We start from the raw sequence: 72,089 nt of genomic DNA, 5'->3' as shown, positions 1-72,089 counted from the left end.
TAATTAAAAGGAGAAAAAATTTAAAATAAATTACTTAAATGACATATTAAAGATGGTCTAAAGTTGTTAGCAACTGAAATTTTTGTTTGTGATTAGTCAATTAATAGTAAGATCAATAATCATTAATAAAAGACTAGATTAATTGGTAAAAAAATGACTAGATAAACTTTTTTTATACACGGTCAGTTGTCATTAAAAATGGCCAATGTTAAAAAAAAAACTATCCAAAACATTTACTCCAATGTATATTGATATTGATGATGGATATTTATTACTCCAAATCCAATCATTGTGAATAAAATAAACGGCAATTATTTGATTAGAAAGAGGCCGGGGAGAAGATCCATTTCTGTTTCACGCTGATATAATTCCGACAACAATAAAAAAAGAAAGCAGTACAATAGTCACCGACAACAAGGCATGATCGTATGAAAACCTGAGAGTCAGTTGACGGCGTTAATTATAGCGCGTATCTATTCCTTTGATTCTTGTTAATTTTCTCTCCGTTAGTGCGCTATCACTAGCCATTGTTTATTGACAGCGACTCTCCAAAAAGGCCACATATTAGTTGCTGAAAAATTTGACCTTTCTTGCACGAGAGCACAAACCCTACCATAGAGAGTATACACTTTATTGGTATAATCAGAGCTATTTTGGACTTTTTTTATATTAGATTGATTTATTTTGAGATAAAATAATACTTTTAAATTTTAATTATGATTTTATATTCAAGTTTTAAATTGAATCCTAAATTTTAGTTAAGAGACTCAAAACCACCTGTGTTATCAAGTTATACGGAAAATATACACTCCAAATACAAGTTTAATCTGTGAATATATTATAATTTGTACGGTTAAGGTTTGCCTTGATAAAAATGTATAATAAGGTATAGTGCTGTATTTGTAAAAATTTAAAATTTAGTTCTAATATGCATTTTAATGAATATTCGCAATCAGACTGAATTTTAAAAAATAGTTTAAATTAATTGTGAAACAAAGTGATTTATATTTAATTTTTTATATCTAAAATAAGTTAATTATAAACTTAATATTTTTTTTATCAAACATAAAAGTTATCTAAATTTACTTTAACTGAATCTATTTTAAACCAGAATCAATTTCTTAATATAAGAACAAACATATAAATATTTACATAAAATCATTTTGGTATTTCAACCATGATATTAAATAATTTAATGTGAATTCAAACATATAATTAATCTCTCGATGATGAACACTTTAATTTTATTTTCATAATAACAAAATAAAAAGTTAAATATTTCAAATCATAATATTTTATTTCTCACATTAAAAGCTGTGTTGCAGGAATAACATAACATTGCCTGGCATGTCTTTGTCATTGTTTCTCCTCTGTCCTCTTCCACCTACAAGGAACACTACTTTCTTAGCCACTTATAAAACACCCTTCCGACCTTATATGTGTTCCACCGAATTAGGACATTTTCCCTTCTCACTTCTCATTCTCTCTTGCTCCCTCTTTCAGTGTCATTCTCTAAACCCACACTGCAACAATGAAGCTTACAATAAAAACACCACACCCTCTCCCTTCACCCCAATCCAACACCCTCCTCAAACCTCGCTGCATAACAACAACCACCCAAACATCCAAACCAACCAGCAACAAAAACCTACACATGTCTAATGATACACGACAAGCCGCATTACGTTTAGAGAAAATGATAAACTTGGAAGAAGAACATAATACTAACAATTATTTTCCGTCCATGCAATCATCAAAACTTGGCAAGAGGTGGAAGGAGTACCATGGCATGAGCAATTGGGAAGGCTTGCTAGACCCATTAGACGACAACTTACGTGCTGAAATACTAAGGTACGGTCATTTCGTGGAAACCGCGTACAAATCATTCGAGTTTGACCCCTCCTCACCCAACTTTGCAAACTCGAGGTTCCCCAAAAAAGCTCTTTTAGAACGTTGTGGTTTACCTAAAACGCGGTACAAGGTGACCAAATACCTACGTGCAACCTCGGGTATTCAGCTACCTAGTTGGGTGGACAAAGTACCAAGATGGGTGGCAAAACAAACGAGCTATGTTGGATACGTAGCGGTGTGTCATGACAAGGAAGAAATCAAAAGGCTTGGTCGGCGCGATGTTGTGGTGGCATATAGAGGAACCACCACATGCTTGGAATGGTTGGAGAATTTTCGTGCATCTCTCACCAACCTCCCTATTCCATGCAGCAGCAAAAGGGCATTTGAAAAAAATGGGGTCATGGACGGAAGTGGGGCCATGGTGGAAAGCGGGTTCTTGAGTCTCTACACCTCCTCACTTCCTGCAAAGGTGTCTTTGCAGGAAATGGTGAGGCGAGAGATCTCAAGGATCCTCGACACCTACCGCGGGGAACAACTCAGTCTCACCGTCACCGGCCACAGTCTGGGGGCGGCATTGGCCACGCTCACGGCGTATGACGTCAAAACCGCCTTCCCAGAATTGCCGGTGACAGTCATCTCCTTTGGTGGGCCCCGCGTTGGGGACCGGAGGTTCCGACGGCAGCTTGAGAGGCAAGGGACCAAGGTTTTGCGCATAGTGAACTCCGACGATGTCATCACCAAGCTTCCAGGGTTTGTGTTTGATGATGACGTGGCTAGCGCTGGAGGGGTACACGTGGCAGGATTTCCGAGCTGGATACAGAAGAGGGTGGAGGAGGCACAGTTAGTGTACGCGGAGGTTGGGAAGGAACTACGGTTATGTAGCAGGGATTCTCCGTACCTTGGAAACACGAATGTTGCCACGTGTCACGAGCTGAACACGTATCTGCACCTCGTTGATGGCTTCGTCAGCTCCACGTGTCCCTTCAGAGCCTCCGCGAAGAGGTTCCTCCAGCGTTGACAGCCACCGTAGTGTGGTGCTCTAACCCAAACCATTAACAGAAAAGATAAGTTTTCATGGGAAAATGTAATTATTAGCTGTAGTTGTCTAAATTGTTGCACAACCATCGTCATTGTAGTTAGTGATAGTGATAAGGTTAATATATTTATACATCTAACTTCTCTTCTGGGTTGTGACTGTTATGTTGTATCGTCACCGGTTCCAGTCCAAAAACAAGTAAGGGTAAGTTTGTGTATAATGATTCTCCATCTTACTTTTACACAGGGTGAGCCTTTTATATCAAGATAGAAAATTATTTGATATATGTTATTCAACAGAAATGTTAATTAGTTATTTTAAATAAAAAATAATTTATGTATCAATTATTATTCATCAAGATATAAGATAATTAATAATACACAAATCATTCCTCATTTTAAATACTTAACCAATCCATACCACTTTTTTTTTTTATCTTTTATTCTAGCTTAAAATAAATCTTATTATAATGGCTTGTATTTTTTTCTCTTTCGGATAACAGATTGGGTGTCTGTATCAAACATTTCTCCTAAAACATATTAGGTTTTTTTTTAAAAAAAAATTATTCTTCATTTATCTGTGTCGCATATGTACCAGTTTTTTCTTTCTTTCTTTCTTTATTTTGAGTCTTGAAATTTAACTCTTAAACAGTACAAACACTAATTGTGATAATGAAATGTAATAAAAATAAACGAACGACTATTTACAAAAGAGAAAAATAAGAGAAACTCACTTTCAAATCGTAGAAAAGAGAAAACTTAGAGAAGAAAATGCCATGCTTCATGAATAGGGGGTCTTACAGACACATCCATTTTTAGACACTTTTGGATCATCAAGATCCCTTCTAATATCTTAGCCTTCGCATGGAGGGTGCTATTAAACAAGATATATACGAAAGTTAATTAGATAAAGAGAAATATTATGCCACTCCAACCCTAGTTGCCCCTAATCCCAACTCTAATTAATCTAGCTAGCATAGTATGCAGAGTGATATTAACACGTAAAATCGTACAATCCTACGACGTGACTTATGATTTTAACCCCAATGATCTAAACTACTTAAATGTCCCAAAAAAAAGTTCCTTGTTGTTTTTTTCTTCCTCCAATCCATATAATATATTAAAAAAATACATGAGTAGCATAACCGTCACCCTACGTCAATATATAAAAAGGTGTGGAGCATTTCATTTGTTAGCTCTAGCCATAAATATCATAATACATTCATTCATATATAATGTCTGGCGAATGGACATGGCTGCAGTCACAAAAATGACGGAATAAAATTCTAGCATTAATATATATATATATATATATATCAAATAATAAAATAAACTATAAAAAAATTTGAAGCCTTCTGTAAGCCTTGTAATTGAGAATCTTGGTAGCCGGCGTTATGTCCATCTCAGGCTAGGTGTCTAAGGATGGCGGCCAGGTCAATTAGGAAAACAAGAACGTACACTTATTTTGGGTACATGCATGCGCCAAATAAAAAGTTGAAAGATAAAAAGGAAAAAGAAAAATAAGACGAAAGTGATAAATACAATAAGTAATAATATTGAAAAGAAAGAAAAAATAAATAATTAAAAAATAAGAATATATTTATTATTACTACTTAGGTCAAACAATATCATATTTTTACCCCATTTAGGGTAGATTAAAGTGAAACAGAGAAAGATTAAAAAAATAAAAATGATAAATATAATAAGTCATATAATGTTATAAATGAAAATATAATTAAAATGAGGTAAAACACATATCTTTATAAATAGAAAAATGATTGGAAAACATTATATATATATATATATATATAACAAAAGAGGGAAAAAAAGTAAAAAGTAAAACAAGTGTTTGTAATATGTAACTCTTAGGTGTCTATATATGATAAATCCCTACACGTGCGATTATGAATTATTATAATTTCAACTAATTTTACATAACACATAATTAAATATTATTAACTTTTTATAAATTAAAAATCTAATTACATGTACGAAAATGAGTCAAAATCATGAATACATAACAATTTTAAATCATGTAATAATCTCTCGTCCATATAAATATAATTATTATAATTCAATAGCCTACACATCCTGACACCCCTAAGCTAAAGGCATATGTTGACATGCTACGAGTACGAGTGACGTTAAACTTTATGGTGAAGGTTGTTTGGGTCCTAGTCTATGGTATGGTTCTATTCACATATATCTGGAAGAGATTGCGTGGTATGAAAATTTTATTTTATTTTATCAGGCTTTCAGTTTATTATCTCATTCTGTAAAAAAAAATATTATCTAATTAATTTAGGTTAAAATTTAAATACAACTTAATTGTAAAATTTGAATTAAGTTTTTGTTTTGTTTTTAGAAAATCATAAATAAGTCTTGAAACACTTAATTTGGTTTTAATTTTTAGGTTAAGTACATTATTTCATATGTAAATTATTACAAACGTAAGACTAATATGGCTAATTTTGTGTTAAGATTACCGAAAGAAATTTCATGTGTGTGTGTGTAAACAAGAGAAAAAGAAAATGACATGTTTGAAAAATACGCTTCGGCATATTAAGAGTAGTTTAACAGTTTCTTATAAGAAGCAAAGTTTTAATTTGTCAATATGATACACGTTTTCAGGTGATCAGAGGGTGCGTATGTAGAATTGTTTGTTAGAAGATGGAACACAAAGCGACGGGGTTTGAATCCTTTGTGTCTTTCTTGTTGAAATTTCTGAATTTGTTTTGAACTCTTTGACTACTTTTCTTTTAGACTTTAAAAGATAATCTGCATTGTTTAATTATTTGTTTTATGTATGATTTGGGGACACTAGCGAGTGGTGATGACAGATTTGTTTTTGTCCTCATGTTTAGACTTCTCAAACTCCTTGTTAAAAATTACAGCACTGGTCTGCTTAGGGGTATTAAGGAATGCTAATGGTAGAGTTTATGTAAGAAATTATAGTACTTATATTTATTCTCGTGTTTGAAAAAAGTATTCGTTATCTTCACTTTTACTTAAGTAGAAATTCAATAAATAAATAAAGATATATTAATTATTTTTTTTACTATAACTAAATAAAAAAATCATTCTTAATTCATCAAAATATCACCATACAACACTAGAAACCTAGTTACAACAAGATAACCAACAACAATGACAATTAAGGACGATTGTGTGAAGACAAAGGGTTATTAAGGTCAAATAGTAAAATAACTAAAAGATTATATATGTTAAGTAAAAGATCTCACGTATTACTTTTTTTCTTTAAAATTAAAAAAGTTTCTCTCAATTTTTATTTTAAGCCACACTTCCTATTAGGTTAACTTTAAGACTAATGTCATTGCAACACTATTACCTTCTTTTCCATTATGAACTTGATCAGATCAGTTCTCTTGTAATTTCGGTATCTTTGGTATATATCTTTTTAATATATTTTGCTCTTTGCCGAGCAAAAAAATTCTTCGGTGATATTGTAATGACGAGCAAGGACGAGAACAAAGACTAGTGAAAGTTTTCGGTGACTAAAGGAAAGTATGGAAAACTGGTGGTGATTAGAGAGAAGAACGATGGGCAAGCACTGTAGTGACTTCAGAGATAGAGTTAGTTTGTGAGGGTAGCAACTAGCAAGGGACTTTAGGGTTTAAAATTGTATCTTAATAATTAAATCAATATATATATATATATATATATATATATATATATATATATATATATATATATTAAATATTTAATAATATATAAGTGCAAGTATGAACACATATAATAGAAACTATAATACTTGTACCCTCATCCCTTCAGCTTGAGATTCATTCCTAAGGCACATAATATAATTGTCATCCTCCCTAATCTCACACATTGAAGAGCACTTCAACAAGGAATCAATATTAGCTATGAAAGATAGGCATGGTAAAATAAATTAATAAAACGTTTTACTCTTTTTATTCCTACTCCTTAATAATAATAAAAAATAATTAAACTTAACCATTTCTCTTTTGACTTGTCCATATGCTTGCAAAAAAAAAAAACAACCTCATTAGAGGTTTGGAAAACTTGAGGGAAAGCTTAGGTTGTCCATTATTTTACATTTTATGAATGTAAAAGTTTAAGTAAACTGAATTGGATCTTGAAAACTCATTATGATTAGGATATGTTTTAAAGTCTTTATAAATTGTTCACTAACAAGGCCTTCACATCAACAATGGGAATTATGAGATATTAATCCAATCATTTCTAACTAGTTCAACCATTGATGACTACTTTATAGATTATTTGATATCTCTCAAATGCTTTTATTTTAATTTTGCCAATTTTAATTATATATGATTTTGATTTTGATTTTGAATGTGATAATTTTGATACATCTCTTTATTTTTGGTCCACCTTTAATTCTTATAATTTAATTTTGGTCTTCATATTTTTTTTTGAGATTTTTGTATTTTTTATTTTAAAAAATTTATAATTTCGGCTCAATAATCCTGAATTTTGCATGTTATATTTGTTTTATTTTGATCAAATTGAACCTTATACTTGACATATTCAATTAAGGCATCATAAAAATTATTTTAATTAACTAAAATGTAAAAAAAATAAAAGTAACAATCGTATGCAAAATTGAGTACTGGGTCAAAGTTATACAATTTTCAAAATAGAGAGACTAGCAGATAAGAAATTAAGGGGGACTAGAATAGTAATTTAGTCTAAAAAACAGAGATGATGCCTTAATTCAAATATTTTATTTTCATAACTTTATCTTCAATTTCAAAAATATTATCTCTTGATTTTATCATTATATAATAATAGTGATATTTCTATATATCTCTTAGATACTTTTATTCTTATTTTTTAAGTTTACTTAACTACAAAAATGTTCGATCACTGTATGAAAAACTTACTCATATTTAAATCTTAAAATTTTATGCAGATTTTAAGTGATATTTTTTAGATGAAAGAAAAATACTGTATACATATAATAAACACGTGGGTAATTTATATCCTAGCTAATGTAACATGATCAAACATGATCAGGATACACGGGAGAAAATTACTGTTTAAAAAACTCGTTTTTTTCTTTCTTTCTTTGGCTAATACCATCTTGACGATAAATGAGAAACCAGTCTAAAATTATAAGTTAGTTTGATGATGAAAAGAGAAAGGAGAGAAAAATATGTGGTGGATTCGACTTTTTCCTTTATTAAAAAAAATTAACGATTAATATTAATTGATAAAAAATAAATTATATTAATAATATAAAATAATTTATATTATTATCTAATTACATATCTCTTTATATTATAGATTATATTATCAAGGCTACAAATTTAAGATATTTGAACCCTTTTCAGGATTAATTATCTCATGTTGGTTTAGGTGAAGGCACTCAATTTTAATATAAAAGCAATGATATTAACCTCAATTTTAGTATATGCTCCAATAAGTGTAGGACATTAACCTATATTTAGTATGCGCTCCAATAAGTGTGGGACATTAACCTAAATTTTCATCATGTATTAACCTAACATGGCGCCGTCCAAATCCAGCACATACGGTCGGTAATGACTTATGAGAAGTCTTTCATTTAATTCACTTCTTCATTCTATCTTCTTTTGCAGGACAGTGATGGTCAAATATGACATGACGACGCGTGCACCATTCATCATTCAATTATATTATCAATTACTACACTGGTTAATCGCATTCATTTCTCGTGATCTTTCACCTTTTCAATCATTTTATAGATATACTTATATAGTAAGCTGCTGCAAACGCCTCTATTGAGAGTTAAAACAACCTAAATTTTCTTTGTTGAAATTATTTCAATTATATTTAATTCAATGAATTAGTAAATTAAATATTTGTTTTATATTTTTCCTATTCAACTTTAAATTATAAACTGAAAACAAATAAATCAATTGAGTTATGTGTCGTTATAATACGAGAGATATGCAAATTGCAGAAGAATTAAATGGAATAGTTACACTGAAGTTATAACGCATGATCTCATGCATATTTCTCACAGGAAACCTATTTTGGAAAATTCAAGAGGAGTATATAAGAGAATTTGATATCACATTTTAACTCAAAACCTTAAGATTAAAGTTTATTTATCTTTTCCTTAATTTAAAAAAAAAAAAAGAATGTGAGATTTCATCTCAGATTTGTAACCCACCAAACATGTATCATATGCTGCATATATAACCACCGGACAACCCAATGTACATATACGAACAAATAACAGTGGCCCTAAGATCCATTGAGATGATTCTTTCAACGAAGCAAAAGAACAATTAATTTATTGTTAAGGTTTCACAATCATTTATGTCAATGTTGCACTTCAGCTTCTCCACTACAATGTTTGTGATAACTGAAATTCCAATTTTACGACAGATAAAATATGGGATCAAGCTAGCTACACTAGCGACTCAAGCATCTAAGACAGTAAACAGTGAGATTCGCACATGACACCAATACTTATACTTGGAAAAAGTGTTTGGCGTTGGGATGGCAACAAGTTGAGATAGAAAGAAATCGAAGATATGACAATGAAGTCTTTTAATTCGAAAACATCACTTTTAATTTCTTTTAGTCTTCGCTATAGGGATTATAAATGATTAAAATAATACATGTAAGGATTAAAGATTAAAATTGGTGTGTGCATGGTCTAAAATTAAGAGGATCTTTTTAAGGTTGGGGACTAAAAGGAAATTTTTTGTACCTTTAGAAACCTTATGAGTATTTTTTTAAAAATGATCTATTTTATTTATGATTGATATAAAAACAAATTGAAGATATAATATGAAAATAAATAAAAAATAATCTACATATTATACAACTATCCTTATCCTTATATTTATCCGTGGATAAGAAAAATATACTCCATTTTTATAAAACTTAAATTTAAAATATTTATTCCTTTTCATAAGACATAATATATAATGTTTCTTATATTAATAATTTTTAGACTAAAAATATATATCTTTTATGAAAAGAAGAAAGATAAGTATTTATGATAAGAATCATTTTAAAAAAAGTAATAAATTTAAGATATTATTATCAACTAAATTAATCACTTTTTTAATTTTAATGAATTAGGTAATTAGATCTTATTAAAAGAAAAAGAAAAGAAAAGAAAAAACATAAATGTCTCTGGTCAGGCCTCGTTATCATTAAAGGATTGATTATCTTTATCATCTTAATAGTGTGAATGTTTAGGCGTCCTACTCTTAATACAGCATGCTTGTGCTACTCCAAGGAAGTAGTCATCTCCTCTCCCTAGCATAACAAATAAAGGATTTTTCTATCATGTGCGTCCAACTCTGTACAGTTTAAGTGTTATTAATTACACAATTTTAATCGATTTTAAATGAGTTTTCTATCATGTTTTAAAGTGTCATTAATTAAGTATGTTTTCTTGAAGAAAAAAAACAATTTATCTCTCCTATTTGTTTAACAGATTCATCTCTTTATATTCTCTCTTTTTTCCACTTAAAAGCTATGCTTCTTATTTTATTTTTATTTGTTGCCTCCCTTATTTTTTTAAAACGTTAAAACTAGGGCCATTATAGGATTGTCATATCTTTAACAGCTATTATGACAAAAAAAAAAATCAAAATATAATATTTTTATTTATTGACATATGATAAATAGAAAATATAACAAAAAAATTCTATAATAATTTTGATGTTAATCCGCTAAAATAAAATGTATATACTACGTAATATAGTAAAATATTATTATTATTAAAAATTTATTTCAGCAAAATAAAAAGGAGTCACAATATTTTAAAAAAAAAACAGACCATAATTTATTATAATAACCCCTTTTAAGTTTTAACGCTCTTTAAAAAAATAAAGAGGCGGCAAATAAAAATAATGGGTACTTTTTAGTGAAAAGAGGGAGAACATAAAAGGTGTGTTTGTGAAATGAATAAGAGAGAGATCAATTGTTTATTTTTCAAGACAACTTAAGAGAGAGATAATGATTTAAAATTGATTAAAAGTGTGTAATTAATGACCCAGTTGCACAGGATAGAAAAATCATTTTTATTATATAGATAATTAGTGCGGAAATGTGTAATTCGTAGATAAATACGTCTCTAAAAAATAAAAATATAAAATATAGTCTTCAGAAATGTAAAAAGCACGATAAATATATATCTGATTGTTAACTTTAGTTCGACATTGTTACTAAAATAGTCTATATGGCACAGAAAGACGAATTTATCATTGAAATAATTGTCAATGTGGTCATGCTTACTAGATTTGACAAAAATGTCGGTAAGATATCATTTAGGTCCCATAAAAATTGAATTTATGGGACCAAATATAAAAGTGAGAAAATCGGTATTGAATTTACGATCAAATGCTTTTTTTTTATGACAATCAGCCACCGAAGAAACTTAATTTATTCACCTGTTTATTTGGTTTCTACAATAATATATTAGGGACTGGCGTAAAAGGTCAATCGCAAGAGGATTGCGACTGGAGTTTTAGCTATCGATAATATCAAGTAGCTGATTCGGTCGTAACTTCAATTAGCGACATTCACATATTTGTGACTGATTTTATCCATATCTAAATGAAGTTTTCATCTTGTACAGCTACAATTCTACCTGTTCCTTATATTTTTATTTATTTCTTCCATTCACATCACATCTATTATATTTGACATTTTGTCTTCCTTATCTCTCTTATCACTTAAGATAGATACATGTCCAAAAATGGTAACGTGGTATGGTTGCCTATGGTGGAGAGATGATGGTTCACAGTGGTGGCAGATTGAAGGAGAGGCAGAGAAGATCTGGTTCGGCAAGCAAGAAAACTCATTTGGTGTAGTTCAAGTGTTTGAACGTCTTATATGGCTTTACATGTGTATTGTGTCCAATTAACGAACACATCATCACACTTTAAACGAAAACAACATGAATGTTCTACAAAATTTTTAAAATTTTAAAAATCTAACAAAAAATAAAAAAATTTCAGAGATTAATTACGAAATTCGGATATATTTCATAGATCTCCAACATATTTAAACTTACTTTTAAAATTATAAACATCATATCTAAATATATTAAAGAATTTCGATCATTAAAATTTCTAAATCTCTTTTCTTCTATACTGCAAAGTTATATTCTTATATATATTTTTTTAATTTGTATAATTTTGGTTTAATGTGATATATTGTCAATTATATTTTTTACAATTATAAATAATTTAATTTTTGTATTTAGCCTCCTCAAAGGAAATGTTATAGCTCCACAACTATCGTCTATCATTTATAAAATATCATCATTTTAGATTAAAGCTTACTTGTATATTTTTATTAATATACTAATGTTTATTTTTATTTCTTTACAATTGAATTTGTGTTTGTTATCTTAAAAAAAAATAAACGCCTTAAGTGTGTTATCATAAGTTCGTTACATATTGATATGACACAATGAGTTGAGACTTATTTAACATACATTTATCAATGTAACACACACACACACAAAAAAACTAATGACTAAGATTGTGATACTTTTTAATCTTATGTTGGCTAAAATACTCTTTTCATCCTTCATCTTTTTAATAATTTTTTGTTTCTTTATTTTTAAAAAGTTTAGTTTTGATCCTTTTATTTTTAAATTAATACAGTTTTATCCTTTCATCAATTTTATACTTACTATACACGGTTAATGTTTTGCATTTTAAAATAATTAATTTTAATATAATTACCACTTTAATTGCCATTATCTTAATTTTATCTTATTAATTTTTAAATATTCAAAATTCATTATTTTAAAATAATTTTAACATCATGGAGTTATTTTACTAAATTTTCAACAATTATTATTTTAGTTTTGCATTGCTCAAAATAAATATTTATTTTATACAACTATATTTTATAATATATAATAAATAGAGACTTCTAAATATATAAGTTATATAAATTATAACTAAAATTTGTAATAAATAAATAATATTGTAGAATTATGATATATAATTTATAATGTGATGATATATTATTATTAATTATTGATAATTTATTTAAAATAATTCAATTTAAAATTAAAACTGGAGATTTTGAAAATATTAGATTGAATATAATAAATAAAAAGTTAATTTAAATTATTCAGATGATAGTAAAAACATACATACGCTTATATTTCAAATGCATGTTATATATATATATATATATATATATATATATATATAAAACCAATTTTTTATATTTGGTTAAAACTTGTAAAACCGTTCTATTGATATTAAAAATATAAGGGAATATATATCATACGCATATAAAGAGAGTCAATTCACTACTTCATAAGTTTATATACCCAAGAGAATACGAGAATTATAAACCTTTAATAATGTTTTTTCTTTCAATTTGTTGTTTTTATCTATAAAGTTGGAACTTTGAAACCTTGCATAAAAAAATTGAGCCTAATTCCAGTCAAAGGAATGTAATGTTGGCAACTCGTGTTCATCTCCAACAATTTTTAGAAGAAGGGGGTAAGCCACACACATGGACTTTTCTTTCACTTTTGTTTACTTAGTCTCTACATTGGAATTTTTGTTCATCAACACGAAACGCGTTGTCTGCCTTATATACTTCATCAAAGACGACTTAGTTGGTAAAATTGACTGTCTTAAATTGTCGATCAATCTCAGTATGAATGAGCTGTAAACAAAGTTTCTTGCAAAGTCAATTTCTGGAGACAAATTTACAATGTTCCCCATAAACAAATGGATATGCAATCTTTTAAGAGGCAAAAATCGCCGCAGCTTCTGAAAGGAAAGATAATAAATTAAGTACTCGTGGGTTGAATTAATTGTGCAATAAAACAACCACTTTTTGTCTATGCATGGTGTACGTGCCCTTGTTTTCTCTTTTACACGCACGCTTTTTCTCCGCAACCAATCACAAAAGAAATATATACCTTATTTGTCGACGTAACTTAAAGTCTAAAGATGATCACACCACTGGCAATTAGACTCTGCACCTGAAGAGAATTTAATGTGAAAAGTACCAAATACCCGTGTTGACTATATGTTTTGTTAAACTATAATTGAAGTTTGTCAACTCATACATTTTCTATTGAAAATTGGGTTCTTCTGTAGCTAGGAGTATTGGTAATTAGGCTTCAATGAGCAGTGTATACTTAAAAATTCTTGATATATGTATTCATCTCAAACCTTAAGTAACTGTAAAATAATATTTATCGTGTAATTCCTATAAATGCTAGCCGCGAGCCTCTGTAGAGATATGCAAATTGATTCTTTTGCTCATGTAATTCCTATAAATAATATTTATCGTGTAATATCGTGTATTTCTATGTTTGTTAGATTAGACTTCAAGTCCGTATGAATCATGTGTCGCGTGTATACCTAGAAGGGAATCTGGTTCAAAATTTTCAAACTATTTTATAATTTCAGCATCTAAGTATTGACATTATATGGAATACTGTGCAAAAAAATTTCTATATTTCTCTGACTTTTTATCCTTTTCATATATATACATAATACATCTTAAAATAATCTCCAAGTCAAAATGAGCGACATTTATTGTACATATTTTAGCTTTTGAAATACATTTTCCTTTTCCAATCCGATAGGTGCTTCTTTGAAAGTACTTAACCTTTTTAGTTTTACATGCAGCATTCTCGTTGGCTCAACGGTTGGTGTTCAAGATAATTTCTTTTGTCAATTTTAAAAAGTAATTGACACTTTTAATCGTTTTCCAAGTTACGGAAATGTAGTGAATGAGAGTGTATTGTGCCGTGGATGTCTCTACACTGTATCTCGGACAAGGTATTTTGGTGTGCAACAATCTCTATTCAGTCATTAATCTCTAAATAATGTCAGAAGCTTCTTACACGGTTTATCATGCAACTTTTCTGGATAGTTTCTGACTGGATTGCACTTTCATATTGTGGAAATAACTTGTAACTTGTAAGTATACTAAACGAAAATTATAAAAATATAAATAATGCGCGAACAAAACACGATATTTGGTCGTGGCTTAATCAATAATAATTAAATGTTTAATATTAGTTACGATAAAAAAATAAAATTTAATGTCTATGTACTGGATTTTATACCATTATTCAATCATACATAATCATTTAAATTATTTTAAGATAATTATTTTTAAAATTGATAAATTTATCATTCATGATAAATTATGATTAAATGATTGTATAAAACTTTTTACATGATTGATCAGTGTATAACCTTCTTTCTCTAAAAAATATTATATAGTAGTTACAGTAAAAAAAAAATATTATATGGTAGTTTAATGATAAAATCATAAACAACGATTCTGAAAAAAAAAATCATATTGTAGACTGTATTTTGTAAGATAAACTAGGGATGAGAAAAAAAATTTGAGCCGCATATAAAATTTGTCATGGATGAAAGATTGATGATTTAAATGAATACTTGTGAGTAACAGGTATGGGATTTTTTACCTGCTTATTAACGGATGGGAGAGTATCATGATATTTATATTGTGAGTACCACTACCCAAATGACTTCTTAGGTGTTTATCTTTCCTCTTATTTGTTTGATTTTATTTTATAATACAAAATTTGGTTTCTTTCGTTAAAGACATGTAATCATACAAAATCTATAAATAATATAATTCTATTTTCAAAATTTTAGATAATAAATGATGTACTGGATAAAGTATCTTTTAAAAGAATCACCTTTTAAAAAAAATATTTTTTAAATATGAACTTTGAAGTATTCATCAGTGGGTATAAAAAAATCCACAGCTAATTTTCAAATGATTACCCGATTGGTAACTGACACAAATTTTCTCTAGGTGGGCAGGAAGCTACTTCCAATACCTGACCCGTTATCATCCCTAGATAAAACTGATTGAATATCATTTTGACTAATTAACTTGTTGCTTCCATTAGTATTTCTTTTTCTTTTTCTTGAATGGATAAATGTAATTATGACATCTCCGAAAAGAAGGGTTTCGATCTGGTGCTTCAAACCATAAGTATACTTAGAAACGAGGGAAAGAGAGATGAGAGAAGAAAGAGGGGGTGCACTGATTTACGGAAATAAAATGAAAGGGTATATTTAGAAAAAGAAAAAAAAGAAGTGAAAAGGACACGGAATGGAGGTATATTTGTTTAACAAAAGCCCATAAGTAAAGATGGGATAAGTATGTTTAACAAAAGCCCATAAAGTTTCCTACCTTCAGAAAGCAGCAAATAAGCCCACCAAACAAATCCCTAAATGAGCCCAAAGAGAAGTACAAAAGTGCATCACATGGAAGGGTTATTTGCCATCACTGATCAATGTAGCTAGTCATCATTTAATTAATGAGATATAATACACTAGTATGAAATCGGAAGGATATTTGCATGAGATAGATTAGCAGTAAGATATTCACGTGAAGAAACAATGTTTGTTACAACGGGATCTCATTGATTGAATAGGATGTTAGGATGTGTAAGTGTTCAATTCCTCTCCCTTGCTGAGAGCTATGTTTGTGTTTTTGGCCATTCTCATGGTCATTAGATCTGCTAAGTCACTCTCTGATGTCTACATTCTAATATTCGGAATCCTTTTCATGGGGTGCTATGTGCTTCAGGAAAAGCAGCCACCACAAACAGAGAATGGCAGCTTCCGACTCAAACCTATGTGTTGCTGTCTAACATTTCTGTTGAGGGTGCATCCATATGCTTCAAATGTGATTTGAATTCCCATTCTACTGTTTGTATTTGGCAGTCATACCAAACTTTTGTGTGTTTTGGATTACAATTATTATATAATTTCATCCATTAATATATATTTTTATATCACCTCACTAATTTAAAGACAGATGTTTTGATATATATGTATAGATCCACAAGGGAAAAAATGCTCATAATCTTCCTTCGATCAAATTTCCTAAGAAAAAAAAAAAGAAAACTATATATTCCAAATTCATATGGATAAACCTGACAATACTTACAAACAGGGATGAAACAGAAATTCCGCTGGAAAAAGAAGAAGCAGAATAACTTGTTTATTTTCTCCCATTTGAGAACTTATTAATTTTCAGCTTACATGTAAAATTTTCTTTCTGATGAAGTTAAAGGAAATAGGTTTCTTATAAGAAAGTAATATTAACATTACTCCTATAGAAATTCTGAGAGTTTAATCATGTCTAATATCAATTTTCTTAGTTTATCTCCTATACATATAATTTCTTAGACTTAAAATTTTTGTTTAGTTTAGCTATCGACAAGACAGTAGTTTGTCTTTAATTGGTGACTGGTTATTCTAAAATGAAACCATATTGATAATCCTTGTTTATATATTACTCGTGTATCTAATCTTAAGGAAATTATTTGACCATTTCAATAAGACAAGGAAATAAGTTATAATAGTCATTTGATACTGGTTTTAAAGGATTCTATGACAGAATAATTATGTTTTGTATTCCATGCTTTATTAAGGCATAAATATATACAAAAAAGTTACAGCAAAATCTCCTAAGATTTAGTTATACAAATTGATTCTCCAAATAAAACTTCTAAGATTACATTTAGACTAAACAAATTGATTTGCATAATCACAGACTAATAATACAGGATAATAATTGTACCCAGATTCTGTTATCTCATCATGATCTCATTACCCCCTTCAAGTTGGAGCATGTAAATTACATATCCCCAACTTGCACGGCAAAAAGGTGAACTAAGTGGGACCAAGAGCCTTAGTAAAAATGTCAGTTAATTCTGCATGTGTAGGAACATAAGTAGGTGCAGTATTGTGGTGAGATACTCGTCGCGAATTAAGTGACAGTCCACTTCAATGTGCTTGGTGCGCTTATGAAAAATCGGGTTCTTGACAATATGAAGTGCTGCTTGACTGTCACAATGAAGTCACATAAGAAGGGAATGATAGATACTAAGACTATGGAAAAGACCTTTTAACCATTTCAATTCTCCTATTACAGCTGTCATGGATCGATACTTAGCCTCAACAAAGGAATGGGATACTGTTTGTTGTTTCTTAGTTTTCCATGAAATTGGAGAAGAACCAAGTATAACAAACCATCCGGTAATGGACCTACGAGTTAGAGGACATCCAGCCCAATCAGAGTCACACCAACCAGATAGTTGCAAGTCACAATCCTTACACAACAAAACACTCTGTCCTGGATTCCCTTTCAGGTATCGAACAACATGGAGAGTAGCTTCCCAATGGGCCTCTTTAGGCGTCTGCATAAATTGAGACAACACATGCACACAGTATGAAAGCTCGGGTCTAGTAAAACAAAGATAAATGAGACGACCTACTAACCGCCTATACTGATCAAGATGAGGAAAAGGCAAGTCTGCTGCAAGTGTCAGACGATGATTATGTTCAATTGGCACATTTAATGGCTTAGCTCCCAGAAGTCCAGCTTCGGCTATAATGTTCAAAGCATATTTGCGTTGACAAAGAAAGATACCTGCGGAAGATCGCGCCACTTCAACACCCAAGAAATATTTAAGGATCCCTAAGTATTTCATGTGAAAGCAAGTGTGCAAATAGGCTTTAAATTCGGTGATAGCTTCATGATTATCACCCGAAATGATTAGGTCATCAACATACACCAGCACTACAATATGTACCCCCGGTCTTTGCAAAAGGAAAAGAGAATAATCAGAAAGAGATTGTTGAAATCCATAGTGTTTTAGTGCAGCGAACAGCTTGGCAAATCAATAACGAGGCGTCTGTTTGAGTCCATATAAGGACTTGTTAAGTTTACACACCATGCCATATTGTTAAGGAAGAAAGCCAGGAGGCGGCTTCATGTACACAACCTCCTCAAGGTCCCCGTGTAAAAATGCATTGTGCACATCCATCTGATGTAATTTCCAAGCTTGTGTGGCTGCTACGACTAACACTGTGCGCACCGTTACCATTTTTACAACGGGTCTGATAACCTTGCACATCATCTACAATTTCTTCACAACTCCAATTTTTAGGAGAAACATCTTTTCTGGTAGTAACATCAATAGAAAAAGGATACTTGGTCTCAACGAATTCAACATCTTAAGAGACAAAAATCTCTTTTGTTTCTAAGTCAAACAACTTCCATCCTTTTTTGCCATATGGGTAGCCAATAAACACGCACATCTTACTCCTATTTGCAAATTTATCACCATTCCTTCTTTGATTATGGGTGTAACATAAAGAGCCAAATATTCTCAAATGTTCATATGCAGATTGTTGCCCATGTAGCATCTCATATGGAGTTTTTCCATTCAAAACAGTGGAAGGAGTTTGGTTGATCAAATATGCTACAGTTAAAATACATTCCCCCCAGAACTTAATAGGAAGATTACCTTGAAATTACAGTGCTCGAGCCACATTCAAAGTATGTCTATGTTTTCGTTCCACTCTCCTATTTTGTTAGGGTGTTTCGGTGCAAGATGTCTGAAAAATTATTCCACAATGAAGAAAATATCTTTTCATGCATGTGAATTCTGGACCATTATTACTTCTGAATATTTTGACTTGTTTATGAAACTACCTCTTAAAGAGAGCAAAAAAATTGTGAAGCATTGTCGATACTTCTCATTTATCAGTTAATAGGTATACCCATACAGCACATGAATAATCATCAACTAGTCAGAAAATAAAAAGTACCACAAGTAGAAGGAGTTCTATATGGTCCCCATAAATCACAATGAACTAATTTAAATGCACTACTGGCTTTATGTTCACTTAAAGGAAACTTCTCTCTAGTCTGTTTGGCTCTAAAACAGACTTCACATGTTTTATTCACTACATTGCTATCTTTGTGTTTTCTAACCTCAAGAATCAACTAGGTGATCTTCAAGGAAGGATGTCCCAACTGCGCCACAAGTCCATGGAATGCAAACCATCAATTTTGTAAGCTCTCACATTTCGAACTCCTATGAAGAAATAAAGCCCATCCCTCTGTTCACCTGCTCCAATCAGCGTCCTCGAAATACGGTCTTGCACAACACATAACTTATCAGTGAATTGAACAACACATTTCAATTCGTTCATCATCTGTGAAATAGATATCAAATTGCAATTCAGTTTAGGCACACAGAGAACATTAGTAAGTTTTAAGTCTCCATCTAGCACCACGCTTCCTTCTTTAATCGTTGTTGTATGTTGTCCATTAGGAAGTCCAACTGGACAACTTTGAATATCTCGTAGTTCATGCATATGATTCAGGTTTCTGGTCATGTGGTTGGAAGCCCCTATGTCAATTATCCATGTATTAGTATCACGCTCACCTATCATCTTGTCATTAGAGTTTATTTTCTGGGCATTTAGTAATTCTATCAGCGTCTATCACTGCTCTATAGTAAGTCCAGTTAAACCTGAATTGTCTCCTTTTGAGATCCTGGTGTTAGTACTTGTTCCACCACTGTGCACATCATTTGCACGCATTGTTCCTCCTTTTCCTCGTCCAGTTCCCGGGTTGACATTGGAATTCGATTCATACAGTGATGAAGTCTTTTTCACCATCTTATGTTCTTCTTGCTTATGAGACTCATTTTTATGACCCTCCTCTTTATGATGACTCATTGTCACTAAATTTCAAACAAAACTTGTTGGCTCTAATACTAGAAAGGATTTTATGATAGAATAATTTTGTTTTGTATTTCATGCTTTGTTAAGACATAAATATATATAAGAGAGTTACAGTAAAATCTTCTAAGATTGAGCTATATTATATCTAGACTAAACAAATTGATTTACATGATCACAAGCCAATAATACGGGATAATAATTACATACGGATTCTATTATCTCATCATGATCTCATTAGGTTTTGACTTCTGAGTTTAGTCGATCTATTCTATTTTTGGTAAATTATAGTGAATTTATTCTTTTCTTTTGATACTCTGAACATGTGAATCTTTTTGGAATGAGATATGCCAAAGTATATGATCATTTTTCTTGGCCAATCATACTTCTTGATACCATATGGTACATAATTCAGAAAAAAAAAAAAAAAACATATGGTACATTGTGGCATTTGTTATCAGGCAAACCTTCATTTACCAAGCAGATTTGTTCCTTTCTACGGACTTTGATGACTTTTATGTGTCAATGCGGATATATATAGGTGTAATAATGATTTATCATTATTATAATATGCTTTTATTATCATTTTAAATTTTATATATATATATATATATATATATATATATATATATATGCAATAAAAGACTTAAAGTTAATAAAGTATTTTTAAGGGTGTTTAAAGTCAGTAAAATATTCTTCAACTAAATAAAATATATTATAGTATGAAATCAGTGAACATTCTCAAAATATAAAAGCTTTATTTGTTCACTTATAAAACAAAGCTTCCAAAGGACATGCACAGAAGAGAGGTCAGGGGTTGGCTGGAAATGCTCCACTGTGGTGTGTGTTCACTGGAAACGTATGTGCTGGAGGATTATGGTATTTACATATTTATATAATGTTTATGTTTTATATATAAGAATTTGTTAAACATTAACAACGCATTAAAATAATTATATGATAAGTTCTTTTTTTTTCAGAAAGAAACTAATAATTTAGAAATCACACTAAAAGAAAGAATCCAAGGGAGGAGTTGGAAAATTATAACGTTGAAGAAAAAAATATAACATTAAAGTTGACGTGTTAAATTTTATTTACAATTATTATAGTATATTTTTTAATTATATAGTATAAAATAAAATACTATAGTTATTTTTAAAAAAATGGATGTTGTATTTAAAATCAATAAAATATCCTTTTAATTTATTAAAATATATCATAATTTTACTTCATTAAATATTCTAAAAAAAAAATTATTTATTCACTTACTAATAAATCATCTTGATACAGGAATAACACAACAGATGAGATAAGCTTGATTAGAAATATCTAGATTTTGTATTGAGACACTAGATCATGGATTATCTATAATTAAGAATGCTTCTATTAGACAAGAGCCTACCCTCTGAATATGAGGTGTATCATTTCCAACTGAAATGGAATTCTGCTAAGTGAGACTAAACTGACATATAACGTGATAATGTAGCTTTCATCTCTTGTAAAATTAACTGAAGATGGAAAATACAATACAAAGTAGATTGAGGAACCCAAACTTAAAAGAACTCAAAGTCCAGATATTTACCCCCAGACTTCATGTCAGTATTATTATTACCCACCATCCTCTTACTACTATTGTTGCTATTGTTGATGTTGCCAACCCCAACAGTATCAACTGGTTCAAACTTTGCTGGTAGATCACATTCAACTGGTCTTGGAACTTCAGGTGGTGTGCTGCACCTAATCAACGCCCAGTTCACGCCTTCAAAGAAGGGGTGTTGTTTGATCTCGGTCGCGCCCCTCTTCACCCCAAGTCGGTGCTGCGGCTCCTTCACCAGCAAGCCCCGGATCAGATCACGGCTGGCATAACTCGTGGCCGGAGATTCAGGAAATCTGAGCTGCTGGCCTACTACGTTGAACAGTGTTGCACGGTTTCCTGATCCTTTGAAAGGAGTTTTACCATATAGTAACTCGTGCAAGAAAATTCCAAATGTCCACCAATCAACTGCACTTCCATGACCTTCTCCTTTGATGATTTCAGGGGCAAGGTATTCGTGAGTGCCAACGAAAGACATTGACCGAGCTGTTGTTGGTTCGGCAACAAGCTCAGGAAGCGTGCTGGACGGCATGCCAGGTTCTGCTTTAGGCGTTCGTGATTTCTTATTTTTCTGAGCAAAGAGCCGGGGCATGAAACATGAAGGCTGGATGCATACTGATGAAGGCTCGATACATGCTGGCTGGACACAGAATGCACCACCACCTCGTTTTGAGGGGTCACTGTCAAAATTTCTAATAAGGGTAGGTGAAACAGCACATCGGAGAGAAAGATCGAAGTCTGAGAGCATTATGTGACCATCATCTCGGACCAGTACGTTTTCAGGTTTAAGGTCTCGATACACAACTCCAAGCATGTGAAGATATTCAAGTGCCAACAGGACCTCTGCAGCATAAAAGCTACATACAGAGAATGACAAGTATTTTAGAAGTTGACTTGGGAAAGAAAAATTACATTTTCCCAAATACACCATCTATGTAGAAAAATACATATTTGTATATAATAAATAGGGTTGTTTTGAAGCAACTCTGCATGTTATTGAACCACCAAGCATTTCTTGTAAAGCCATCGATATAAAAATTTGTTACAATCCAATTAAGTCTTGTATCAGTACAAGGATTTCAATCTAAGTTTGCTATGTACAATCATATCATCTGGAAACAAGTCTTATGTGCATAATCTACCCATATACACACCTTACACGCGAAGAAATTTTCCATGACTTAACAACCTCAATAAATACCTAGACATTTGATTTCATGGATGTCTCAACTCTAAATTGATCAATTAATTTTTTAACCATTAAATAATGCAATTGTATTTCACCTAGAGGCATAAGGCTTTGTTGGTGTATTTCACCATGCACAAGTTGAGCATATATTTAAAGATCAATCTGTGTCTTTTTCTGACATTATCATAGCCATAGACCATAGTTTTATTCCCTATGGCATCTACAGAATTATCTCAGTCACTTTTATCAGTTTCATTTTTGGCTAATAGTTGTCTTAGCACCTAATTAGACTAAACCAAAAACAAATTATTGACTTACTATCTCTTCCAGGACTGACATTTTCAACCCAAACAAATTTTTTTTTTCCTTTTCATCCTTGTATAATCCTTGATGACGACTCCATCTAGTTGATATTTATAGCACCATAACCCTTGGAAAAATATGAGGAATCACCAATGTTCCTCTACTTCGTCATTGTTAGGAAATATATAATCATCATGCATAGTACCATCAATAACGTAAGTTATGAACAGAATAAGAAATTAGAAAAAAATTATTCCTCTACTTCATAATGGTTAAGAAAAATAGCTATACTAGTAAAATTTAAGTTTAAGAAAAAATTTCCCGCAAAACTCATAAATGAAAAGCTGTGGAACATGAAAAACATAATCCATGGAAGGCATAAAAGGAAAAGTATTAGCATGGCACTTGAATATATTAACATAATCACATATGAACACATAAAGATCACAGACTAGAAAAGAGAGAACTTCATACTGGTAAGCAATTAAAAAACAGTTTTGGTAAATTAATGCATATTGCAAAATACAAACATACCGTGCAGCATACTCTGAGAAATGTTTCCCAGGTTGCCTTTGCCTTAAAGTGTGTAGATCACCCCCTGGACAGTATTCCATCACCAAACAGCAGAATCTGTCAGTTTCAAAATGTGTATACAAAGTAGGCAGAAATGGATGGTCAAGCAACTGCAATATCTCTCTTTCTGTCTGTGCTCTAGTCAGCTTATTTCTGCTTGCTAAGGATGCCTTGTCCATAACTTTCATTGCAAAAAAGCACCGAGTTGCACTCAACTCTGAGAGATATACACTTCCAATATCACCACAACCAAGCCGTTTGAGTAACCTAAAATGACTCATGCCCAAAATTCCATCCCGTGTTCGGATGGCAAGGATAGCCTTCCACCTAGGATCATTTCCTTTGTGGGGCTTGTTGGCACTGCCAGTAATGTTACTCCAGTTGCTGTCATCACTGAGGCCACTGCTGTCACTTGCTCGACTAGCACTAGTTTTTGCACTCTCAAGTGAATCCCCTCTTACACTTCCTTTAGTGCTATCACAATTCCTGTCCAAACTAAGCATGCCATCGCTAGTGACTGCATCACTTCGATATGTACTTGCACAACTATTAGCAATGCTCATTGTTCTGACAACACTAGTACTGTCAATACTGCTATGAGGGCTGACATTGCCACTTGGAGGCAATGAGGCATCCCAAACACATTCTTTCTCCTCAGAATCTGGGGCAAGGGGAGAGTTCTCAGTATTCTGTGATGCACGAGCTCCTAAAAATGGCGAAGATAAGTTACCCATCTCATTTGATTCTTCAACCATGCTTTCTGCAGGAGAAACAACAGCCAGGCTTGGTTTCTTTGCAGGAACATGAATTGAAAGATCTTCTAAGAAAGGACCCTTCAAGGACACACTCTTCAGTAAGCATCCAGCTTCAGATTTAGTTTGACCTATTGGTACAAAAACCGTTCTCATAAGATCAGTATCAACAGGTTCTGGGGGATGACTAGCACCTGCAAATGAACTTGGACCAGTTTCCACAAAAGAATCATTGCCACCCTTCAATTTCTCAATATCAGGCACAAGTTCTACAGCTTCCGGTAAAGAGCCCTTTCCTTTCCACATTCTTGTAGGCGCAGGGGAGGGAGGCTCTTGACAGCGTGTATCGAATCCCATATCCTCTCTTACCAAAACTATTCGTGCATTTGATAACTGGGCCACTTCTCTGATGGAGGCCAGACGTTTCATAGGGCCATCCCGCGCTTTCAAAAACTGATTCCCTTCCCTTCCTGGAATTCCACGCACACTCGAAACATCCTGCCCATTTAGTCTTTGACCAGCTTCCCTTATTGCATCCGTGTGTGCATTGGATACCTCAACTAGAACAGGCAAGGACCGAGGAAGTACCTTTGGCTCTGCAACCCTCTCCATATCCCAATATCACATATCATTAAACAAAGGCTTCCAGTTAAGAAAACTCTGCAAATAGAGTAAAGAATTAATTAAATAGAAGCTTCACTCGATATGAATTGTGGCTTTTAATATGTAACCAATTATCAATTAAGTTCTGAATATAAAAAAATCATCAATTAAGTTCAGGATGTATTTCAAACAAGTTAAAAACCCGGGAACTAAGTAACAGAAGAAGAATATGGAATGAAAGAATAAAGTAGCCATATTTTTCTTAGTAGTGACTAGTGATAGCTGCTGAAAGCACAAACACCATTATAAATTTAACCAACATAGGAACGACAAATGCAGAAAGCTCAATTAAAAAGCTTGAAGTATCAGGCATGAGAAATCACAGACACAATCAACTTCAAAAACATTGTGTAAAATTTATTCCCCAATTCTGAGCATAGCACTGTATACAAAGGAGCTTAAATTATTAAAGTTTGAAAATTGATTTGAAACGGACAAACACATAACATTGTTAATCAGAGCAAATATTATTAAATAGTGAAAATTGGAATGGATGCTAGCACATATCATCAGTCATAGCCTCACCGACCCATCAATTCGACAACCTCAAAGTACAAACCTTTGAGCAAGAAACCTCAACTTCAGAGAGAATAAGAAACACACACACACACGCAGAGAGAGAGGAATCCAAAAAAGGCAACAGGAGGTCGAGAGATGCCAAAATGCAAAAACTCCCTACATTCTCTTTTGTCTCCATTGGAAAATTATCACCTTAAACAGTTCAAACAAAACAAAGAGGGAAAAAAATGATGAAACAAAGGGAGATCTAGGCACCCAAAAGGAGAATAAGAAGGAAAGACAAATGAAGCAGCATAATAGAAAGAAGCAATAGAAACCCACCATTGAAATAAAGAAGAGAAAAAATGGGTATCCCTTGGTTTCCCCTCTTCTTCACTAAGTTGTCTCCTTTCAGAACTCAACTCAGCTTCTTCAGTATTCCCTCCACACTGCAAAACACTAAATCTCTCTCTCTCTCTCTCTCTTCACATAGAAGGTGTGAAACCACAATGGGCAGAAAAGATTGGAAGATGAAGCAAGCAAGAACAGATAAACAAAAGGTTGAAGAGGAGTGCTTTTCTTTTTTGTTTCCTCACTAGAAGTGAGTTAGTTTCGCTGACTGGGGAACTTAAGTGGTGTTGGAGATAGATAGTTATGGTTAGCTTTTGCTTTCACTTTTTTTATTTTTGGTATTTGAATGAACGAGAAGAAGGGTTAATGATAGTAGTAGTAGTACTGTGATTGTGGTACACTTTGTTCAGCGGGACAGAGAGAGAAAGTGGGGCCATGCATGTTCCTTCTTTGAGGTACACTGCTTTTCAAAGGTGGGACTGAACGAAATAAAGAAAGTGAATGCCCAACTCTAATCTATTTTTATGCTTTTCTTTAGGATCTGGTTTTTGAGATTGTGGTATTGGCACGTGCCAATCACTTGCCTTACTTGGCTTAGTTTATTTTTCTTTTTTTACTTTTATATATTTATAATTTTTTTGTTAAAATATATTTTTTATCCTTGTAAAATATTCAAAGTTCATTTTCAGTCCTTTTAGAAAATTTTATCTATTTTTCATCCTTACAAAATTATTGTATTACTTTTTGACTCAAATTAAATTTGGACCAATCTAAATTTATATAGTCTTTTTTAAAATTTTAAAATGCAATTGTTAGTGATTAAAAATTATCACAAATTATAGGAAAAAAATTACAAGAAACCCTTTTCTTCCTAACTTAAATCGAATTATGTGAATTCATCTCTAATCAAAACATAACCCATATCAAGTTTTTTACCAAATCCAACCACCTCCATCACCAAACACCATAACAACCAGTATCAAAAATCAAACACCACCTTATTGTCATCACCTTCACTAACCACGACACACTCAAATTGCGGCATATCCCACCTCCAACCACCATCAACATCACATAGCCAAACACCAGTACCCATACCTTAGACCTCTAACAGTTAGACCACCAAGAACCATATCACCTTTGAACCAAATGTCAATGACCCTTACCATCCTTGACCTCAACCAATACCCTCCAACAACCTCATTGCACCCAAAATGTTGCACTTACCAAATCCATCACGCGCAGCACAACATGCACCACCACCAACAACCTTTGTCAGCGTAACATTGTGTTTTCATAATTTGTTGCTCGATTTATTTAATTAAATTGTAAGAGTAATTAAATTTATATTTGAGTGCCTATAATTAATTAATGATTGATGTGATGGTGTTTTGCTTATATTTGTATGTGTTTAGTGGGTTTTTGGTGAGTTTGGGCTCGGAGAAAGATAGGCTTGTGCTGGTTAGTGAAAAGGGTGTGAGTTTAGTAGATACTTAGGTGAAGGAAGAAAAAACCTTTTTAGTCATATATCTCCCTAAAATCTTTATTTGTGTTGAAACTCTCATTCTCTCAACATACTTCTCTTCACAATTCTCTATTCTCCAAGAAACCATCATTATAGAATTTTAAATTTTGGTGTTGTGCAGAAAGAAAGCTCTTTTCTCCTTCCTTTAGTGATTGTTGATTGACCCTAGCTGAGATAATCTCTTATTTTCCCTCTATTTGAGTTTATTTTCGTTTTCCCTAAAGCAACCATAAACTCTCATGGAAAAGCTTGGTTTTAAGGTGTTTTTGGTTGGCTTTGGGGTTGAGATGATGCTAGCATAGTGTGGTTGTTGTGGGATTGAAGGAAAGTTCCTCACTTGGATCCAAAGCTCACTCCTTTTTCCTTTCTTCTTCAAAGAGTCATCATCTTGGGTTTATGTAGGTAAGGAAAACTTTATCCTTTTCTATGCTTAGATTGTTGTGGATTGGCTTTAAGGTTACTAGAAAATGAATCATGTTGTTAAAAATGGAAGTTTGAGTATTTGAGGTTTTGAGTTTTGAAATTTGGGTTGTTATTTATTTGATGAAAATTGATTAAAAGTTCCTATTTGTGAAGTGTTTTGATGTTGTTTATATATTTGGAATTGATGGGACATAGTTTGGGTTTGTGTTGGGATGATTTGGAAGCCATGAGAGACAATTCTACAGAAATTTTGAAATTATGTAGAATTCGCGCCCATTGACCATTTTTCACGTCTAGTGACCCTTTTCGCATCCAGCGTCTAGTGACCATTTTGAGTCCAATGATCAGTTTTGAGTCAAGTGACCATTTTAAGTCCAATGATCAGTTTTGAGTCTAGTGACCATTTTAAGTCTAATTATCAGTTTTGAGTCCAGTGACCATTTTGAGTTTGACAATCAGTTTTGAGTCTAGTGATCATTTTGAGTTCGATGATCAATTTTGAGTCCAATGAGTCATTTTTGAGTCCATGACCAGTTTTGAGTCCAATGATCGGTTTTGATGTGGATGTGATTAATGATTGCTTTCCTCGCTTAAATTAATTATTTTTGAGATCTCAATGAATTTATGATGATATGAGATGTGGTTGAGATAATGCTATTTCATTATCAGAGTTGATTTTATGTTGAGATTATGAGATTCACATTCATATGAGTTTTTGGTGAGTTGTTTGCAAAAATTTGAGGTGTTGAAATGTCTTGCTATGCTTATTGAATTTTAGGTGGGTTCATGAATGTGATGAGCATGTGAATGGTGAATATATGATGTTGGGATTGGTGAATAAATTTGTGATAACATATGATATTGATTTGAATGATCATAACATACATGCATTGATGAATGACAAGGAATATGAGTAGGCACGTAAGTAAGGGGTATTAAGAAGGTCCTCAACCTAGTGTTAGTGTTAGAGGTTGTTGTGGTGGCTAACACTGGATGGACCTATAGAATGGATGGGTGGCGAATCCCTAGATAGGTTAAGGTCTTTGCAAGTTTTACCGAGGTAAACCACTACTCACACTCATCCATTTTCGACAAAAACACACTTCTTCTACTGGATTAATTCATGTCTCTCCCAATGGTCAGATCATATAGTTCGACTATGTTAAAGGACGTACTTGGGTTAATCCCTCAAAAGGTGAAATCTTCATGAAATAAAGAGTCAGCATGACATAACATCATAGTTAGACACGTTCATTGATAATTGTGACTTAAAAATAATGTGTTACTTGAGGAGTTGTATTAGTAAATGGCTATTGAAAAAAAAATGGGGGATTCCTATATCTCTTTTTAACATCTTGATCTTATAATTCTTTTATATGTTATTTTCTTTTAAAATGAGTTTACCCTTGCATTTTTTGTTGAGTTGTAATGATCGTGTTATTTGATAGGGAGCAAATTATAATGTAGTCTCTGAGAAGCATATCATCCATGGTTGATGTGGACTTGGTGGTGGACTTAGGGGCGAGATCCAATCCTTCGTCATTTTTTTGTGTTTTATCTTAGTGGGGATCATGTTATGGTTTATGTTGTATTTATTCCCTTGATGGGACCCTTGAGTTTTGTTTGGAGATTTGTTCATGATGTTTTGATGATGTAATGCCTTGGTTCATACACACCTATATGTTTTACAACTTGAAGACGTTTCTTTTGGGTGATGTTTATATGACACGCTTGAATGCATGGAAAAAAAGTATATGTATTTTCATTAATTAAACTAATTCAAGAGTTTTAAAGGAATAAAAAATGAATCTTTTTATATTAAAGCCTTAGTGTTTTATGTAATGATATTTGAGATTGTTATAGTCTGCCACAACACACCTAACCTCCGATAGATTTAGAACAAAAAAATCACAACTTGAATCGTTGTTTCTGTCTATGAGATTGAATCCAACGAGGAAGAAAAGGATAAGAACAAAGAAAAAGACATGTGTTGGATAAGGCAGGGAATAGCCAACGAGGGAGTGACACATGGAAAAAGCCTTAACACGTGTTGCGTAACCCACCACCATGCAAGTTTGGTTAAAATTGAGCTTAACTTTGGACAAAAAATTACATATTTTAATTTTAGGAAGACAAAAAATGGATAATTTTTTTACAAGGATTAAAAACCAACTTTATATATTTTATAGAAATGAAAAATTATATTTTAACTTTTTTTTTTTATTAACAAAATGTTAATAATTGTTAGTAAAAGATTCTAATTCTCACTTTTAGAGATTGATAGTAGGGATATTGGGAAGGTCCATCTCATTACCTCATTAACAATTTAGTTTTATCATGTTTCGGATTCAAATTTTGTATATGAAATTAAAATGAATCGAAAAAGTTTAGTTTTATCTTATTATAAATGTTTATAAGTTGAACAAAAATCTCTTTCATTAAATTTAAAAACACTTTGTTAATATTAATGAATACATGAATCAATTATATGCAACTTTTTTAATTTAATTAGTAATTTTAAATTCAAATACTAAACGTATAACTATTAAGTATTTAGAAAAAAAGAATTGTCCATAATTACTGAATCTGGTTTGAACATTATATTGTATCATGTCAAAGATATTTACTTATGATTTGGTTATAACAAAACACCCCGTTGATTCAAATTATGTTAGATATAATTATTATGAAAGTTAAACTTTTTTATTATGAAACTCTAATATAATTATGAAATTTTAGAGAGACAAAAACTAAACTTTAAAATTTGTAGAAGAATCAAAAATATATTTTATCCTAATTCAAATTTGCAGTATGAAAACAGATAAGTAATTTGTGTATTTAAATTAAGCTATTATAAATCATGTTAAACAAACCATTTATTGATGAGGTTATGGAGATTTTGTCTTTTGTGAGTTAAACTGTTGCTGTTGGATGTTTTTTTATTTATTTTGGTGAAGATGGATATGTTCGGGATGCTGAAGAGATGAGGTTTTGGAAAAATCCTCTCCTTGGCTTAGGTTCGTTGCTCCTCATGGATACGTTTGGGAATCATGTTCTTTTGTTGACGTCCTCTCTTCTGTTTTGTCCTATTTCTAACTCTTAATTAACAAATATTATATATTAATTATTATAGTACTGGGTGCAAATTTATCCCTAAAATTATGATGGTTGTTTGTATTTGGTTCACTCTTTAACAACGTAGAAAATACATTTTGGTTGTTTATGAGACTCACGTTATACTTCATGATTGCTTTAAGAGTTTGATGTGAAGAATTAACTCGTTTCTCTAAAAAAATAAAGTAAATTAAATGTACTGAAGTGGTAAGTGTGAATAAAAGAAATCCCCATTGAATGAGAATAAGCCAAGCAATATTTCCTTATAAGAAGGAGTTACATATCTAATATCATAAGATTTTTAATTAGATATCTTCTTCTTCTTAATAATAATAATAATAATAATAATAATAATAATAACAATAATAATAATAATAACTCCCCAATGTTTTACCTCAATCACTATTTCCCAATATTGATATCACTAAAAGATGTGGAGGTTGGGCTCATATTCTCCAACAAGATGTGTGTGCTGAAGTAAGTATTTACCAATTTTAATTTATAAAATTAATTAAATTTAAATTAATATGAATATTAAAAGTAAATCTTTAGTAAGTTTCAGTAAAAACAACAACTCAACACAAGTTATCATTTATTGCATCTACCAATCTTAAATTTAAAGATTAATTTTAGTTCAAATTAACAAAACAAGCCAATACAGTAATCAAAACACGTTTACATCTATTCAAGGTGATTCTAGGGATATACAAATGCAAACGTATTTCCAAAGGGACACAAAGATGGTCTAATGTAGGTTAAATAACCTTATAACTGTATTTTCTACAATAAAAAAACCTATTGAAATACACTCATGGTGTATGATATAAGATAACAATAAAACTTAAAATAAATTACGGTAAAAAATAAACTCAAAATAAATCAGGCCTAATATTAATTTAATATCGAGGCTGACCAAACTAGATGGGGTTGTACCAAATTAGGTGGTGAGAAAATAGATGCAGCGGATTGAAACCCCACCATGTGAGTTACGTTACACCCGTCATTTTTGTTGTACACTGACAATGTAGGTTGATGTGTTACGTCAACAAAAATGTCTAATGTGAAATTTGAAAAGAACCATTTTTAACGCATATTTATTACGTACGTGTTTTCTTATGCTTATTTAAAAATAGAGTTTTTATTTTTCTGTACTATTTTTATGCAAACAGACTAATAACACCATAATTTTAAACGGAATAGCAAAAATCTTAAGTCGTAAATCATAAATTTAAGGATTTAACATTGGGTTTATTGGATTAGAATTTTAAAATATTATTTTGGAGTAAAAAATTCTTGTAGATTTTTAAAAAATTTGTAAGAATGTAATAATTTTTAAGATTTTTTTAAAAGATTTTTATGATTAGAATTTTATATTTCAGATTTTAAAGAATTTATAAGATTTAAAAAGATATTATGGATTTTTAATATTAGCATGAATTATGTGGATTTTTAAAAAACATTGAAAGCTATTGATAAAGTTTTATGAATTTTTTTCACCTAACACTTTAACTAAAACTTATCTTATACAAAAAAATATAAACATGTTACATAATAAATCAATTTCCCCCAACATATTTATAAGTATAACAAGTTCATTTTCCTTCAATCATTAATCATGTTAATTTTATAAAAATTATATACCACAATGTTTATCAATAATATGAATATTTGTAATCATTATTATAATAATGATCCCACCAAACAAAAAAATATATCTAATAATTATTTCAAATCCAATTTATATATTTATCCACTCATACATAATCAATTTTTCACGTTCATTAAAATTATATAATTCTCATGTTCATATATATTCAAGTTTATTTATATATATAAACATTTAATAAAGATGTCTTAATTGCAAATTCAAAGAATTAGAAAGATTTTTCATATCACACATTTCCTTGCATGTTATCCATTGATCGAAAGAGTAAAAAAATTATGAATATTTATCACTTTCAACAATGAGACAAAATATTATATATAATAGAAAAAGAAAAACGTGTTAATTGACAAGAAAAAAAGAAGAAAGTATTACCTCAAAGATTTGACTGAAATTGTTTTTTTTTGTATTTTTTATTAAAAAATCTTATGAATTTCATTAAAATTCATTCTAAAAGATAATCAATCCAAAATTGTATACTTTTGAATACCAAAAGATTTTTTTTAAGTTATCAAAAATTTTAATTGAATACCAATTAATTTTATTAAATTTCTTAAAAAATCTTAATAGTCTTCATTGAATAATACAAAATTTATTTCTATTATTTAAAAATCTTAATTGAATACCTCAAGATTTTTTTTTAAAAAAAAATCTTTTAAAATCCTAAATACATGCAGGGATTAAATTACACTCATACTTTGTAATATTTTAAAAAAGAAAATTAAGTGTGTATTGCGGTGACTGTTTCTAAAATTGATTTTGCATAAAAATAATTTTATAAAATTCATTTGGGTTAAAATTGACTTTTAAAAATTACTAAATAATATAAGAGTGAGATTGACTCATATGTGTGCATATAAGAGGGAGAGAAAACGAAGATCAATTAACATTAAATATAAAATTTAGTAAAATAATATATCTTCAATAACTTTTACAATTGTTAAATTATGTGATATTATCTTTTGTGATCACACATATGATGAATAAGTAAGGCCAAATTCACATCAGTTTAAGTTCACAGACGCAGCTAATAGCTAAATATTTGGCGGGAATCAATTTCTACTTTAATTATTTTTATAAATTAACACCTAAAGAGATCAATACTTTCAATGAAACAAAAGGGCAAGGTACAAGAAATGTAACAAAACAAATCACGCTCACCCAGAGATATCAATCCTTTTTCCTTTGAGTAATGAGTCAAACTATATATGATGACAATTTCCTTATTCATTCTCCCTTTATTTCTTTAATTTTGTTCTTATAGTAAAAAGCAAATTGAAACAAGGAATCAATAACAAGAATACTTGATTAGAATAATTGATGTCCTAAAGGTAATAATTTAGGGAGTAAACAAATGATGAGTGGCAGAGTACGTACCATGATGTTTACATAAAAGATGCGATGTGGAGTCCACCAAAGTGGCTGCTTGGTGTTGGCATGCTTAAATTTTAATTCCAAATCCCTCTTTGGGGGAATTCTTTTTTCTGTCTATAATAAAGTTGGCCCTATTACTTTGACCATAGTCTTTTTTGTACGTAGAATCACAGTCGCTTGATAAATGACTACAACATGAAAACAAATATGGAGGATCGTTTTTTTCCATAGGAAGAAAAAAAAAGTGTTTAGAAAATTAGCTACAAATTTTATCTCAAAAATAATATATATAGTTAACTTTCAAAAAATTATGTTAGCTTTAAAATCCTTTTACAATGAATTAGGGATCATATTTGATGAAAATATATATTTTTATTACTAATTCTATGGTTGAAATTTTTTTAGTGACAATTTATTTTAAAATGACATATAAATTGTTCTGACATTAATTTTATTTTTTATTTGAGTAGTGTGTTTGGTTCTATATCTTGAACCACATTACAGTTGACACATGCCCATCCAAAGCTACCAAGAATAACTTAATTTCATGTTTCTTTTTATGTGAAAATGTTATTATAATTTCAGGCAAACTAAAAGTAGAACGATTATGTTTCTTATAATTCTAGGAGATTGAGTCCATATTTGACTCAATGATGGTCTCTGGTATTCCACATCAAGGTTAGGAAAGTGTAATTGCAAGGACTTCAATGTTAATACCAGTATACATTAGATGTAGTGATGTGTACTTTTAGTAAGAGACTAAATTTAGAGTTTTTATACTTCCTTCCAAAATAATAATTATTTTAAATTGTGTTTATATAGAATAAGAAAATTAATAAATAGATGAAAGAGAATGATAATTTTATAAATTAATCTTATATCATTATTATTTTATTTATAAATTTTTGTATCCATCATTAATATTATAAAAAAACAAAAAAAAACATAATTCATATTACATTGAAAAATTAAAATGATAATTATTTTAGAATAATTTTTTTCTTACACAATAATTATAATTAGAAGAATATCCTTTTATCTTTATTTTTATAGGCTCACTTTCTCATGTCACTAACAAAGTAATCAAGAACAAGTTTTTTTTAGGTCAGAGATCATGGGTGTCTCTCAATTCATTGGGTTAGAGACTAATATTGTTCATGGCATGTGACTGTCGCTAATTTAAGGAAATTTTACATACAATGAAGATCGAATATAAATTCTCTCACTAAATAAATCGTTCTCACTCATATAAAATACAATAAAATCTTACACCATTATGTTAACCTTTGAATTAAATAACAGGCTATTAAGCATTTTTTAAGCCGTATAATATTCTAGAACAATTATAAATGTACTTATCAAACATTTATAGTACTACAATTTAGAGAACAATCCAAGTACCCTAAAATTGACAAAGTCAAAAATCATGAATCTCAAGTAATGGAAAAGGAATTTTATAGAAGTAACCAACTATATTAATTGAATGAATAAGACGCTAATCTTTATATATATACCTTCTATTTATAAAGCCAAGGCTATACACACAAGTAGCAAGTACAACTACAGCTTACTAACCTAACTACATGCTAATTAATCAACCAACTCTAACGGCTAAGCAGCAATTCATATTACTGCTAGCGCAAACACTAAACAACCAATAAACAACCATTATTTGTGCGGCTTATATTAATATTTGCATTATTTTTTCAGGTGGATTTTACAATATAGTTATTCAATCAAATATGTATATTTAAAAAATAATAATCTGCTTGGAAAAAAAGATGCGAAACACTACTATATAACTTCTGATTCTTAGACGTACATAAGTCACTCTTTAGATTTTAATTAGTTTTAGTTGAATTGGGTGAATAAATTTCAGAAGATTAAACTCTCCTAATACCTATACAAAAGTAGAATTTGAAATCATACTTTAAAAAATAATTTCTTCATCACTTGTATTAATAAAGGTTAGTAAATAACCAAATAATTAACTTATAATGAACAAATATTTATTCAATAAAATTTTATGAAACCCCACCAATTAATACCATATGGTTGTAATTGTACCACACGCGATCAAGCCTCTGGCCCCAAAAGCACAACGATCTCAACAAATTGCGAAATAAGGGAACCATCAAAAGGACCCTTTAGCTATGCTTGTTTAGACGAAGAGAGAAAAAAAATAAGAAGAGAAATTAATTTTCTCTTTTATTATTTCGATAAAAAATAATTATTTTTTATTTTATAATTAGAAAGAAAATTAAAAATATAATAACTATATAAACTATTTTTTTTAATTTTTTAATATGATGAGATATAAATAGGTAAATACATAATTTTTTATTTTAATAAAATTTCAATTTTCTCTACTTAAAAAGAATCTTCTTTTTAAAATTTTTAATATTTATTTATTTTTTCTCTTCAAGCAACTTAAAATAATTTGTTTTCCTCATTTTTTTCCTTCTCAAATTCTCTGTCCCAAAATTGCAGAAGATTTTCACGGCTTGTGACTTCGTCGGCTCTCCAAATAATAGAATTCCCCTTTAATTCATTACCGTGCTAAATGGAATTCCTCCAATTAGTATGATAGAGTATCATTTCTATTTCCGTAAATAGTAATCTGCTAGTTGCTTTGTATTGCTACTTATGGTGGACAATATAGATTCTCTTCCCATTGTTGGGGAATTGAAGAATATATTGCTAATTAGTCCATGTTAGAATCTTCTGTAACAGTGTTTAAAATTCAATTGTTTATCAAGAGTTTCATTTTTAAGCCTTTTCCCGACAAGAAAATATCCCTCCCTAACTCAATTCAATATTCCATAGTAATTTTGATAAATTAAATTTTAGAAACTAAACTAGATGTATTTTAAGGATAAATTTGAATTATATATACTTCAAGTTGTCTCAGCTTGATCTAATATCCCATGTTCTTTTAAAAGTATAATTTTTTAAACAATTATATATGTATTAATAATAAACTTTCTTAACTTAATAAATAATATTTTATATAACAAGATATTTTATTTATATTAATATTTTTTGTCTTAAAATATATAAATTATGAAATATATCTTTTATGAATATATATAACACTGGTATATTATGTCATCAGATCAAGTGAGCCTTCTCCCGTATATTGCTGGATTTTAATGGAGTAGAATTCAAATTAGACCAGAAAAAAGATATTAAAAAAAAAGCAAATTACTAGTACATCAGAAAAATGTTGACTTGTGTGGTATGGTGGGGCAAGGAGCTGGATGGTTCTGGTGGCTGAGCTTGGCCTTTTGTTACCTATGGTAGAGATGGGTCGATGACTAATGTGGGGCCCGACTTCGTTGAGGTTGCGATGGTTATAGAAGGACAACAATGGTTACAAGTTGTTTTATGCTGAGGTAGAACCTCTTGTCATTTTTATTATCGAAATGCAAAGGAAGAATAGGCTAGGCTCAACTAAAAAGTGTGTAAGACCAACTTTTTTGAGACATGTCTATATGTTTTCTTTCATCAGGAGCATTATTTTGTTCATGAGTAGTATGCTGTATGCAGACATGTGAGTTTGTGGACAATACCATTTGTAGTGACTAGTGAGATAAGGGATGAAATTGAGATATATTCTTTTGATTTTAAATTGTAATGCTTTAATATTTGTTCCCAATATTGTTACTCAACAAGTGATTTAAAGGGAAGAAAAGAGCTTTTGGAGTACGTAAATCCAATAGAATTTTAGAGTAAGCGCGCATCAAGGAACAAAATTCAATTAACTTGATGCATTTGATGATTTTGTAGGGTTAGTCCCCAAATGTCAGTGTATTTGATACATTGTATCGAAATATTTAAATGGAAACTGGTGGAATTTTCCCATACAGCATGAGACACACAGACAAATATGATTTAATTACAATCGTATAAGAGTGATGTACATTTTGTACAACTTTAGTTTATGGATGACCTAATCATAGATGCCATAACCTAACGTAGTTTTTACGATGCAAGGATTTTTTGAGAATTTTTTTTAGTTAGTGAAATATCTATTAATTTTAATAATAATTAATAAAAAAATCATTCGATATCTTTAATGGAATCTCTTAGTTATATTTTTTTTTCATATCACAGATGACTTAAATTTGAAACCTATTAAAGGATCTAAGTTTAATTTGTTCAATTATTCGGACCAATGACATAGTAGTATTTTTTTTAGTGATAAGCTGAGGTAAAGACACGATTCTCAGACAAAAACCGAAGAAAATTGGATTCCATCCTTAAGTGTGCCTTGGAGGATGATCTTGGTGTTCTATGTTTTAACAACACAATGATATATTAGGATGGTACTCCGAGAACATAGCATTTGTTATCTTTTGCAAATTCTGACACTAAGTTTTTATGATCACAGGAACATGGAGCAAATTATTAAGGACAAATTAAATGACTAGAAAGATAATTAAGGATTATAAAACTTGGAAGGTCATACATGTTTAATAGACAAGTCTGAACCATTAGAGTGATATGGTACTGTGTTCCTCCTGAATCAGGATACCACAATGGGTCAAGAATAGTGGCAGGTGTATGGTCGCAGTTGGGTATTTCTGAACTTCGTACACTCATTGTTCTTGGCTTGAATAGAACCATTGAAGTCACGATCAAATCTATATTCCAAAAATTATCTGCACAGTGACCAATTTTACCACATAATTGACTGGTTTATTTTGGATTCAATCTTTGTCTTCCTCCTTTTATTTATTGTTTTTTTTTAACTAAAGATATCCTTTAACCAATACATGGTGATCAATTCTTTCGAAATCTAAAAATTAGTAAAGTGAGTTTTGTCTTTTTTAATAAAATTTTCTCCATTTATATAATCAGATAGAGATACAAACGTATTTTAACAATCTAACTATATATTTACCAAATGTGCTCAAATCTGCCTTTACCGTTTTGAACATTTTCCTCGAAAATCTGATATATACTTACCACGTCCTACAGAATTCTGTAAACCACTTTTGGTACAAATGTTCTTCCTATTCCGACAATGGTTCTTCGATTTCATCAACAGTATAATTAGTCAGTCATCTAAAATCTTTAATTACCTGATGGCTTTTATTCTAGAAATTTTTTATTTGTTATTAGTACTATAAAGTAATAATAATTAGGTGATAAATTTTATTTTGATATTTTTTTTATATTTTTATGTCACTTTAAAATAAATTTATTATAAATATATATTATAGTTACTACTCTTTCTCAAAACTTTCTCATTTATCTAATTTTCTAAAAACTAATATTCTTTTAAAAAATTACAAAATTATATAAAATATTACTTTTTTTAAAATGTATGTATTACTTATTAAGGATACGTGTAACTATTGTCACTATTAGAAAAAAAATTTCGACATTGCAATTTCTTTAATATTTATACATTAAATAAATTAATTTATTATCTATTCAAAGTGAAATGTTGTAAAAAATAAATGAAATGCTAAAATTATTCGACTGTAAACTCTAGTCATTAGTTATACATCTCAATGATCTCATAAAGTCAAAAAATAAATTAAGACTTAATTATTTATATTGTATTAAGTTCTACATATAAATTATGCCTAAGACTAAAAAACTTATAAACAGCACCCGTGACTGGTGACTAGATAACAAAACAAAGAGAATAGCCTAGTGACATTAATCATTTGGAAGGCTGAGGCTGCTGAAGCTCCCACACTTCAAATTTATGCCTAGTAGCAACTAGATTTTATAACAAATAGATGTGTGTATGTATGTATAATAATTGCATGAAACGTCGAAATTGTTAAAAAGAAAATGCATGTGGTAAGGAGTGGTCAGCTTCTATGAGTGAAGTAGGGAAAAGGACATTGGACAGAAGTGGACGTATGCACGTGCATGATGGCACGGTCAAGTGGCAATGCAGATTTGCAGTCAATAATTGAGAAATAAGAAAAGGAGCAGGAACAATTCAGAGAGTGAGAAGAACGGTCACTTACATATATATGATGAGAGAGGAACAAGAAACCAAACCAGTGGTCAGCTTCTTCAGTTTTCGTCTGTAAAAACTGGTCCCATGCATGACTATCTTTATTCTAACTAATTAAATCACCAATCAATGAATACTACACATACAAATTTGTTTCATAAAAAAACAGATAATACTGTTACATAAATTTCTCACTTTATACGAAAAAGCAATCACAAATTCGCTTAGCTTTTGGGGGTATGCAACTTACCGGGAGAATTTTTATTTTTTTTAAGTAATTAAGAGCATTATCTTATCTGGAATTAATACTTTTTTCAACAAAATATTTTATTTTATGTTTTTGGTCATCAAAGAATTGTGAGAAGGTAACAAGAGAAAAAAAAATGAGAGTGATGTAAATGATGATGAATATGTTTTTTTTTTTTGTCTTTGGAGTAAAGATTATAGATGTTTTCCAACTTATTAGGTTAACAATTAATTTTATTCGTAATATGTGACTATGGTTGATTTAAGAAAATTTTATATTTATGGTGAATTCTGGTACAAAATATGTACATTGAATATGTAAAAATATATATGAATATATACGAAAATATAAATATTGAGTGATTTATATGAGGAGATATTAATGTGTCATCTATTTTCTTATTTTTTATACACATAATGTTTCATCTGTTGAAAAAAGATGACATAAATCAGTTAACGTGATTTAGATACATGAAAAGAAAGTAATTGGAGGTACCAATTAAATAAAAGAATTCGATATCATAAATTTTAGTTTTGTAAAAATGGATAAAAGTAGAACAAGAAGAAGTTTAGAGAAAATTATTAAAAAATCACATAATAAAGATCCTTAACAAGTTACTTTTTAGCTGATATCCAATTTTTTTAAGTTCAACCCCATCTCGCCTTTTGCACTAGCATTTTCCTAAGTACACCCCCATTTCCAACCTTTACATTTTTTTATTTACACTATAAAATAGATGAAGTTAGTAATAAATATACCTTAAAAATGTCACGTGGAAGAAAAATGCAAAATTATTAAATATAATATTTATATAAAACATAATATTATATAATGAATATGGGGTAAAGATAAAGTTCAAATTTAGGGTTTAAAGAAAATAAGATTTTAAAGACTAACAAAAACATGGGGTGTAAGATATGGGTTTAAAAGGATAAATTTGGTAGAAAAGTATAAAAGGGGGAATGGGATGTACTTAGAAAATGGAGGTGTAAATAGAAAGTGCCATTATATTTTTAGATTAAAGGAAGAGTTTAAACTCCCCGAAGCCCTAGCAACCACCAGGTGCAAAATGAATTTTTTTAGCAAATAATGACCTCCATTTTATGACAAGTGTTATTTTTTTCAGAAGTATCCCTTTTGATGAATGGGGTAAGTCTTCCCACTTTATATCTATTTGGACATATAAAATGCTCTTAGAGCATCTACAATATATGATTTTTTAAATATGTAGTTTATTTTTATTTTGTAGATCTTACAATTTTACATAAATTTAAACACTATATTAAAGTTTATTTCAATTCTATAATTACTTAAATGAGTACTTAATTTAATTGTGTGGATCTTAAATTTTTTAAAAATATAATATTTATGATATGAATTTGTGTTGTTTAAAATCAAGTAACTCATGTAAGTGGTTGGATGATATTTATGCAGATTTGGTGCATAAATAACGTATAACCATGAGCTGGGTGGTAGGGGTCTGTAATGATACATGTATTGGGGTACCCCTGGTAACTTGTATTGTTTTCTATCTTTTATTTAATATATATATATATATATATATATATTCTTTTTCTCTGATAAAAAAAAAACTCATGTAAGTATTACACCGAAAACATCCAAAAATGTTATTTCTAGATGTTATTCCCACAAATAAAATTAGACAACTTAAAACAAACACTTCCTTAGAAAAGACAGCTCCAATTACCCGTAATTATAAGTCAAAATCGACAGTGTCAGCAGAATAATAGTTAAAGTGGCAAAATATAGGCCGTTATGATGCTAAGAGGCTAACTTTTTTGGTGTATATTAATGTTTATATGACAAGAATATGAATTGGATATAGAAAGGATACACGTTGTGTTCAAATGATGTATTCAAATCCCGTGAAGGCACTCATAGTGATGAAAATTATTAGTTCAGGCTTTTTTATCATTGAAAAAAAAATGTGCGGTTTGCACTTTGTTGCTCCTTGCTTTTTGAAAAGTTAGCAAATTAGAGGTCTGAGAGTGAGGGTTGGGGACTTGGGGCATTGGAATTAGGAAAAGGAAGAGGAAAGTATTCAAAGATTTTGGCTGTTGTTTCCTTCTTCTTCTTTTTTTTTAATATGAAATTTGGTCCCCTGAGGGAGACTTTTCTCTCAGGCCCTGTTCTCGGATATTTACCAGTTATAATTAATGACGTATTCAATATGTAAGATAGGTTAACTTCTTTGTTTTTTTTAATAAAGAAATATTTACTTTGTTTTTTGTTGGTTAAGTAAAAGAAAAACAAAGATGAACCCTTGTGCAGTGGTTGAAATGTGACTGCCAAGAGCACAAGAATTGTGATAAGTGATAACTCTTCCAAACATCACTCTGCTACCATTACCAATATGAAATTCCCAACAACAGAAATTTTGCATCGTGGCCGAGACAGTGCACTCATAAGTAGTGCAGCTTTACTCTCCTTGGCACTATTTGTAGCAGGGATCCTTGCAACATGCCAAAATGCCAACAACACAAGCAGCACTCAGGCCGGCCAAGCATAAGACCATTCAGTTGTTGCTTCAGGCCCCAAAATAATTGGTCCTGTGAAAGATGAAAAATACTAATTAGTCTTTGAGTGTCTAAGTAAGTAAAATAAATTAATCATATCATCATATTTGTAAGACCATTCTGTTATTAAGTTGTAATGTTTAATGACCATTTTGACAATAAATTATATTTTTCGAACATCAATTTGACATTAAATTGTAAAGTTTAAGGATCAATTTGTTATTAAATTGTATGTAAGATTAATTTGTTACACTTTTTGCACATTCAAGAATTAAATTTGAATTTTCATATTTTAGGAACCAATATATTAACATCTCACACCTTTAAGAACGAATTTCACTATTTAATATTTAGTATTTATAAAACTTTTATTATTAGTTGGTTCAGTATAATAGTAATTAAGGTGTCATTTTTCTTTGGTGAATGAGATTCAAACCTTGTTAGGAAAAAAACGACTTTTATATATTGTAATGCCTCTAATTTTAGTTAATTTTAAAGAGGTTTCAGCCCTGACCCTATCTCAATTCTCAGGGCATGACCTGAGCCAGTTGGAATTCTGTCTGTCATTATAAGAAAATTCCTACTGCATCAGGTTAAATCAGACAATTTGCTCCTATACAACTTGTACAACGAATTCATAAAACTGTTGTCAATAAGTGCATTCTTCAGCCTGAGCAATAACACAGTAAACAACATAAAATTGTTCTGCATGTTCCTGCATAGCTACCAACCACAGCACCATGCTTTACCATTCCTGCCAAACCATCCCACAGCCCTAAATTATCTCATAAAGCATATGTTGATTAAAATCTTGAAATAAAAAATTATCACTAAACTAAAACTTTGAAATAAAATGTCAAAGAAAATGATAGGAACTCAGAAACAACAACAACAGGGGCAAGGGTCGAAATAGCAAACCAGGGGTACAGGGAGAAGTAAAGCTCAAAAGAAAAGTTGTAAAACCATCTTACCTCAATGACTATGTGTGAGGAAGAATGGTGAGTTTGATCAGCAAAGCACCTGGCACCATAGGGAATATCCTTGCTTGATGCTGTCTGCTTTAGGGGGACAAGCACCGCCAAATTCCGTTATCGCAAATATCTTTTGAATCATTATGTTACTAGGAAGCCTATATATATATATATGTAAATAACAAGCTAGGAAAATCAATGAGAAATATGCAACTACCTCTTCTTCTCTGGAGGTCTAGTGCCTCGAAGCCAGTAATTAGGAGGTGCTAACAGAAATCTACCAAGTCAGTGAAAATTATAAGAGCAAATTAGATTAGTTTGATGTTCCCATGACCCCAATACGTGTCTGTGTATAACACGAACTTGTATTCATGTGCAAGGTTATTCAAAAAACGAAAATGATAAAAGGTGCCAAATATATTGCTCGACTGATACGAATCAAACTTACTAGAGTTAGTTTTGTCGGAAATAACTTTTAACTTCTCCTCCCTCCTAAAAAGTCATGCATCTTTTCTTCGGTCAAGTTTTATTTCATTATTTTGGTGTCAATAACTATATAGCATAATTGTTAAAAAAAACATAATAATGGCAAAGAGATACTTAGGAGATGATATATATATATATAAAGATGTGCACATAGACATAAGTATAAACGTTGAATAAACCAAATTGACATTAGAGTTCCACGTAAAAAAATAAGGATGTTTGCATTGACAAAACTCGTATTTAATATGTTAAAAATTACAAGTATATCAATTAAATTTTAAACTATATAAGATTTAATATTATTAATTTCTTAAAGGAGATTGAATAGGTCTCTACCAAGAAAGAAAAAAAGAGTTTGAATAGAATCCTTCGCGTGGGATAAAATTTCCCATTTCCCTGTACCACAAGGATAATTGACCATTTAAAGAAAGGAAAAAAAGTAATAATAAAGCATGGATGAATCTGGATCTGAATGTGAAAGGTAAGTGACGGGAGTTTCCAAATGGAGAATGACTACGTGATAGAGGAGCACATTTCCAATTGCACAGGAACCATAATAAGATATGTTAAAATTAATAAATATCAATATTAGGGAAGATCATGACTTTGCATCTTGCAACTTGCAACTTGCACATATCTATTCTTCCACATGCCATGTGCTGTGTGGAACTTTCCACTTTCAATTGAGGCCCGTTCGTGTCCATTCATGTCAGCCTCAATTAGCACACTCACCTCCTTTTGAGGAAATGAAGATAAAGGGAAATTCACATTGTAAAAATATTTCACAGGAACCAAGTCATCTGATTTTGACCTACTAAGTGTTTTAATATCCTGAACCATTTATTTAGTGCACATGTGATTTTTTTTTTTTTTAAAGTTATTGGTTAAAATTCATATCAATCATTTCTGATTACTTGTATAAATTTTAACATTATAAACACTAAACTCATACAATAAGAAAAATTGTAGTACAAGTTTAATGTATCATCCAAATTCCAACTTCTCCATGGTCCCCACATAACGCATTAAGATATATACAAACTCAAGGGGTAAAGAAAAAGTTTAAAACAAACATACACACAAATTATAGGGGGAAAGAATTTATAAATGGAACATGAAAGCACGATGCGTATAATTTATTGACATATTAAAAATTGCAACCCTCTGATACAATAAACCAAGAAATTTCCCTGTACAATGAGAAAATTCCCTTTCTTTCCATCAAAATAGGTGGAACCTCAAAATTCTTCATATTTACATTTCAAAATATAACTCAAAATAGTGAGAGCAATAAGAGCTTGCCGCCAAAAAAATCCCCCATCCCTTATGAAGAACTTAGATCCCATGCAGAACAAATGAATTACCTAACCTACTTGATGGCATATGAACGGGTACACACTGATTCAAGGGCCTCAGCGAACAAGGAAGAGAAACTGGTCAATGCCTGAAACACTCCAGGCAAGCCTGTTTGCAAATTGTTGAGAGTCATGGCTCTTGTTACCTCCACAGCTTTTGAATGCCTCAGCATTTCATCTTCGACACGCCTTTGGCAGGTTGCCAGTTCTATTTTTTTCTCAGCAAGTGGGTCACGCGCATCCAACACTTGTCCATTGTCAGGTGCAGAATCAGGAAGGCTAATGCCTACCATAGAATATGAGCTGTAGAACTTCCTCTCTAGGTTTCGCAGAGAGGAAGCCTTTTTCTCAAGTTCCTTAGATGCAGTCTCGGTTCGTTTTTTGATCTTGAGCTCTTCCACTTGCTTGGAAGATATCACGTGGACAACATTGATAAAGCTCTTGATGGCTTCAGATGCAACCGTGTCAGGGACACGGTCAAGTGCGAGTTTCCATTCATCAAAAAATTGGTATGTTTCAGAGGTTTCCCTGCCGTTGATGTTATCATTGTGGACTGGAACAAGGCTGAGCTTGAACCAGCCATGCAAGGACAGGATGAATTCGCGCTGAAATTTTATAAGGCGACAAAAACTGTTGTGCCAAGCTGAAACGGCTGATTCAAGGTCCCGAGTTGCCTGCCTGTGGAGTTCAGAAGTGGAGTCACCTCTTGATGATCTGTTCACAAGACCACGGACTTGCTGCACTATATTGCTTTGAATTTCATGGTAGTGGTGCATTGATCTCCACATGTACATGAATCTACATTTAACATATCACAAATTCACAACCATAATAAGACAACGCGGTTATCTGTGAGCAGGCCATCCCCATTTTTAATTCAGAAACATAAGAGATAAACAACTGTTGCACTGAGGCAAATTCTTTAGGCGAAATTCTGGCACCTCTGTACTTAGATGTTGCAAATAGGAGCTAAAAAAAGTCTCTACTTCAGTACAAAATAAGCAAACACTAAGGAATGACGAACTAAGCTCAATAATCATCTGCCACTTTGAAGGTTTACACAGAATGTGGAAACATCTAGCCATCGTGATTCATGTGGTTAAGATAGATGACAATGGCAGCGAAGTTTATATCATGAATATCATGCTCAAAAAATTTCACACTAATCCAAGATAAAAATATTTATGCCATCAAAATGTTTAAGATAAAAATTAAGGTTTTAGATTTTCTACAATTTTACATGCAAGATCTGCTAGTTATATTTCATCAGTGTATTACCATAATCATTTTTTATATGAAGTTATTTTCGTGGTGAAAGTGTGACAAATCTTACACTATCACTTGCGTTAAGTTAAATTACAACTACAAGATCAATAGCAATAACCAAAGAGCTTTCATCAGAATCATACTATCATGTTTATACACAAACCTCTGGTTTCATACATTATGGCAAAATTGTCCCTGAGGGCATTAGGAACAATAAAGTAAAACAGATTATTATCAGTAACACCAATAATTTTTTACAACATATATAGAACACGCAGGTCAAAATAGCTTAGAATCAGTTAACGAGGGTTATACAATCCTCTACAATAGTTGCTTGAGCATACCAAACTCCATCAATAAATTATTTTTGCTCAAATGGAGCCTAAAAGAGACAAAATAACATTTTGACAGGTAAAAGTGGTGGGCCAAGGTTTGATTATAAGAGGTAGGCAGTAGTTGGACAGTTTGGTACAAAGAGGCACATGCAATTACACAGAGCAGATAAAGCAAGTTGCATACGAGGCCAGTAAGCCATAAAGTTTTCAACTACCACCCAAGATTTTCTTGACCCATATACTAGGCAGCATATTCACACGAGATAAATGAGGGGGATTTGAAAATAAAAAGCATTTCAACTGTTTACATTTAAACTTAAACCTTCTTTCAGAGGGTTGGTTATTTGTTACAGCTCAAAGCCCTCACATTTACAATATCGGTTGTAAATATCCTATGAGCAAGCCACAGCATGATCGTAAATTATGGCCACACAACAAGCTGCACAGTATTCAAAGTGGGTTTGATCATGAAGTCTCAAATGTCACATTTAATTTGTAAATGGACAAAACAAGATCAAAACACATGAAATTTTCAATAGTCCAAAATACTAGACAATTTTTTGGGACCCAATGAATTTATTTAAGTTCATTTATTTACAGTAGTACAAATGGGCAGATCAGTGAGCTCCTATAGGACTGGTTTAATGTCAAATTGAATTGATTGTTGATCACCAAAGTTCTTCACTTTGTTGATTAATGATGAAATGATATAATCTCATTGTACTAGAACTTGATTATTTAGCTATTCCCCACATTTGGAGCTACCAAAACAGTAAAGCTATTGCAGAAGAAGAGACATACCCATGTATGAGATCAACAAGCTGAGGGACAAGATCAGAGTCCCTAAGGCCAATAATGGCAGTTGAGGTGGTAGACACAGCCTGAGATGTAACACTTATTAGTGACTGCAGCCTATTTATGGAAGCCTTGGTTTTGAATATCTTAGCTTCATCCTCTCCTTTGTATTCCTGAGTCTGCAGTGCTGACAATTTCTTTTCATGTTCAATCTTCACACCTTCTCTAGCCTAAATTCAAGCACAATTTGTAGAAAGTGTTAGCATAGCATACCTCGTTCCCAAACCACATGGTTTTAGGCTTTTGGCTCAAAATTAATGCAACAGAACCACCTGACTTCAGTTTGGTAAAAAGGCAGTCAAGTTGGACACAACATTTATGGTTGATTTCAAACATCCATAACAATATCCTAGTCATTACCTTTTTTTTTCTTTTAGTGCCGTATGTCCAAAGAAACGTGGCTTTTTCAGTAAGTAACCCTAAACACACGTGTATGTGACAGAAAATGTTTGCCCTTCATACATAGCTTGCAGACAACAAAAAATGGTAAGCTAGACCCAGTTGAGTGTGAACAGTCAACCACATGTAGGACAAAATTTGAAGAAACAGGCAAGTGCTCAAGTAACTTAAATCTGTTAATTACTTTGTTCTTCATTCCTTCATTGCTATTTTCCCTTCTAGTCAGTTTGTCTCATTGGGGCAAAGAGTTAAAGAGTGAGGGTATTTCGGTCATTTCACACAATAAATTGACATTATCATATTTACACCTCAAAACTTGCCCAAATTCATGTCAAATCAGGAAATTATCTAAAACCATCAAAAATTCTTAGGCTAACCGTAAGACCTAACAGACACTTAAATCATTACAAGACATGTGTAAAAGTATTTTCGGGATAAGTATGTTCCTATCATGGAGCATTATTTGTACCACAATAATAAAGGTTGGTCCCAACAACCGAGGCCATTTTGGTCAATTCGCAAGGGATAAAAAAGGAAAAAAGAGGTCATTTTCACAATTAACAGTCAAATTCTGCTGTGACCTTACGCTACCAAAGTCCAACATAACCTACTCCGCATACCCTCACTTACTCGTTTTCCTTTTTCCCTTCACCTTTTTATCGTCTCGAAAAATATAAATAATTTTTCTTAAAAGGGAAGCGCCTTATTATCCCAAATAACAAAAACAGAACACCCCCCCCAAAAAAAATGAAGCTAAAATTACCTTAATCTCCTCGTAGAGCTTCTTCTCCCACGCCAAAAGGCGTTCCAAAGTGGAGCAGAGACTCTTTGGACCGCCCGGTTCGTCCAGCGAACCGGTGTCGAGCCGGTACTTAACCGCCAGCGGCGGTTTCGAGGTCCAACTAGAGCTCAAGTTGCTCAATATGCTACTCGAGTGATACACGGTTTCTGCAAAAAAAAAAACAAAAAACCCATCAAAATTCAATTCAAACCTACCCACAATTTCCATTCCACTGTTTCAAAAAAAAAAAAAAAACATAATCATCATCCGAAATTGACGCAAAAAAAGAAGAAAAAAAATAAATTCCCCCAATAACCAATCTCAAACCCCATAAAACCCCCCAATTAAAAATAGTAATTAGTGTTTTTTAATAAAACTTTGCATCAGGAAAAAACTTAAATGCAATTTCTTAGACACTTTTGATGTTACTCTCTAATTAAAAATAATGTTTTACCTTGAAAATCTTTATTACCCAGATTCTCTGGGTGAAATTCCAATTGTGATTAGAGAAAGTGATAAGTAGCAACATCTAAGTTGTGTTTGCAAAATTAATGCATAAGGTATTAAAATGATAGAAGAAGAGCATCAGCAGCAAAAACAAGTGTGTTAAGAAACTTAAAAAAAAGGGGGAATTTACTTCTCAATTGCTTGAAGCTGCGATCAAGCTGCGCCTTACTGATCTGAAGCATGTCAGAAACCTTATCCCCAGCGGAAGCCGCGTTATCGAAATTCTCCTTAATAGCCTCCACGATCTCCCTCAAGTCCCTGTGCCTCACAACCATCTTCATCTCCGCCGCCACCGAAGACGCCGCGTCGAACCCCTTCGCCCCACCGCCGCCAACCACCGACTCGGTCCGCACCGACGACCCGAAATTCGACCGGGTCCCGATCTCGGAGCGCGACTCCACATCCCCCTCCACCCCATCATCACCATCATCAGAAGAACTCGTGGTACTATAATGATCCCCCCATTCACTACACTGAACTTCTTCCCTCTCAGTTTCAGTATACTCCTCCGGAAGATGATGAGAATGAGAATCAGTTTTCTCATTCTCATTCTCGGTTTCGAGTTTTCCGTCGAAGTAATCGTATTCAGATCTCTCAGAATCAGTGTCGTGGATTTGGAGATTGGTGTGTTGTTGTGTCTTGTGAGAGTAATGAGAGGGTGTTTGTGTTTTGTGAGAGTAATGAGAAGGTGTTTGTGTTTTAGTGTGGGAGAATTTTTGTTGTTGTTCTTCGGGGAAGTAACCGGAAGCGGGAGGAGGTGGAGGAGGGTAGAAATTTTCCCAGTTCCAAACGGAGGAGGTTTGGGAAGGGGTGGAGGAGTAAGTAGAATGTGCGGTGGGGAAGAAGTTTGACACGTGGCTTCTTGGGGTGGAGGAGGGGCTTGAGTCGGAGAGGATGTGCGGGAGCTTCGGCGGCGGTGGTTTGCGGCGGCGGGGTAGGATGGGGTCGAGTTTCGGCGGCGGAGGAGAAGGAGAAGGTTGGTGCTGGTGTTGGTGTTGGTGTTGGTGTTGGAGGTGTTGGGAGTTGTTGAGGAAGACGGCGGGGGTGTGGTCGGAGACGGAGAGGGGTTCGCCGGTGGAGAAGGTGGAGAGGGCGGAGCCGGTGAGGCGGAGGGACCGGCAGTAGTCGGAATGGGCGGCGGCCAGGTGGTGACGCACGTACACCGCCTCCTTCATCAGGCGGCGGCGCTCTTTGCAGCGGCGCACCGTGTCCTCGTTTTCTAGCTTGGACGCCGTGCAACCCATTGGGAAAGTGTTGAGTTTTTAAGTGAGTGAGGGAGAAAGAGTGTCCTTTGGAGGTGCGTTTTAGGCTCAAACAAGTGCCGGTTTGTTAGTTGTTTTCTATTTTGTTTGTATTGTCTTGGGAATTTATTAAAAACCACTGTGTGATAAGATAAGAAACACATTCAAACAAAGGTAATGATGGGGGTTTAATACTGGTTCAATGCTGTACTCTAATTATTACTAATATTTTTACATTTCGACACAGCTAATTCAATTGGGTGAAAATGTTTAGTTTACTTTTTTATATTAAGGTGGTTCGAATAAAATTGGATTTTGAAATTTTGAGTTTCAGCTTTATAAATAAATAAAATAAGATTTTATTAAAAGAGTAGTCATTTAGGTTCTGTAATTACAACTGACAAAATCAAGAATTACTTTATATCTATAATATAACTAAAAAAGATTGTTAGCTTAATTGTTGTTAGAGTGAAGTCAAATTAATAATAATCAAATGCATATTTTAATATGTCGAATAGTAAATTAATGTAGCATTATAAGAAAATTAAGTCCAATGAAATTTTAAATTAACTTACTTGATCAAATTGCATGTGTTATAAGATAAAAATTCGTAATAAATAAATTAATTATAAATCTCATGTATGTGCTTGTTATTTATTTAAAGATTGTGTTAGAAGTAAAGAATTTTAAAAAACAAAAATTGAAAGTATGGTTCAAACGAATTTCTTGTTTCGAATTTTAGTAAGTTTTTTTTTTTTACCAATTTGAACGTTTTTTAATTTATAGGATTAATATAATGGTACAAATTCCTGTTATATTTATAGGTGGATAAATAATTTATTGAGAATGTGTTTGATTTTTTTATGTGAATTTCTCTTGCGTCAACTGTAATTATATATAACGAATGAAATTAATTTCTAACTTAATAGGGAAACACCAATATGATATTAAAAAATCATTTTTTTTACTATTGTTATTTTTGTTTATTTGAATTAGTGATCTAATTAGTTTTAAGTTTAACTAGTCTAATCATCTCTAATTCAGTTTTCAAAGTGTAGTCAAAAGTTATTACATCATCAATTGATGAGAAATTTTTTGAATAATGCTTTGATATATTTAAAACGTTAAATTATATGAACTAAAAAAATATTTAAAGTCTCGAACAATTAAAATTTCCAACTAAACCAAGAGTGATCAAATGCAATTTTGATGCAACAAAGTTGCTTTGGTGTTGGCATGTGCTTAAGAGATCATGAAGGTAATTTTCTCAAGGCTAGACAACTTGGTTCACCGGAAATCCAAAACCCATAGAAGCATAGACATGGGGTCTTTTGCAAGCTCTGACTTGGCTTAAAGACACCAACTACCACAACATTGAATTTGAAACTGATTGCAAAGCACTTGTAGATGGTCTTCAACTTCTAGCTTGGGGCCATTCTGGTCTTCATTTGTTATTTTCTAAATGTAGTCCATTTATTTCTTTATCTTCAAACTCAATAGTGAGTTTTGTAAAGAGATAAAGAAATTTTGCCATTCACCCCTTAGTAAGAGCATCAATTTTTTATGCTATCTCTCATATTTTTCATCATATTCCAGATAGTATTTATAAGTTTATTATGAATGAAATAACATAAATATATTTCAATAAAACAATATCCAACTAAAACCTTGCATCCATAATCCACCTCAACTTATCTCAAGACAACAATAAATAGATCATTGTTAAGAATATCAAGTGCACATGTATGAAATAGATTTTCACTGTAATGTTGAAGTGTTTTTGCAAATACTATAATTTATCATCACCGATCACAATCATGCTTAAATGGATAACCATCACATAAAATTTTATCAACTAGATCAAAATCTATTTTACACATCTCAACAAGATGTAAATTATTTTAGTTTTACGCTTTGAACAACCAAGTTAGCTTTTCCATTTCCTTTTCCATTTTGTTTTAATAAATTCCTAATATGCAAAAAATAGAGTAAAAAAAAAAAAAACGTACTTTTATGCTGAACTACATAATGCAATCTGTCCAAATGTCGTTTCGTTTTGTTCACTAACCCGTGTGAAATGAGTTGATCTAAGAGTTCCTTTTTCAATGATATATACGTAATACTTGGATGAATGTGCAAATTAGTTAGTAGTATTAAAAAAAAAAGGTTAACTGCCCTAGTTGTTCATTGAGCATCCTCATATTTTCATAATACAATTAAGATACTGTTCAATAACAGAATAAATTACAATCAAACTACATGTTAGCTTTTTCAAAGAAAAATAAAAACTATGAAATTGTTGAATGCCTTTCGCATCCCTTGTGTCAGAGATGGCTTGTCACATCAGAAAGTCAGCTATACATTTAATATTTTTAATCAAATTTGGTTTTAATTAAAATGTCTTAGATAATTTGCTTTTTTATTCCAAGCCGTCAGAGATTATAATTAAAAACAAGAGACATCAGCGCCAATTAATTTTTTAATCAAGTTTAAGTAAGAAAAGAAAACGATAAGTGAACATTCAAACTTTAGTTGATACGTAAAGAGATTAAAAAAGTATAAGTAAAATAAATAATAGTGAATAAAGAATGAAAAAAAAAGTTTGAATATAGTGAAAAAAATTCTTTTAGATATTAGTCAAGAGCTAGTTATTATTGGTTGAGAGGAACTAAAATAATAAAGTTTCTTTTTACAGACAGGGGATATAGTGGAAAAAAATCTTGGATGAAGCTAGTCAAGAACTATGTATAATCTCAGTTAGATATTAGTGAGATGAACCAAGATAAAAACATCTTGTATTTTTCTTCTCTCCTATCTCTCGTTTATTTTTTATTTCACTAATATTTTAGAGGAAGAAGAGTTGGTATTGTGTCTTAAAATGTTTTATTCTCACTTCTTTTATTTCGTTTTTATAATTATAATACTATGATAAGTAACTTCACATCTCAATTTTAAATAATATTATAATAACTTTAATAAATTATTTAATTAATTTAAAAACGTATTTTTTAAAAATTAAACTTTAAAAAATATGTAATATTGTCTCTCCTGTTCCCTTCATATTTTTTTATCCGTCTAGTTAAATATTAACTTATAATAAAACAACAGAGAGAGAATATTAATATTTAAAAGATTTTTTTATAATAATTTTTATTTTAGTTAGGAAAAAAAAGATATGATTTCAAACCCGTTATTAATAGTTCCATCAATGGATTTCGGCGATCTCGTTATTTTAATTGAAAGGCCTTTAATTGGACGTTAGCACATTGTCCTTGAAATTAAGGCATCAATTTTTTCCACAAAATCTAGTCATCAAATTTGTTTTCTTTCAAAACAAAACGATAGAGGCATTCGAGTCCCATGAAAAGGTAAGAAATTTCTTAAGTTATGAGATAAAATAGTTACTGATAACTCAATTTCTTTATAGTAATCTTTGCCATTTTCCACCTATAGGAATGCAACTTGTATCGCTATCATGATTGCTTGGCAACCACATCCAAACGAAACACCTTTATTTGTTTGATAAAAATACTTCACATTAACAATACAACAAAAGGTGCCTTGCTGTTCGAAGCTGTTGAGTCCCACATGTCTTGTGTAATTCGTTTCTCTATAGGATGCTGTGGAATTTTCTGATCTCATGCACATTTCATAATTCTTCAACTTGACGACATTATGATAAAATAAAATTACATTTTAAGAGTTTCCTTTTCATAATAGAAATTATCGTGTTTTCGGCCTTCACTTTATTTGGACATATTTTAGGTCACAATGATGGAGTAATATAGAGGCAAATTACAAAAGGGATATACAAGCTACAAGGCCAGTAAATTAGGGATGATAAAACTTAGCTACAGTTTATTATCTTTCATATTTTTTTATTATCATATTAGTATCAACTATTTATCAATTTTATTGATTATTAATATTGGATAAAGAACATTCATGATCACCTTTGGTGAGAGTCTACTCTCTTAATTATATTTTTTTCATCCAAAAACTCAAATTTAAATCTTAATTTGTTAAAAAAAATTGAGTCTAATATCTCTCAAACTAATAATTTATTAATCATTGATATATTTAACAACACATTTTTATTATTTATCAAAATTTATTTAAAGTTACGAAACTAATGAAATTTATTAAAAAAAGAGTGAGACTTAATTAATAATAATGTGTATTTATAAAAAAATTGTTAATGATATTTCTCTTAAAATAATAAAGAGTATCCTGTGGAGGAAAAACAAAAACCAAAAAAGAAGAAACAGGAAAAGAGACAATAAAGAAGATTTGAAGCAGGTGGAAAGTGTGAAATCAAGATCAATATCCACAACATAAAGTCAAAAGAATTTCTCGTTCTTCTTAAGATGAATTAAGCATATGATTCCATAATCCAATTAGTTTAGTTTTTTTTTGCTTAAAATACATAAATATAAGTTTAATCCTTATGTGGATTACGTTGGAAGTCAAAAGTACGCAATAGCGTTAGTTGTTGAAGGCTTCACTTTCACTTCTTAAAACAACCTCTTGACTACGATTGTTCACGTTCAACTTTCACACATTGTTTTCCAACTTTTTTTATCAGCTCATTTTATCAAAAGATGAAATACGTGCATGACAAAGCATAGCAAGAGAGAAGACTGAAGTGTAACAGGCAGCAGCATGCATGAATATTCTACCAATAAGTGGAACCTTTTGAAGTAAAGCAAAGGATAAAAAGAGAGTGAGGAGTGAAAGGCAGAAAATTCAAAACTAGTGAATTGAAAGAGCCTTTCTTATCTAGCTATCTCCATCTTTCCTACTCACAAAATCTTCTTGTTGCACCCTACCTTTCACTTCAAGACATATCACATGCACACCTTTTTTTGGGGCATATTTAATGGTATAAAAATATATTATTTAAAATAGAAAAAAAGAAGAAGCTAACATTGTCTTTGGCCTTCTACCGTTAATGGTAACGGTGTGAATTAAAGGGCTTTTCTTTCTTCTTGGACTTTCCAATGGGAATAAGCTAGCATGCATGGAACCCCACACACCTTTGGTCACTTGAAAGAGTATCCAATTCTTCAAAAAAGCATAGTGACGTTTCTATCAAAATATTCTTTTTTCTTAAACTTTTTTTTTTTCTTTTTGCTAACATCTCATCTTTCGAATTTTCCCCCCCTTTTTGCTCAATTGGATCATGCATGCTAGCTAACTTGAATATCAATATGATGTTACTTCTCTGTAGTTTCGGAGCTGAGGACCATGCCAGTGACTGATAAAGTGCAAATTGCAAATCCCCACTGACCCCACGGTAGAATACAGCCTCTAGCGATTTTGTTTTTGATAGCAGAGTTAAATATTTGAATACAGGTTAACTTCATTCACTCACTATTACATGCATGTTTGATTTTTTGTTCAGTGACTCCAAACGTGGTTAAATAAAAAAATTTGAATTTTCATTTCTCACAAAACATGTATTGAAATGTATATTTATTTAGTCTAACGTTAAATCAAACACACTTTCATAGAAGCTGAGATATACTCTGCATTTTCTTTTTGTATGAGTAATATGTGTAAGATTTTTTTATGGGTTTGATGATATTGGTTGAGGATTGAGGGATTTTCAAGTGATTACCTTTTGTGTTACCGCTTTGAATTTTTTTTTTTTTTTTTTATGTTTCAAAATCTAATAGATTTTTCCTAAAAATAAATAAATAGATGGATATCCATGCATGCATATTTATAAATATCCATCAAATTCCCATGTGGGTGTGGATTGAGTAAAGTGCGGATTTCATGCGTGAGATCGAGCAAGTAGGGGGAGGGGGTGCTAGTACTTGCCTCAAGTTTATTTATCTTTCTCAATTCAGAAATTCATTCTGTTAATTTAACAAATAAATTAATGAATAGACAGAACCTAAATCAAGGTCCAAATGTGTTCTCTTCTCTGTTACTGACTTATACTTATTTTAATAAAAGAGTTTATTGAATCAATTCGTATAATTTAAAAATTAAATAGGATGAAATGAAAGTTTAAGATATCTATCTAAAAAGGATAGAGTTTAGGACATTTTCTCTTTATTTTTAGATAGGTAGCCTTTCTATTAGACTTGTCAAAACATGTCATACTATTTTCAAATCGCACTAAACGTGGCCTAATATGATATGCGTCAATGTTTTGTCAACCCATTTCACTGTACTATGGGTTGAAACTTCAAAGGTAAGGCGTTAGGAGGATGGTTCTTTTTAATATCAAAATCCAATAAAAAAATAGCAAATAAGAATATATAAGAAATTTAATATCCTAGCCAATAAATTTATTAATTGGACCTCAATTCTTCAAATAAAAAAAGTGTTACATATATTATTAGTTGATAAGCTATAGAGTAATGCAAGATAGTTAAAAAAAATGAAATACAAAGATAAATTTGGAGGAAGAAGGTCTTTTAAAGGTAGAGCCACTTTGTTAGTGACGTGCTCTGGTCTTCTTAAAATAAAAAGAAACACTCTTCCATCTTCCAAAAATTTTTTGGACCAAGAAATGCAGTGAAAAGATTATGAACGTGCTAAATTTCTCGTGTGGTGAGATGAAGTAAAAAAAAAATAAAAATTGGAAAGAAGAAAATAAAAAGTGTGAGTGATGTCTGAGGCAAAAAGATGAGGATATGGTGGACTTTATTGAGACAGGGCTACTAGCTAGGGTGAGTAAGCAAAACGTGAAGCTTACGGACTCCACCACCACACGGGACTCATCAAACTATTCTTATACCCAAAGTTTCAAGAATTTGTTTCCAATTACTATGCTCATTAGTACATATATAATAATAAAGTTTTGTGCTTCACTTGACTTTTTTAAAAAAATAAATCTAAAATAGCAGGTACTTTTTATGAAAGGTTAACTTAGATGAAAGGTTTTATAGAGTTTGAAAGCATAAATTCACTGCTTTATCTTTATAACTGTTTGAGTCGGATGGGAGGAAACATTTGGTTTTGGAAAGGAAAATTCTCTTAAAAATAAAATTTGTTTTCTACACCACTGTTATAGAACTCTTTTTTTTTTCCAGCTAAAACAAATAATCTTGATTTAAAAATGTCCCCCCCAAGTATTGGTATATGACTCTTAACAGTGCCATGAAAATTTTCGTTAATTAGTTTTTATATTCATTACTATTTTTTACACCATTATTTTAATAAAAAATATTTCTCATAGCCAGACCTGTGAGTGAGTTATCAATGCAAGAAAATGGACCAGCTTCTGTAACATAAAACTAAACAAACAAAGTTTTGTTGTACAAATTAATTTACTGTGGTAGCCATAGCTGTCACACCATTAATTGCAGGGACATTTAAACATGGCATTGAAAACTTCCTGAAAGTACTTGGGAAGATATATGCTTCTCTACTTTGGAGATATTCATAAGTAGATACAAACTATCACCTCATTTATTTTTTATCTACACAAATTATTATTTTGTGTGAAAAAACTTTAGATATCCCTTTCAAAAAATAAAAAAAAATTAGATAACCATGCATTAGATCGGGTTATATTGGGCTTAACACACTTTATGATAAGATGATCCCAGCCCATTTCAATTTACTGTGAACTAAAATACTTTTTTTTCTTGATAGTAAAATTAAGTTCTTGAAAATAAAAGCTAATAAAAATTAAGAAATAGGACGAACACATTTTTTAATTGAACTTTAAATCTATTAATAAAAAAGTGAACAACATTATTAATTGATTTTTTTGGTAATATTATAAGCTAGGTGATATTTTATAAAACAAAAAATAATTAAATTTCAGGTGATCATAACTGTATATCAAGTCAATCAACACCAAACCAAACAAAGTTAGGTTTTGATTTTGTTATTCTAGTTTTCATAGTCGATCGGGTGCATTAAATTCAACGTTGAATTAGGACATATTTTGACTACTAGATTAATTTTTATGGTACTTTATAATTTTATACTACCTCCTGTCCTTACCACTTTTAATTACTACCTAAACATTTATGCTGATTAATTATAGATAATGCTATTAACAACCACAAAAGCGGCATTCAATCCAAGACTGTGATTTCGAGTTTGAATATTCTCAAGCTGCTTTTTTTTTTTGATGAATTTCTCAAAGCTGCTTTATTCGTACATATATTATATCTTTTAAAACACAAACATATTTTGAGATTGGCATGAAGGTCTATTTTAGTAGTTGTTGTTGAAACTATATTATATCATATGTTATCAGCTTATTACGAGACCATATACAAATATTTTGTCCTATAAATTTCACATATTTACGTGTGTGAGAAAATATAATTATGTTAAAAATCTCACGTTACCTAATGATAAACTTAAAATAATGTATATAAATGAAGAAAAATTATCAATTAATAAGTTTTTTTTATGGGTGATAATGAGTTTGATTTTTTTAAGTAATATTTTGATTTTAAATTTTATGAATAAAAAAAATATGATTGAAATAATAAATTTCTAAAGCTAAACAACAATTAAATTTTCTTACGAAAATGAATCATTAACCGTGTGAATATTTTACGTCAAATGGATAAAAGAAAATAAAAACAAGTATTACTTTTAAAGTTAAACTACCTTTGAACTCAAATTGTAAAATCATCTCTAGCCAAATAATTAATAGTTTTAACTGGAAACAAATCATTGTATCGAAGAAATTACTTTAAAGCTGCATTAATAAATTATTCTCCATAATTATAGGAGTGCATGGAAAACTGATATGAAAGGGCTACTATGGTGGTGGGGCAGCACAGCAATCCAGAGAAAATGATGCATATGTTTACTTCTAAAAAGCCACACACACGGGACCCCTTATTTTTCAACACCACCTCCACCAAGGTCCATCTTTCTGAATGCGACTATTTAAATTCCACACCAACTAATTTTTCTTCTTGTGGACCCAATTTATCTATGCTTGTTCACGGAGTATTTCATTATTATTATTTCTAAAAATAACTGTATGTATTTCTCAATGTCATAAATAATAGTAAATCATTTAAAGGAATATGCTGACTTAGGAATAATGACCTGCATGTAGGAAAGATACTACTAATTGGAATCGGTGTGTCGGTTTGAGTACGTAGCGTCATGCAAATATCCATAATTTGACCTATTATTAATTGGTTATAAAGACAGCGACAAAACTTATTTATGCTATATGTCTACGTACAAGTTTTCGCAAATTTAATCATATTTATTGCGGTACTAGTGTCATAATCTTTTTATTTTAAATTAATGTGGAGTATGTGTTTGTGTTTAAAAGTTATTTAATAATCCGAGAGTCTGTATTTACTAGTGCTGAAGGGAATAAAATCCTCAAATAAATAAATATTGAATTTAGTCCCCTGGTATTCACGTTGATACAACATTAGTTGTTTGCTTATATACAATTTTATGTTTATACTTATTTAGTTAGACCCTTGCTTAGTTGGCTGTCATTTATACTTTGTATGCAATATTGGCTGACTTTCTATAAAAAAAATAAAATTATATCCCAATTAGCTAGTGTGATCGTATTAATCCAAAGAGAAACTCTTTGAATGCTGGTTCTTATATATTCACGCACACAAAAAGTAGTGTACATACACTAAATAGTTTGTATATTCTAAGTAATATAAATATTTTCCCACATTATTATCATGAATTGCTATAAGTAGTAAAATTGTAGATTTTTATAATAAATATTTTACAAGCCACTTACAATAACTTTTAATTAATTAACAGTACTTTTTTTTACGATGTCAATATATTGAAATAAAATTCTATTAAAAAATACTCATACTTTGTTATTTTACCTACTTTCACTTTAAAAACTCATCCAAATTAAGCAATTCAAATCTTATTTAAGAATTTTAAAATGCGGAATAAAAAGAGTGATGGTTGTACAACAGTTCCATGATATACAGGTTTTTGTGTGCATATCATGACCCGATGGAAACCCAAGAAACTGAGAAAGTGTAATTGAATTGTACGTCTGTACAATTGAACAGTAAAGCGCACTGTCCACGGTAATCGATCTGATATCTGAGATAGTACTAATAAACAATGCACCATTGCTGCTAATAACGGTCTTCATTCTCTGAGTCCCTTGCAATGCAACTTCCTATTAGTGGTGGCAATTTATTTTAATAAACAATTGCTATTATTAATCATATAGCTAATTTCAATACATAAAAGTAGTGTGGTGTTCAAATATAAAAAATTAACATATTAATGTGTAATTTCATTAAAGTGAGAGAGTATAATTAACAGTCACTTGTATATGGATAGCTTACCGATGTCTTTTCATTGCTAAGAAATTGTTAATTTTTTTTTTATGAATCCAATATATCTTTTGCAAGAGACAAACTCGAGTCGAATAGAACTAGTGCAAATGAAAGAATTTTCTTTTCAAACATTAAATACAATTGAATACCCAATACTTAAATTTCAGAATTTTAATTAAGTCAAAACAATCATGCATCAGTTCATCAATGTGATAAATGATAATTAAAACTTATGTTCCTAAACAAAAGCAAGGGTGAAAATAATAATCTATATTCCACTATTGCCTTCTGCTTCATCAACGTAAACTCTGTACTTACAAGTCACGTTTTGACCAACCCATCAAACGAAACGTGGCACCATATCTCAGACAAAATACAGTGCCACTGCTCAGGGCTCAGGGCTCAGGTTCAGCCATATCCCAATACAACACTGTTAGTTCAACCCGAGAAAGAGGAAACAAAAAGGGCATGCAAAAGAAAGCCAAAATATTGATGTTTTAAAAACTGACCTAATATTGAACAGATAAAATAAAAGTACTAGTTGATGATTTATTGGTCCAACTGTGATTTAATTGTAATCTAATAAATAGTATATTATTAATCTTATATAATATTGCAATAAAATAATATAAACTATAAGAAAATATAAAAATTGTAAATTAATATTAATAACCAAATTATATATTTTACAAGTTAAAAAAAACTGTAATTGCCAAGACGGTTTATAACTTTTATTTATATTAAAAATGTTTTAAATTAAATTAAAAAATACTTTTTTAAAAAAATACCTCTTCAAACTGATTTTCACAAACTGTGGACTAGTTTGCTCAATTCTTTACCGATTTTAATTGATTCGGAGATGAACTGGTTTTTGAGATCAAGACCAGTTCCCAGTTGAGCCATCTGATCGAGCTCAGTTTTTAAAGCAATGCAAAGCATGGAAAAACCATTTGTATTGAAAAGCAGAAAAAATACATACTATTTTCATATTTCTTTCACATGGACATCCCCACCCCACACAGGCCTAGAGTATGTGACTTTACAGTCTGTGCAGTGTGGGAGCCACCACGTTTTCTTTGCCAAACAGTTAGCAGAAAATGGAAAATATCCATGCTTTGTGTCAAACAAACAATTTCTCAAGGGATCTATACAAAAATACTAATCATCCATATGGTTGAATTCTGATACAATAACTAACAAGTTGCTGAGAACCTTTTTTACCAGACAACATCCCCTGCAATGTGCTGGCACGTGCCCCCGTGATACTTGCTGTATTAACACTTACAGCCACGGATGATGCTTGGCAAGAGTGATATATAATATAAATATATATATGTTATTGGAGTGTATCCCCGTGTTTCATGAGGAAGGAAGCTAATAGTTCCTCAAAACCCAAAGTACAAAAAAGAAATAGGATAAATGGAATAAATATAGTCCCACCCACCAAAATCATATTATATTTTCATGTTTGGAATCATCTTCAGAAACAGAATCCTATTCCCCACCTCATCCTTTTTCCAAATTATTATCTTGTCATCACTCATCATGATGATAATCTAAGATTGCTAGAAGTGGTACCGTAAAGTAATGTGGTCTTTAATTTCAATCCAAGCAAGATATTATAAAGAATACACATGGTCACTTTATTTGTGAATTGATTTAAATGATGTGCTGTCCTATACACTCCCATTCCCTTCCCATACAGTAAATGAAGGAACTTTACTAGTTTGCTGCATATGACTGAACAAGTATGATCAAGATCATACCATGGCATCATTGATTGCATAAGCCACACAGTAGTGCTCCTGAACATCAATAGAAAGGAAAAAAAATTAAGATTGTAGTAGTGGAATAAACAAAAGAGGAACTCTTCATAAATGAATGACAAAGCACATTGCTAAATTGTGGGTCATGTAACCACCAATTACTTGCATTCAACTGGACTATTGGTTACATCAAGAATTCTTGTTTACTTTTAGTCTTTGACCAATGAATAAAAAAGAAGAAATACGAACAAACAATTCACATCCCCACTTAAAATGAGAGACCATAAACTATGGCCTAGACACCTCCCCAAGGCCCCAGCAAAATGTGTGTAACAGTGTTCAGACACTTTTTATAGCAAACAATTAACAGAACAATAATAAAAAGCTGACTCGCCTGCATCATGTACCACTCTTCAAATTCATCAAACAATTCCAGCCGTTCAATCCTAAACGGTAAAGTATCACAAATTAGTATCTTTAGACAATTTACAAAAGAAAGAAACAGACCACCAACCATAAAGTAGATAGAAAGAACAGAGGGGATGGAGAATCAGGGAAGAAAAAACTGCCTTTCATATGAAGATATGAACTTTAGTATCTAATAGAAATCAAACAGTTCCATCATATGACAATCATAAGATATTGATAGAACGTAGTACCTTCTACATATTAAAATGCTGATAGGAATAGAAAACCAGGCAAAATGCTTCCTTAAAAGAGAAGCCAAGAAATTGAAGCACCAAGAAAAGGCAAATATTACTGATGCTTACTTAGGCAGAGCTGATGCGGGACCACTACCCTTCCCACCCTAAGAAATTTGGTTATTTCCATTATTATGTTTGTACACCATGACTTTTACATAAATAGAATCTAATCAAAATAATCTTTTTGTCCATAATTGTACTGTTGAACCAGACACAATAAAATGACCATGATGACTATAGAAGGGTACCATAAATTTGTTTTATGAAATTTAGTCTACTTTAATCTTTGCAGGCCCCAAGGCTATTGCTGTTGCAAACAACTAGTATCATCCTATTTTAAGATAATTAGTCTATTGTAATTATTCAGCTAATTAATTGCCTTTAGCATTAAAACATCAGAAAACACTGAAGAATTTGTAAATTTAATACACAAACTTCCAGATATTCAGCAAGAGAAAAAAAGAAGAAAAAATACCTGTCTTTCTTGGGCATCAATAAAATCATTATAAACTCTCATCATGTCCCAGGCAACAGACTTCTGATACCCAGAAAAAATAAAAGGCATAAGAATATTAATGTTAGTGATAGACTAATACTACATGATGAACCATTTCTGATGATATTGATGATAATTATAATCTAACAATTATGATAACAAGAATGTAGACTCTGAACCATTTCTAGTTTAGTCTGCTATGTTCTCATACTATCCATGCCTAGATGACTCCTTCATCATCATTTAGAAGGTTTTCCAGAAATGTAAATTAAATCACATACCAGATGCACAATAATATTTAAAAAATAAATAAAAACAAAGACTTCTTTTCTAGCAAAAATTACATGATTTACCTGCCATCCTTGGTCCAGAAACAATTTTTCCTTTGCAACTAAAGTTGGTGTAGCATAAATACCCAACAGATCACAACCTCGACACTAATGCAAAACAGGAAAGTCAAATCATGTTATGGTTTCATTTCATATACATCAATGATTGCTATCTATGGAAGTATCAATCAATTCATTAGTGTGTTTAGACACAACTTTTATGTACCTGAGATAGATATCTTTAATTCAAATAAATTAAACAGTTCATTTTTCAACTCAGAAACCAGAAATTTTCCCCCATAAACAATGCATGACTTTCCATTATAGGATGGCTCTGAGCAAAAATGATTATGACAAACTCAAAACAATAAAATAAAAAAAATAAAATTGACAATGTCACCAGTTCTCATTTTACACAGTGTGATTTCTTGCAGTAAAATGAGACATTTTTATGAAAGCTGTTTTTCCAGTCATATTGAAAAAATATGTCAGACATTAGATTGTAAAAGGAAGTCCACAAGGCACAAATTTGGGGAAAAAAAAGTAAATATTCATTTCATTAGACATTATATTCTTATCCATGAAAAACACAATGTTTATTGGCCAAAATATGCATTGTATTATCAACCCAAAAATCTGAAACTCAAGGTAGAGTGGTTATAAACAAAGACTAAGAAATTTCTCACTCCAATTTTTCAGTCAAAGTAAGAGTTTGTGAGGCTCGCTTCACATGACTCAAGTGATACCTTTTCTTATACACTCCCTTTCTATCTTCCTGTCTCCTTCTTTATAATACTCAAGTCATACCAAAAGGGATTGTAGTTCACTACTTCACTATCACTCCGATCTCTGGGAATGAAAGTTCCAATTTGATGAATGATCCCAGAATAGAATGAAAGTGACTAATATACACATTGTGCATAGTAGATAGATTATAAAACCCAAACCTTTACATAAGTGTCATCGCCTGAATGGAAAGAATCCTAGGGTGTAAAAACTGTGTCCTAGGGAAATAAACTTCAAAAGACTAATCTGTGCAGCAGTGATTGCTGGGTAAGAAATAAAATTGATGTTACAAAGAGCAGAGAATAAGATTTCCTTCTAGAAGAAACTAAAAACCAAAACTATAAGGAAAACAAAATCCAGTAAGAATACCCTTATGGGCACAAAAATAGTATAACTATAATGAACAAAAACAAAGGTACAAAAATTAGAAATTCCACTTTTGAGATAAGTATAAATTTTTTTTTTACATCCATACCTCCAAATTCCGAAAAATAGTATAACTATAATGAACAAAAACAAAGGTACAAAAATTAGAAATTACACTTTTGAGATAAGTATAAATTATTTTTTTTACATCCATACCTCCAAATTCCGTATCATTTGTTGTCCAAAAGCATCATCTGGGTGGATCTGTTAGCAAAGAACCATATAATGTGAACATCCTACTTTCTTCACATAAAAGAAGTAGAAAAAGAAACTTTTAAGGCTCCAACCTGCTCATAAAGAAAAAATATTGCGGTTGAAAATGTTTGGGAAGCCCAACCAACAATTGCACGAGTTGAATCAGGATCCAAGTAGATCAGAACACATTCTGCAATTATAAAAGTTGGCAGACTGATAATAATATCAGAATGAATCGATTTATCAAGCCTTGGTCATGAAAGAAAAGGAGTTTAATTTAAATTAAACCAAATACACATTCACACACACACACACACACACATAAAGTAGCTAAAGATTAACCAACAAGAAATAAGCATTAAATACTCCAGCATGTGAATCTCTTTAGCAGATATAAAAACATGATTCAATAACTATATACGACAGTAAGCACATTTTTTTTTTTTTTTTGCTCCGCAAAAATATATAATATATATTAATGTAGTACCAGAGGTACTTAATTACAAATATTGGGATGCCCAACACAGAATTGGTTCCAAAACTGACTAAAATGGAGTCAGGAGAGGAACCGCAATTGGCTACCCCAACTAGAGCAAACTAGATTAGATACAAACTGTTACATGAACCCTGCAGAAATGTTACTAGACCATTGGTTAAAATGCATAGGAAAATCCTTCTCTAGATTCCTCATCCATGTCCAAAGCAAAAAACTGCGTCATCCATGACTTTGTTGCTGTCAAAGTCCTCGTTGGAGAATATTATCTTATTTCTCTGCTTCCAAATGGTCCATGTGACAGCTATCCACCACCACTTCCATCTTCTGGCCCGCGAACCACTGGTCGTAGTTAGAGCATGTTGTAGAAAATGCATCTTTGGGTCTTTCGGGAAAACATGAAATTGACTCACCCATGACATTGATTCCCACCATAAGGGGGTAACTTTTCTGCAGTGAAAAAACAAATGGCCTGCATCTTCCACCTCATTCCTACATAGAGGGCAGCTAGTATCCGAGACTGCTACTTGTCTTCTGTGTAAGTTAATTTTGGTAGGTAACCTGTCCCTAATTAGCCTCCAACCAAATATTGCATACTTGAGTGGTACCTTCAGTTTCCACAATTCATGATATGCAGTATCGTGTATCCCTTCGGCTGACGCTTCTCTCAACAACTTGTATGCTGATTGCGCGGTGTAATGGCCACTTGGATCTCCCCTCCACAACCACCCATCTCTTCTGTGCATCTGAATAGGCTGTCTTTCAATATCATTTAGAAAATTGGCAGCCATGAGTACCTCGTTATCGAACAGCGGCCTTCTCCAAGCAAGCTTCCACTCCCATCCCGCTTCCTTGTAGTCTCCCATGTGCTGGATTAACTGATTTTGTTGGCATGAAATTTGTGACAGTCGTGGGTATTTTGCTCCCAATGCTGCCTCTCCTTCAATCCATTCATCCTCCCAAAATTTTATCCTATCCCCACATCCAATTCTCCACTTTATACCCCTTTTTAATTCCTCCCCTTGCTGTGATGTGCGAAAAACTGATTTTAGATCCCTCCACCACAAAGACTGTTTTTTATCATTAGTTGCTACATCCAATCCCCTCCATCCTCCATATTTAGACTCCAGTATTCTTACCCACAGCTGGCCTTCATTGTGAAACATGTTCCATCTCCATTTGCCTAGGAGTGCAAGGTTGAACATATTTATATCTTTAATACCCAGACCACCTTTTTCTTTTGGAAGGCAAACGGTCTCCCATTTGATCCAAGCAATTTTATTGTTGTCCGATCCTCCTCCCCACAAGAATCTTCTTTGCACACGTACTAATTTATCCATCACCTTCTTTGGAATCCTGAAAAAAGACAAATAATAGATAGGAATAGAGGTTAAAACTGATTGGATTAGGGTCACTCTCCCCCCGAATGAAAGCCATACAAAGCAAATGGAAATCAAGAATTCTTAGGCTCAAACTTGATTTCTTCCAGTCATTTTCCATTATGTTAAATATGTAATTAAAAACTGTGAAAAGGAAAAAATTATCACTTTCCAATTAAAAATTCAGAAGTATTGTCTTCGAAATCATTCTAAAACTTCTAGTTGCATATTCTGTTGTAATCTGTGTAAAGAAACACAATATTGCTGTCGTGTCCAAATATTAAATTCAGAACTATTGTCTTTTACTGAAAACTATTCTATTTTCCCTACAATTTTTTTATCTCTTCCTTAAAGGAATTTGAAATCATAAAATCTTATAATAATTTGCGATCAATTCATTCCATTTTCCCTTTTTCGAAGATAAACTGATATATTTAAATCATGAGTCAGATATACGAATACCCTATCCTATTCACCTGAAAATCTTGGTTCAAATCCTTCGATATTGGATAAAAGATGTCTCTTTCTTTCATTTATTAAGGTTGTTTTTTTCTTATTATTATAATTGGAATAGTCTTTTTACTCCAAAAAAATTGATTTCTATTTTTTTTTTCAAAAAGTAATCCAAGATTTTTCTTGTTCCAATATAATTTATATGTATGGGAATATGAATCTATCTTTCTTTTTCTACGTAACAAATCCTCTCAGTTACAGTTAAAATATTTTCAGTCATGAAATTCACTAGAGAAGAAAAAGAACAGAAGAAGAACAGGATAAGGAATCATTACTGTCTTTAAAAACCTTTTTGAATTAGAATTTTCTAATTCTAAGAGGTTTCAAAATTATTCCCCTCTTTCTGAGAAGCGGCTGATGCCTCCAAACAAATCAATTATATCTAACAGAATTTCACAACTGTACACAAAAGAACAAGAGATAGAAAGAGAGATGACTCTCAATACATACCTTGGATCCAAACCAGCATGAGTTATAATAGCATGTAATTGTTGCACATCACGCAAATCTGAAGGGAGTAGTTTATAGTGTGCACTGAACACTTCTCCTTTTTCTGGCAAAGAATGAAACATTACAAGCATTAGTATGGATCAGCAGTAGTTACGCATGCTAATTTTTAGAATTAGTGTCCATCGATCACGGTGAAAAGATTAAATTGATTTTATTCTAAAATGCTACAAGCAAATGTGTTCTGAGATTAGGCCTAGTGGCAGAATCCAAGTTTCTCTAATCTTCTGACATTGAGCCTGCAGATTATCCAACCAAAGCTTTTCATGCAGTTTTAATGCATATACTTGAAGGGCTACAGATTAGTATCATGAAATTTATTCTCTCTATTTATAATGAAAGATCACTTGATGGGTCTAGATCCCAAGTCCCAACTCCAGCTTTGCTCACAGATGTTCAGATAATTAATTTAGGCACTTTCAATCACAACAAGCCATCTTTAAAAAATTGTTTTAAGAATTTATAAATAATTTATTCCATCTTTTAAGAAACTATAATACCCTCTATAGTATAGTAACATCATAACTCCTTGCAACCCAGCTTCACGTCCATCTATTACATCATCTAAAATTCCCAAAAATCAATTCTTTACACTAGCATAAGCATTTAAATGGTGATGCAGATTTTTGCATGCATAACCGACTGGCTCTCTGATTAGGCCAGAAATCCACTTTGGGGGAATTACTTGACATGCATGGCTCTGATCCTGGTAAAGAGATTTCTGCTGGAATCTTGGATAAAGCCACAAGAAACCAGAAATTTCACTTAGCATCACTATGCTTTTTCCTTTCTCTCTTGTTTGGCTGGCTAAACAATCGATGAGGGAAAGGGGCTGCAATGCAATACTAGAGGAACTAAATGTGTAGAGTTTGAAAACTTTAAGGGTGTTAATTTTTATACTCTTAATTAATGTTTGCACTCTGGAACAATGTATCACCACAAAAGAAGAGGACCATAAAAAATAAGAATAAATACCAGTGGAGAACATCCCTCCCATTTAAAGCATCATACTCAGTATTGCTTACATCTAGATAGGACTGCTGTCACATCAACTTTATTCCTCAATGGACTGCAAGTTTCAATCAGTGCTGCCTTTTTACTAGTTACCTAGATTACAAATATAATAGTGGTTTAACTTTCTTTACCAATAAATGGCAATAAAGCTAAAGATTTAAAAACTATAAACAGCTTTGTTCCTCTTCATTTTGAAATTAGATATGTATTTAGTTAAACTCAACAGTAATAAACATGACAAAGCATCTGTAAATCAATCCAACTCAAAACACATAAACAACTAGAAAAAAAGCTGCATTGGCAACTAAACCCTTTAAAAGGTATTCAAATTTCTACCTCCTTAAAATCCACTTCCACATATAAATATGGTGCTTTACCCTCATCCTGCCAAGAAAAGATTTGAACATTTAAGTTACAGCTGTAAATAGGCAGCACATGTCATGGATGAGTGAAGCTAAGAAATAAGGTAACAAGGAAAATTGGAACTAGTGGTAACAAAGTACAAAGTTTCACACTTTCTGTCCACATGCATAATCCCATCTCAACAAAGCACCTGCAACTGAAAATATGTTGTGTCAAAACCAGCTCCAAGTGATAATATCTGCTTCTTTATTGGGGGATCTTCATATGACTTCTTCTCACCATCAAGAAACTGATAGAGAAGTTTCCGAATAGCAGCCCAGCGAGCAAAGTAACCTATATGCTCCCAAACAATACAAAAGCACCAAGAAACTACTAAGTTGAAGTGCTGGTACTTAAAAAAGTCAATTCCTTAAAGAAGGTGAATCTTACCTCGATTAATTATTGGAGATCTACTAACAGGTCGTCTAACAAATAAATGAATGTAATCATCTTTCATGTATCCCTTTTTCACACATGACCTACAACCAGTTTATGGAGATTAAATATTCATCACACAATACAAATCACCAAAAAACAAATTACTAATTGCATAAATATAACATTATAATCCATTTAAACTCTGATAGAAGCTGAATACAAGATGAAATTTTGAAGCCAAAAATGACAAAGAAAAATATCAAGTATCAACAATACTGAACCAATGTTACATGGATTGTCATACATACATGGTGCATGACTTTTCCAAGTACTCAGAACAGAGGGATAGACTGAATCTGGTTGCTATTTGGGATTAAAATTCATTTAGAATTGAATCAATATGCATGAACTTCAATCAGTATTATTATTATTATGAGGTGGAAAAAATTTGGATAAGTCCCATTTTTCCATTTTAGAAACCAAGTGCACCTTGTCTGTTTTGCAGCTGGCTAGGAGATATAAGGTAGGTTGAATAGTTAAGGTGGAAGGGAAGAGGGGAAAGGTCACAGGTTTGGTCCCCTCTGCTAACAAAAACTAACAATACTAACAATTAACATTTTCCGATAAAAAAAAAAAAAAACTTTGCAGCTGGCTGCCATGGGAGGTTTTTCCATTCATTGAGTCATCAACCCACAGTATAGTATGACTATTTACCAATACCATAAAGTATTCAAAACTCCTCAGTCACTCCAAGAAATGTAATCAATCCAGCCAATGTTTCCTTAAAACCATTTTTAACTTTTAAGCATGGCATGCCATGAGTAAACAACATTCTCTTTACATTGTTGCATTTTCATCAGAAACCAAAAGCATTTTATGCTACTAAAGAGCCATTCATTACTACCGAGACAAGATTCAGCTACATTAGTGCTTATGCTAATCCACACTGGAATCCCCAAAAGGAACCATCTAAGTTAACCTTCTACAATTTTCAGAAAATATATAAAAAGCGT

General features: G+C 31.5%; 3 protein-coding genes across 3 annotated transcripts; 1 reads left to right on the top strand and 2 right to left on the bottom strand.

Moving 5' to 3' along the window:
- Window positions 1-1,626: 1,626 nt before the first annotated feature.
- LOC100800549 (phospholipase A(1) DAD1, chloroplastic) lies at window positions 1,627-2,869 on the top strand. Its single transcript, XM_003533515.5, has one exon. It carries the CDS (start codon window positions 1,655-1,657, stop codon window positions 2,867-2,869), a length of 1,215 nt encoding a protein of 404 aa, XP_003533563.4. The 5' UTR covers window positions 1,627-1,654.
- A 19,024-nt stretch (window positions 2,870-21,893) lies between these two features.
- Window positions 21,894-26,820, bottom strand: LOC100800019 (serine/threonine-protein kinase D6PK). Its single transcript, XM_003533514.5, has 3 exons — window positions 26,338-26,820; window positions 24,044-25,494; window positions 21,894-22,874 (listed from the first exon to the last, which is right to left on the bottom strand). Exons 2-3 carry the CDS (start codon window positions 25,444-25,446, stop codon window positions 21,977-21,979), a joined length of 2,301 nt encoding a protein of 766 aa, XP_003533562.1. The 5' UTR covers window positions 25,447-25,494; window positions 26,338-26,820; the 3' UTR covers window positions 21,894-21,976.
- Window positions 26,821-45,777: 18,957 nt separating this feature from the next.
- BZIP80 (putative bZIP domain class transcription factor) lies at window positions 45,778-51,570 on the bottom strand. Its single transcript, XM_006587716.3, has 4 exons — window positions 50,298-51,570; window positions 49,643-49,827; window positions 48,427-48,650; window positions 45,778-46,822 (listed from the first exon to the last, which is right to left on the bottom strand). The coding sequence occupies exons 1-4, from the start codon at window positions 51,409-51,411 to the stop codon at window positions 46,039-46,041; spliced, it is 2,307 nt and encodes a 768-aa protein (XP_006587779.1). The 5' UTR covers window positions 51,412-51,570; the 3' UTR covers window positions 45,778-46,038.
- Window positions 51,571-72,089: the final 20,519 nt, after the last annotated feature.

The sequence above is a fragment of the Glycine max genome, chromosome 9, assembly GCF_000004515.6.
Source record: "Glycine max cultivar Williams 82 chromosome 9, Glycine_max_v4.0, whole genome shotgun sequence".
Classification (NCBI taxonomy): Eukaryota; Viridiplantae; Streptophyta; class Magnoliopsida; order Fabales; family Fabaceae; genus Glycine; species Glycine max.
Note: the sequence above shows the minus strand (reverse complement) of the source record. Positions and strands in the feature narration are given on the sequence as shown.

Coding starts and splice junctions, on each gene's coding strand:
- LOC100800019 (XM_003533514.5), bottom strand. CDS start 25,446: ATGGAGAGGGTTGCAGAGCCAAAGGTACTTCCTCGGTCCTTGCCTGTT. Junction 22,875..24,043: donor TTCTCAGAGTATGCTGCACG/GTATGTTTGTAT, acceptor CTCTGTATGTAG/CTTTTATGCTGCAGAGGTCC.
- LOC100800549 (XM_003533515.5), top strand. CDS start 1,655: ATGTCTAATGATACACGACAAGCCGCATTACGTTTAGAGAAAATGATA.
- BZIP80 (XM_006587716.3), bottom strand. CDS start 51,411: ATGGGTTGCACGGCGTCCAAGCTAGAAAACGAGGACACGGTGCGCCGC. Junction 48,651..49,642: donor AGCTCTACGAGGAGATTAAG/GTAATTTTAGCT, acceptor GCTTGAATTTAG/GCTAGAGAAGGTGTGAAGAT. Junction 46,823..48,426: donor CTTGTTGATCTCATACATGG/GTATGTCTCTTC, acceptor TGTTAAATGTAG/ATTCATGTACATGTGGAGAT.